The 60,948-nt window shown below is 46.3% G+C and overlaps 4 protein-coding genes across 6 annotated transcripts; 3 read left to right on the top strand and 1 right to left on the bottom strand.

Annotated features, from left to right (window-relative positions):
- Positions 1-2,440: 2,440 nt before the first annotated feature.
- On the bottom strand, positions 2,441-5,540 carry LOC124982619 (beta-defensin 105-like). 3 transcript variants are annotated; one of them, XR_007108325.1, is made up of 4 exons: positions 4,886-5,540; positions 4,493-4,534; positions 3,106-3,318; positions 2,441-3,016 (listed from the first exon to the last, which is right to left on the bottom strand). XR_007108325.1 is itself a non-coding variant. In XM_047549568.1 (3 exons), the coding sequence occupies exons 1-3, from the start codon at positions 4,956-4,958 to the stop codon at positions 3,188-3,190; spliced, it is 246 nt and encodes an 81-aa protein (XP_047405524.1). In that variant the 5' UTR covers positions 4,959-5,540; the 3' UTR covers positions 2,441-3,187. The 3 variants fall into 3 exon arrangements, 1 of the variants encoding a protein (XP_047405524.1); XR_007108326.1 differs by having other exon boundaries at positions 2,441-2,908; XM_047549568.1 differs by having other exon boundaries at positions 2,441-3,318.
- A 3,518-nt stretch (positions 5,541-9,058) lies between these two features.
- LOC124982620 (beta-defensin 106A-like) lies at positions 9,059-12,168 on the top strand. Its single transcript, XM_047549569.1, has 2 exons — positions 9,059-9,124; positions 11,918-12,168. The coding sequence occupies exons 1-2, from the start codon at positions 9,076-9,078 to the stop codon at positions 12,070-12,072; spliced, it is 204 nt and encodes a 67-aa protein (XP_047405525.1). The 5' UTR covers positions 9,059-9,075; the 3' UTR covers positions 12,073-12,168.
- Positions 12,169-24,481: 12,313 nt separating this feature from the next.
- LOC124982621 (sperm-associated antigen 11B-like) lies at positions 24,482-33,111 on the top strand. The gene is made up of 3 exons (XM_047549570.1): positions 24,482-29,085; positions 29,562-29,711; positions 31,065-33,111. Exons 1-3 carry the CDS (start codon positions 29,025-29,027, stop codon positions 31,196-31,198), a joined length of 345 nt encoding a protein of 114 aa, XP_047405526.1. The 5' UTR covers positions 24,482-29,024; the 3' UTR covers positions 31,199-33,111.
- A 15,107-nt stretch (positions 33,112-48,218) lies between these two features.
- LOC124982238 (sperm-associated antigen 11A-like) lies at positions 48,219-50,016 on the top strand. Its single transcript, XM_047548541.1, has 2 exons — positions 48,219-48,273; positions 49,805-50,016. The coding sequence occupies exons 1-2, from the start codon at positions 48,219-48,221 to the stop codon at positions 50,014-50,016; spliced, it is 267 nt and encodes an 88-aa protein (XP_047404497.1).
- Positions 50,017-60,948: the final 10,932 nt, after the last annotated feature.

The following is a 60,948-nucleotide window of genomic DNA, read 5'->3' as shown; positions in this document are numbered from 1 at the left end:
TTCCCTTCATGTATTGTGTAGCTTGATGTTAGGTGCATGTGCGTTTATCATTGCTTTATCATCTCACTTGATCGATTGGCACATTTATCATTATATCCTGCCATTGTCTCTAGTAGCATTTTATTGCTTGATGTTGGTATGGCCACTATACCTCTCTTTTGCTTACAGTTTTTATGACACATACTTTTTCATTCTTCTAATTTCAACCTCTTTGTATTTTTAATCCAAGGTGCTTTATTATTTTTTGTAGACAGTTGAATCTTATTTATAATCCATTCTGCCAATCTCTAATTGAGTGATTAATCCATTTGCATTTATAAAGTGGTATGAATGTCTGCCATATTAGGATTTGTTTTTCCAAAGATGCCCATGTTATGTCCCCTTTTATGTTTTAAGTAGATATGAAATTTGCTACTCTAATTCCCTTATTACCTTTTACTATATATTTAGTTATTTTATAAATTATCACCTTGGTGATTAGCATAATTTATAGCCACCTAGATTGGATGAATGCCAATTTTAATACTAGACTAAACTGTATATAGCTCCATTCATTCTCCCTCATTACTGCGGTAAGAGGCAGTTGGAAAGTTCTGAAATATGAGATTTCCTTGCTGGTCTTGAGGGGCAAAATCGCCATTTTATAGAAGGAGCCACGGCAGGTGATTCTACACAGTCTCTAGTTGCTGGGGTTGGTCAGGTGGCTCTCCTTGTGTGAGTTTGGAAGAGATCTCTTGCCCTCAGTGAGATCACATCTCTAGTCAACCCTTGGGAAGACTTTGGTTTTAGTCTTGTGAAATTTTGAGCATGGAAACCAGTGCCCAGTGTAGATTCTGACCTACAAAAGTGTGGGATAATATGAGCTATTTTTAGCTGTTATATTTATGGTGTTTCATTTAACAGCAAAGTAAATGACTACAGAAGTATTTTAAGATGTCATTTAGAGGCTCCTGAACAGACCCTAGCATTGTGTAATGTTCTAAATGGTTAGTGCTCTTTCTATTTGACCTCTTATGAGTTTTCCTCAAGTCCTCTCTCCCCAGAGGTGTGTCCTAAAACCTCTCTCTGCTGTTTTTTTGTTTTTGTTTTTGTTTTTGTTTTTGTTTTTGCCATAACAGGCTGCATTCTGACTCTTTTCCTGCTAGGACTGTTTTGGACCAATGACTCACATGGTGTCCAGGTGGCCATGGGGATCACGCTGCTGGCCGAGCTGCATCCTAACTGCAGCCACACCTTCCTCCCGTCAGGTAACTCCAGCCAAGGCTTTTCCCTGCCCATGTTTTCATGTGTGAGCGGACGTGAGCACCATGGGTTGTACATCAGTTTCTCCAAGTAGACTCCCTGAAGCTCATCGGACAGGTTTCGTGTGAGACGCTTACCTCAGCCTTCTCAAGAGGCACAACCAAGGCCCAACCTCAGCACGCCAGTACATTGCCATGGAAGTTGTTTCCTGGCTTTTATCTTTCCTCCAGGTTCAAGTAAGTGCCCAGCTGAGCAGTCCAGAATCTATTATGGGGTAAGATTCTTTACTAATCTGAAATTTGTGATCCAGGTCCTCAGTTGGGCCAATGGGCATTCATGACCTTTAGGTTTTATTCTGAATCATTTGAGACTTCAGCCCAGACTGATCAATCTTGCTCTGAAGACATTGTTATTCCACTTCAGGTGAGGGGATTTTGAAGTAGAACCCAGACACAAGAAGGAGTCATGTGACCCTAGTATAATAAGGCCATAACTATGATTTTAAAAATCAGTAGGTTCAAAGTCATGCTCAATAGGAGAGTGATGTAGACTAAATAGGGTATAAATGCTTCAGGGAAAAATCAGATGAACCAGCATCATGTCTCCCTGGCCATTTTCTTCTGATTTATCCATCAATGAGAAGACTTTCCCTATCACAGACTCCTGAGGTCCCTGAGTCCCCACAGAATCAACAACACTGATCTGAGCGAACAAAGGCCTTTCTTTTAGTACCTAAAAGAGCTGAATTTTCAAGTAGCAACAAATTAGTGTGAGTCAAGACTGTTCTCTAGGAAGAACTGGGCACTCAGGGAAGGAGGGAGCATGATATAGGAAAGACCTAGAAGACACCGCGAGCCCAGGAGAAGGGGCACAGAAGCAGTTGACGTGGGAGATGGAGCGACAGGTGGACAAGAGATTGGGGACCCCAGGCCCGCGTTCTCCCCTTCTCCTCTACCATTTCCCCACAGACACTCCTATGGACTGAAACTATGGAAGCCCAGAAGGCTGAGAGCGTGATTTACAGAAAACAGTGCTGAAGTTAAGAGCAAACCAGGGAAACGACTAGGGGTGAATCTGGGCAGAGGACGGCACATGAGGGGCCAAGGGCTGTGGAAAACATCGTTCAGGCTCACCTGTGAAAACAGCAATCTTTTGAGCCCCATGCTGATAATTTCAACCTTTATTTAACAGTTACAGATTATATTACACCAGGCAAACTTTACATAGTCAATCATTTACTTACTTACATCCTATGCTGAACATTTCAAATTAATCTCTAACCATTTTCTGTCACAGGCAAGAACAAAAATACAAAATTTGTGCCACTGGCATTAACTAAATAGATGGGAGTGGTTATAAAAATACTTAAATACTGGAATCAATGAAGACAATATATATTTATAATATCAAAAAATACAGTGGATAAAAATAATTGATTTTATTACGTAGACTCAACTCACTAACAGATGTGCATCTGCTTCCATTTATCTATTAATTCTACGGAAACTTGTACATGCAGAGTGGGACATGCTGGACTTGACTCTCATCCCCACATCATTATTGGCTCCCAGCTGCGTCTCTGAGTAAATGACAACCTCCTCGGGTCTCAATTTTTTAAAAGACAAATCAGAATAATAAAACATACCTTAGAACATAATCTTGAGTCCTGTGAGAAAGCACAGAAAAGTAATTCATAAATTCTAAGGCACTCCACAAACACACAGCAATCCCTGTTTCAGTGAGTAGCCATTCCTTCCTCATTCGGGTCTTGATTCTTTTAAAAAAGATCATCTTAAAATGAAAACTAGGCAAGGAAACCAAAACAAGGAAAGAAGGGAATGAGAAAGATCTTGAAACACTCACAATGTGACTTGATCGAGCATCATAGTTCTCTTGACCTTGAAGATCCATCCTGACCTGTCTGTAAGGCCAAGAGCCTTGTCGGCTATCTCAGGATCCTCGGTCGGCAACAGAGAAAGTTCAGCCTGCAGTTTCCATAAATCTTCTCGCTCTCCAGGCATATCTTCCTGCATTTGCCCCGACCAAGCCTGCAGGTCTCACAAACAGCAAACTCACCTGTGCCAAGAAAGAGTGGCCGAGAAGACTTTCCTGGCCGTCTGGGGAACAGGGAACAGGTCAAGGTCCACCACAAAGAGAGAGGATTTATATGTATGATCATAAAGAGTATCTTCAAGACCTAGCACAGATTTTTCAAAGAGTTCATGTTCTTTGTAGTTTGGAGTTGGGGAGGATTTTGAGGAAGAGGTAACCACAATCCCCACTCTCCAAATGTTTCCAGTCTTATTCTCATCAAAAGTTAGCAACAGGTAGACAAAGTAATTATTACAGAACCATAAAAAACCTACCTGAAACTACTGAAAGTTTGCTAGATGAAAACAAAATGGATATCTTATGGTTTGTGAAAGATTCCTAAAAACGGAGTTAAGAATTTTAGGCTGGATTCTTGTTTGGGCTGTCCAGAGCCAAGCATCCTCGGTAAATGGCTTATCTGGTTTGCTCATGTCCTGTGGCCATTCTAGAAATACCTGTCTGCAGTTTTTGTTTGTTTAGATGTGAGGACATTGGGTTGCGGTATGCCTGCCTCTGGTGTCGTCTTGAAGACTAAATAACATAATCCACGTCCAGGTACAACAGCTGCCTGGCACCTGTACGGCCAGCACTTGGGAGGCAGCACCCTCACACTTCTCACTCTGAGATATCATCCAGACTCTTTTCACAGTTACCCAGGAATACTCCTTTCAATTCTGTTCACAATGTGCTGTCTTCCTGTACCAGACAACTCCACGGGTGAAGTTCTGGGGCTCCTCTGGAATGAGGGTGAGCTTTCACTGAACAGTCCTCTCTATTCTATTGGATCCTCCGTAAACTAGAAACGTGTTTGTGGCCGACTTTGTGAAATGTGGATGCTAGAGATGGGCAGGCACGAGCTCAGGCAGGGCTAATTGGCTAGCATGAAACTTAACTATGAACAGATGGGAAAAGTCCCTGGGTTCAAATCTCTATGGCCAAAATTATGTAATCCAGAAACAAGGATATTTTTCTGTGAAATGGAAAAGTCCAAATGTGATGCTGGGAACAAGAGGAAGAGAAGAAAGAATTGGCAGACTGGAACTCAGGCCAACCTATTTCACTACTACATGGCTTCCTTGGGTCCTCAAGTCAGAGAGAGCTACTGGAGACAGAGTTCCCAAGAGAAAAGGAAAAATCATATACAAAAGATTTCACCTACCTCCTGGAAGTGACTTGTAATAATCAAGTCCTGCTCGGCACCCTAAATTTAAAACAAAATATGTATTAGAAATAAATACCAATGCAGGAAATAATATCACATAAAACCACGTTCCCACTCAGGACACTGCACATCAGTGTCTGCAGGTGACAAAGATGAAATTGCATTTCATTTCTTAAGAAGTCCTGGTAACCAGTCAGACCAAGTTACACAACAAAAAACAAACAAACCAGAGCCAGGTGCAGCTGGCTCTTAGAAAACGTCACTGCAGGTTCAAGGCATCCTTATGAGAAGCACCAGGGCTGACCTTTGCTCTCAATTTTAGGGGAGGAAATAGAGGAATAATCAAGCTCTGTGATCTGTCTCATCAGAATTCCATCCATTTACATTTACCTGATGGAAATTGAGCCAAAACGAAGAACAAAGCAACAACAAAATAAAACAGTTTCCTGCGTGGGGCCATCATGGAGAGGAGAGTTCTCAGAACAGAGGTTCAAGATTCCTTCAAGAAGAAAAAGACCCATTTATATTTGAATGTAATGGGGTATGCCCTTGGTCAATGAAGTGAATCAATAAAGAAAGCACAATTGTATGCTCCATTTGCCAGGATCAAGGATGGATATCATAGATAAAAACGCTGGCACCATAAAGCCTTCCATTTGGGGGAGTCTGACAATCTGACCAGTGTAGTGGAGTGAACACCTGGCTAGGAACTGGAGCACAAGGGTCACTTACCATTGTGCCACTGTTGCTTTCATATTCATCCCTCTACACCTTTGACTAACCCTTCTGTAAACACTTCTTCAAGCCCATTAATTCATAATGAACCTTCCCTGGCCTATAAAAGGCACATGTGATGATATTTTTACATCTGTTGCTATGGTTTGCAGCATTTCATCTTCAGGAGCTGGCTGGTACTTGTGTGTATGGAAGATAAAGGGTTGAGCTAAAGGACTTCATCCTTTAGAAGTTTTTAATAACCTGGAGCAGTACCAATTTCATGGGCATATGACCAAATCACATAGTACCCTGCCCACCCACTAGGACTTAATGCTCTGAAGTCCCTGTGTTGAAATTCTTATAATTTTATCTTTGAATGTGTGCTTTGTAAATGATGTCTGATGGGACAGTGCCATGTGCACTGGACTTTGGAGCCTCAGCTCAGTGCTGCTCTGGATATTCCTTCCCTTCCTCACCTTACTAGAAGGCTTCTTAGTCGCTTCTCCCCAGGACCCTGGCACCCTCTGTCCTAAGCAATCTCCCCCTCTCCAGACCCCATCCACCCTGCAGGGATCTGAGTGTGGATGTGTAGAAGGTTGGGGTGGAAAGCCCAAGCCCTGGGTATCACAGGCAAGGCACAGTGGTCACTAACCCCTCCCTGAGCCGACTGTACCATGGTGGACTGCAAGTAGGCAGCCTGGCAGGAGCAAGCCACTCCCCACTCCTCAAGTTGTCACCTGGTGCACCCCTGCACAGAAGCAGCAGTGCCTTCGGGAGTCACAGGTCACCACAGAGAGATGCTTGGCTTGAGGCTGGCTTGAGCAAGGCACACAAGTCCAGCAGCTAGCCAGAGGAGGTCACAGGAGACAGTGGACCACACGCATGCACAGAGAGCACAGTGGGGTTCTGCAATTGCCTCTCAAGCATCCTGTGTCCAATAGAGTAAATAGCAAGTAAAAGGTATTATGGCATATTGTGAGACCTGGTGGGGGAGTGCAAAGCTTTATGTCTTGGTAGATTTTTTAAAAAGTTATATTAGCATATACCAATTGTGTAAAATGATGCGTTTCCTTGTGACATTTCCACATGTACACAGGATACACTTTGATCACCACATCCACCCTCTTTACCTCCCCAGCACCTCCCCAGGCCCTTGCACCTCCCTAATTGTTCCTTTCTACTTTTATATGGTCTTTATTTCATTTTTTTAGATTCCCCATATGAGAGAAAACATGTGATATTTGTCTTTCTGAGTCTGGCTCCTTTTATTTATCATGATGATCTCCAGTTCAACCCATTTTTTGGCAAATGACATGATTTTATTCTTCTTTATGGCTAAATAATAATCCATTGTGTGTATCACCTTTTCTATATCCATTTTGGTAGCTGTAAGGGCACCTTTTTCTGTTGTGTTTTGTTTGGGTTTTGAACAAGGGAACTTGTCCTTTAATTTTTTAATAAACCCAATATATCATGTAGCTTCTCTTGAACTGGAGTAAACTTTCAGTTTTAGAAAAATAAGATGATGGTTGACTCCTATAGTGCTGCCTTAAATGAAATACTTGTCTTCTCCCCAGGATTGGCAGGGCCTCTTTGCTACTTCAGTGGATCCAAGATGGGCCCTGTCTTCTGGCCCCTGTAGCTCACAGCTTCCTGGCTCCAAACTCAAAATTTGTCATCTCCAATTAGTTTAAAATAGCTCAAATGGGCATATGATCAGCTCTTTATAGCCTGCCTGCTTTGCATACCCAAAACTCTGCACCCAACACATGATAACCAGACATCAGACAATCCCTGCAGCTACAAGACCCCAAACCACTCCTGCCCTCCAAAGACTCCCTACTTTGCTGTTGAGCAGAAATGTCTACACACATAAGCCCTTTGGGTTCCCCTCTCCCTGGGGTTTGCCTTGTCCTCTTTGCCTTGGTGGGAATGACCTCACATCACTATCTCCAGATGGTCTCCTTGGAGGGACATCCCCTCTCATGCTGCTCAACAGGGCATGCTCTGTCACCCTCCTGGTAAATTAGACTCATTCTATAAGAAACAAAAATAAGTCATAGGAGATCAATAAGACAAACGAGATAGTAATTGAAAAAGGCTGAAAGTTTGTCTTTTCTTCTGGATTTAAGTCTTTTGCAGTGAGGTTTGGAAGGGGACGGAGAAGATGTGCACTTGTCAATCTCTCATTCTGAGCTAGCACATGATCTACACACAGAGAAGATACCTAACCAAAATAGCAAAGAAAAAATGGGAATACTCTATACTAGGTTCTTTAAATAAAAGTTTTATCTTGGAATATTTTTTGGATTTACCAAAAACTTACAGAGTACAGAGTTCCCATACACCCTTACACCCTTCCTCAAGCTACCTTAGTGCTAACTTTTTTTTTTTTTTTTTTTTGTTACTGGGGATTATCACTGAGCCACATTCCTAGCCATTTTTCAAAATATTTTAAGTTGCTTAGGGCATCATTAAATTGCTGAGGTTGACCTTGAACTTGCAATCCTCTTGCCTCAGCCTCCTAAGTCACTGAGTGCTAACATCCTATATAACCATGGTACATCTGTGAAACCAGGATGTGCACACTGGTACACCACTGCTAGCTAAAATAGAGAGCTTAAGTCTATCTGATGTGTCACATGATGCCCTAGGGTTTGGGGTTGAAGCTTTGGAAGGAGGGATGCATGGGGCTGACGTGTCCGTCGGCCATCAATGGTTGCAGGGTGCACCTGTTCTACGTGATGACTGCTGTTGGTGCTGACCTCGATCACCTGGCTAAGGCGGCATCTACACTGATTCTCCACTGTAAAGTGATTATTTTTCTCTTCCCATATTCAATCGTGTATTGATATCAATATGACACAACCAAACTGATGATCTCATACAGATGATATATGAAAACTATGCTTTCTGCAACCCAGTGATCATTTGTTGCTTTTCAGAGTTTTGTCTTTTAACAAATGCTTCTAAGGCATTCCAGCTTATAGCAACAGTTGCAATGGGGCGAGAAGAAGCAGAATAACTATCTCCCTGTTCTCGTGTCCTCTCACAGAAATGCATCTCATACCCTCTCTCCCAAAGGAGAAGAATTACAGTGGGTAGTTCAGGCCTTTCTCTGCATAATTGATAACTGGTTTAGTCCAAATTAAGGAAAAGAATTAATGGAATTCTTGGGAGCCTGTAATATTTGGAGTGCTTTTCTGCATGGAGGATAAACTCATTCTTAAACTCATTTTTACTTAATGTTACTAAGGATATTTAGATGTATATACATGTTTTGACAATTGAAATACTACACACACAAACCCAAGTCTTAGTCAAATACCCAATAGTTGTCTGGGATGCATGTAACACATAAAATGGGAGCACACAAGATCCACATTTCTAAAAATATAATGAAGGATGTGCTTAGATCAGACCCTTTGCTGAGTGCACAGAGACTAAGTCTAGAACCCACTGAGCACCCACTCTTAGCTGAAGACCTGCAGGGTCAATTTCCCCCACTCCACACCCCAGCACGTGAGACCACACAGGAGCACAGTCTCCTGGGAAGCTGAATGTGCAGTCTCAGATCTTGTTTTTCTACCTCATGTATCTATGCTCGGCCATCCACGTCTGCCTGCTCTGTTCTCCTCTCACCCCCATCTTGCTTCTTGGGAACTTCCCGGGATGGGAGAAATGATAAGCCACAGATTGACACCCACTGAGATCTGTGGATGGTACTTGGCGAGCACAGAAACGCTCACTTCTGACAAGCCTCACTGATCAAGATGCCATTCGGTCTGGAGAAATGTATAAATGGGGTGTTCACTGCCACTTTCCACTGGACATGGTGCAGATCTCTCAAGAATCTCCAAGTCATGAAGACTAGCCTCTTTCTGTTTGCTGCTTTCTTCTTTCTCACTCCAGGTAAAATGAGCATCTTTAGAGGGAAGGTGAGCAGAGGAGGTGGCTCTGACAGAGGGTCTGTCCCTGTGAACACTGGGGCATGATCACCCCTCCAGTGCCAGGGCACCCGTGGGTTGGTGGCCCTGCAGGGGAACATTTGCTGCAGAAGGCAATGCCTCCAATGCACCTCCTATAAATCCTTTGCATTTTCCATTATCATCCATAAAACGTTGTCACAGGTTGGAATACATTAGGGAAGTCAGGAAAGATGCCTGTTGGTGCACAATTCCATGCTCACTAACCGAAAAAAAAAATGGGTAAAAAAATAAAAAATTCTGACCTTTTAAAGTATGGTTAAGCTGTAAAATAAAATAGGAAAAAAGTGAGTTGGAGAGAGGAAGAAATGGAAGAGGAAAGGATTGGAACCATGTATTCATGCCTGTCGTGGCAACAGAACGAACTGCAAGATGCAGGTTGATGTCTGTGGATCTGCCTTAGCAAATGACGAGCTGGACACCATGATAATGCTTTCCATAAAAAAATGGACGCGGCTCTCCAAAGTCAGTGCTACCCTGCCTCTCACTGAATGGAATTCCAAGCTTTTCTTGGGGGAGGGGGTCTGTTTTACATATATTTTATAGACACAGAGAAGAACTAGGCAGCTTCTCAAAAATCATGCCTGTGTTCAGGAGTAAGCCAGGGTTCGAGCCTAGCTATGTTTTGTCTCCATGAAAGATATTGGAGAGTTTATTCCCACACCAGAACTCACTGCCCTGTTCTCCTGCTTCTGGGAAGCTGCAATGGCTCCAACTATGTCTCCCCGAAATCAGAGTACAAGGCTCAACCTGTACCAGATTCTGGGGACCTGAAGAAAGGGTTTCTCGAAGTCATAGTGAGTTCAAATTGTGCCAGAAACCAATGATATATCACCTGTGGACTCTGCTCAGAATTTTCATGCTAACTCTTCCTATGCCCCTGGTTCATATTGCAACAAGCCCGTGCAAGTAGATTCTTTCAGGATATGGGGATCTGGACCTGCAGTGGACCATGACACACCCACTACACAGGTTTTGATGCACACAGCAGATACTGACCAGAGGTATCCTTTTAAGACCACTCAGACTTATGATGTGACTAGTGAACACAATGCAAGGTTGCATAAGATGAAATTACCTAATGTATGTCAATTAAAGCAACTTTTAACGCACTACGTGTGCACACGCACACACAGGTGCACAAAGTCTCCACCTGGGTATCTGGGCCGGTCAATTAGAAGCCCTGTGGGCACAGATGCTCTCTCCCTCTGGAGGCTTCCTGGGTCACTACCGCATTTCTGTGAATTAGATTCAGTATGAGGACTCTTTCAAAGCAAAGTCCTCCACACTTAGCCTGAGATAACCTCGCAGTATGAGGAAGGCAGAGAAAATGCAGGCCACTCTGGCGGCAGGAACCAGAGTTCTCTGGGCCTTGAAACAGTGGGTATTTATATCTGAGCAGATGTGCCGATGCTGGATAATGCTTGGTGCATGTGATGGCATGTATCCATCTGGTTGTGAGCTTATCCCAATGTGAATTAGACACCTTCATATGTTGGCATTAAATGCAATCTGTGTACATCTGATGCTTAATTGCAAAGACCTCAATTAGGCAACTCTAAAATGTTTATACAGATAAGATGTGCTGTCTGTCCTAACTTGAATCAAGCTGCTCTTTTTGCTACTAATTAAGTGCTAAAGTGAGAACTAGAGTTCTATATAAAATAACAGAAAAACTTAGGGAGCTGGGCACAGTGGCACATGCCTGTAATTCCAGTGGCTTGGAAGGATGAGGCAGGAGATTTGCAAGTTCAAAACCAGCCTCGGAATCTTAGCAAGGCTACGCAACTTAGCAAGACCTTGTCCCTACATAAAAATATAAAAAGTGCTAGGGATGTAGTTCAATGGTTAAGCGCCCCTTGATTGGATCCCCATACCAAACCCCTCCCCCGCCAAAAAAAGACAGAGAGACTTAAGAACCAGTACCATCACATTCCTCCTTCCTACCCTTAAGGGCCTGATTTTATGGCTGACATTTTGAAGGCATATGGAAGAGAAATCAGATCAAGTCTTTTTGTTTTGGGTACCAGTGATTGAAATCAGAGACCTTTAACCACTGAACCACATCTCCAGTCCTATTTTGTATTTTACTTAGAGATGGGGTCTCACTGAGTTGCTTAGAGCCTCACTAAATTGCTGAGGCTGGATTTGAACTCACGATCCTCCTGCCTGAGCCCCCCAAGTTGCTGGGATTACGGGCGTACACCACCACACCTGGCCCAGATCAAGTTTTCCTAAGCAGCCTCTTCAATCTATTGACTGCATGAAGCTTTTGGGGTTTTGTTTTGCTGTTTCTTCTTCTTCTTTCTTTCTATCCTTTTTTGCTCTAGTCTTGAGCCCTTTCTTCAATCTCAGGTCTTGCTATACTTTCACCAGGTAGCAATCTTAGAGTAGTTCTTGACTCTAGAGAAGTTTATAGGAACAAGTTGATAATTACTCTAATAGATTTGGATAAAAGGATGTTGGCATCTGTTTCCTGAAACCTCCTCATAGCCTAATACAAATGATCTAAGACAAATGGATTCTTCCTGATTGTTCAGCCCATGTAAAAAAAGGACAGAAATGTCATACAGAAAATAGTTCCCCTGCCACCTCACCTCCTGGCAGGATAAGGCTCTCTGAACACAGTGCCGAACTCTTTGCTGATGTATATGACTGTGCCTGGTTCCCAGTCACATCTGAAAGAGAACTGATCCGGGTGGCTCTTTCCCTTATGTAGCCGAGAATGCGTTTTTTGATGAGAAATGCTACCAGCTCAAAGGGAGATGCATGGATCATTGTAAGAAAAATGAAGAGCTTGTGGCTCTGTGCCAGAAGTCTCTGAAATGCTGTCTGACGCTGCAGCCCTGTGGGAAGATTAAATTTGATGACTGAATCTGGAGACCTAGGCTCTCAGAGGAGCATGGAGGACACAGCTGCTGCTGTTCACTCTGGCCTCTGCCGTCAGCAGACACGTCACCAGAAATAAAGGATTACTTTTGATCAGCTCGTTGAGTGCTTCATTTGGAAGGGAAACTGTCTCTAGCTAATCCTGATGGTGTCTCCCTCCTGGCTTATTTTTGTAAAGTTTTGTGGTAAGGCAATTGGCCCCCAAAGCCATCCGATATTTCTCTTAAAGGCAGACTAAAAGGGACAAGCAAACAAACCCCTGGCTTCCTCTCAGGTGGTTGACTCCAGCCAAGATTAATTGAGATGAAAGAAAGAGGGAGAGAGGGGAAGGAGGGAGAGAAGGGGAAGAGGGAAAGAATGAGATAGGTAGAGAGACAAACATGCATCTGGATGTAGTTACATTAACCATCATTTATCAGTACTGTCATCAGTAGATATTTATCAAGGACTTTCATGGGTCACCACTGCGAAATTAATCATCTCAGCCTATGCCCTTAGTTAGGACCAGTTAAATATTCCATGAGGATTGCCCACTACTATAACTCCAAGACTGGATTTGCAGATGGTCAGAGGATTAGAAACATCCCTATAATCCTCAGTAGCCCTGGTGACCTGGATCCTGTTCCCAAACTCACTGTTTACCATTTTTTGGGAACTAACTGTCAAATGACCTTCTGACTCTCAGCCTGTGGTCTGAATGAGTGCCTCCAAAATTCATGGTGAAACCTGATCTCCACCATGATATTAAGAGGAGATTCAGTCTTCCCGACTCTGTCCTGAGGAATGAAATTCATTTCCTTGTAAAAGAGACGGACAGGAGTGCCTTGCCTCTTCTGGCACCTGAAAACAGCTTGCCAAGCAAGGACACATCTTGGAGCAGGGACCAGGTCCCCACCAGATATCCAATATGCTCGTATATTGATCTTGGGCCTCCTGCCCCAAATCTGTGAGCAATAAATGCTTATTAGCTGTAAATTAACCAGTCTGCAGTATTTTGTTATAGCAGCATGAACAGACTGACCACTGTCTAGTTTAAGTCAGGATTCCCTATTTTAAGCATGTTCCCTGTGCTTAAAAACCAGCTCTGTTTCCTTGTGTGTCATGAATTTTATTTTACTTCCCTCTCAATTCCGAAGGGCAATGTGCTTAACTCTGTTGGAATCGATAACACTTTTATGAGAAGAATTTTTTACTTATACTTTGTTTTGAGATAACTGTAGATTTACATAAAGTTTCCAAAAAAAGTACAGAGATCTTTTATCCAATTTTTCCTAATGGTAATGTTTTAGTCAGCTTTTTTGCTGCTGTGACAAAAAGACCCAACGAGAACAATCGTAGAGGAGGAAAAGTTTATTTAGTGGCTCACAGTTTCAGAGGTCTCCATCCATAGATAGCCAGTTGGCTCCATTTCTCAGGGCTCAAGATGAGGCAGGACATCATGGCAGAAGAGTGTGGCAGAGAGAAGCAGCTCACATGATGATCAGAAAGCAGAAAGACCCAAAGCCACTCCCCAATTCCCCACCTCCTCCAGCCATACCCCACCTGCCTTCGATTACCACTCAGTTAATCCCATCAGGGATTAATTCACTGATTGGGTAAGGCTCTCACGACCCAATCCTTTCCCCTTTCACATTGTCTCACACATGAGATTTTGGGGGACACCTCACAAACAAACCATAACAGGAAATATCCTCCCAAACCATAGTGCAATATCCCAGCCAGGATACTGACATTGGTGCTGACCATTTCCATCACCCAAGTCCCTGTGTTACCCTGTGGGGGCCACACCCTCATTCTCCAGCCAGTCCTTCCTATAACTGCTGCTGAACTAACTTGACTTCCACATTCACAATCTTGTCCCTTCAGGAATGTCATGTAAAAGGAATCAGATTGTGCAAACCATTTTGGATTGACTTTTTTTTTTTCTCACTCAGCACGATTCTCTGGAGATTCATCCAGGTTGTTTATCTTTTTAATTGTTGAGTTACGCCCCACAATACGGACATACCACAATTTAACCATTCACTCATCAAAGGGCATCTGGATTGTTACCAATTTTCTGCTATTGCATATAAGGCTTTCATTAACATTTATGAATATGGGTCTTGTTGTGAACATAAATTTTCGTTACTCTGAGATAATTGTTCAGAACTGCAATTGCTGGGTCCTGTGGTAGTTGAAAGTTCAGTTTAACAAAATGCCAAACTCTTCTCCCAAGTGGCTGTACAATCTTTCATTCTCACCAATCATGTAAGAGTAATCCACTTTATCCACCTTCCAGACAACATTTAATACATTTAATATTGTCACTACCACAAATTAAAGTCATTCTATTTTAATGTAAATAAAGTTGCTGTCTTTATGCTAGCCATTTTGGTGAGTGTATTCTGATAGATCATGTCATTTTAACTTATACTTTCCTAAAAGTTTGTGGTTATCATCTTTTTAGTGCTCATTTGCCACTGTATATCCTCTTCTGGGAAATGTGTTTCATGTGCATGTTCTTATGTTTACTCTTGAGTTTTGAAAAATCTTTATATATTTTTTATCATATATATGGTTTAAATATTATCTCAGCTCATAACTTGTGTTTTATTGGGGTCATTTGTATAGCAAATGTTTAAGTTTTGAAGTCAAACTCGTCAGTTTTCTTTTTATGTATAATTTTGGGTCAAGTCTAAGAACACTTTCCCTAGCCTTAATGTTGAAGGTTCTCTCCTATGTTCCTTTCTAGCATTTATTTTTATTTATTTATTTATATATGTATATAAAATATATGAGCCATTTTGAGTTAATTTTCCCATAAGATGTGAAACTTGATGAATGTACGTACACTTTGCCTTATGGACATTCAATGACTTTGATAGCATGTCTTGAAAAAAAATCTTATCTGCATTGAATTGCATCTGCAATTTTCTGCATTGAATTGCATATGCAATTTTCAAGCATAGGTTACTGGAATTTTACTTGACTAATTTGAAAATTTGTGTCCTCGACATCTTATTTCATAAATGTTTGTAGCAGTGTTGTTCATAATTACCAAAAATTAGAAGCAACCAAATATCCTTCAATATGTGAGTCGCTAAACAAATTGTGGTTTATACATATGTTGGAATATTTTTCAGCAATAAAAATAAATGAGCTATCAAACCATAAAAAGACATGGATAAATCTGAAATGCATATCATTGCATAAACCAAACAAGCCTGAGAAAGCTTACGCACTGTGTGGTTCCAATTAAGTGACAGAATGGAATGGGCACAGCCGTGGAGCTGGATCAAGATAGGTGGTTTCCAGGAGTTACTAATGGAAGCATCCGGAAGGTTTAGGACAGTGCAGTAGTTCCCTGTGAGACCAGAATAATGAGAGACACATGACACTGCCTCTGTGAAAACCCTGAGACCTTCGCGGGACAGAGTAAACCTCAATCACTTAAGAATCATTTAAGAAGCCAGGGATCTCAGAATGGAATGCAGAATGTGGAAAACAATTTAACTTTTACATGGGTTTAAAATAATCTCACTAAAGGAGGCCCAGAAAGTGCTGACCTAAGTGACTTTGGGAACAATATCACCCATAAGTCTAAACGTAAAAGAAACTAAAAGCCACTGTACTCTGGTTGGTAAAGTTGTTTCCCATAGGAACACAAGTTAACCATTTGATACTACTGTATATGTATATTGGAATTGCCTAATTGAGTAAATCAATGACAGACGGTAGGACCCAGCTTATTACTATCAGAATGTGAGTTTGCAAATAAACAAGCCAAAGTTGAAATGACTTCAAGGATGATGTATTGGAGTTGAAGATATCATTATGCATTCAGATTTAGCTTAGCGAACGCAGACGGTTATATATATGAGTATTTATAAATATGTGTTTACAAATAGGTCAGTTTGCAAACGTATTTCCTTGCTCTATCAGCCGAGGTACAGACTAGAAGCAGTGGGACTCCAGAGCTCCTTGGAAAAATGATCGACTCTAGGGAGCATACAAGACCAGCCCGGGGAAACTTGCAATTTAATAGCCTATGGAGGTGCTCAAAACTAAACAAGCTAGCAAAAGATGATGGGATGGGTCAAAACACCACAAGAATCAATGAAAAAGCTCCCAGTGACCAAAGCTGAATTAACTTGGGCCAACAAGTCCATGAGACAACATTGGATCATAACCCAAAGTAATTTTTCATTCTGACATAAATAAATAAATAATAAGCAACTAAGGGAGAAAAGACAACTTTCCTACACAGAAGAGTTCCAGACAACTCATGCAGATACTCTGGCCTCAAGAAGGAGGGCATAGCTCACCACTCCTTATGTGAGGGCTGGCGGCGACCTCCTTCCCCAAGGGAGAGGGCGGAAGGGGAAAGACTGACTCTCTGTGGAGGAACCTGACACACTCTCAGTCGGGCGATCAAGGACAACAGCGACAGCCGTGGAGCCCCGTGGACAGCGCCCTCGATAAACAACAAAAATGGCACCTTACCTCGATGGCGTTTCTCCCCAAACAGAATCCCAGTTAACCTGGTCAAAATATCAGTGGAGGGCAGGAGAGCCTGTCACTCGCTCCCATGTGGCTCGGGCTCAGAGCTGCTTTCTTCACCTCACTGCCCTGCTCACCCTCTGAAAGACGTGGACAATGAAAACTCAAAGCATCGTGAAAAGTTAAAGATGACACAAATAAATGGAACCACACAGCCATGTTTATGGACAGGAGAATTTGATGTGATAAAATGGCAACACTACCCTGTACAAATCTCTCAAAACCAAACTTCAAACTGTGTCATTTGGACCTCAAACTAATTTTAGAATTTTCTAGATAGGCCCCTGGACTACCTTGAAGAACTTGTTTTGTGTTCTTATAAAAAAAGATATTAGCTGTGTGCCAGTGGTAATCCCAGAGGCTCTAGAGGCTGAGGCAGGAAGACTGCAAGTTCAAAGACAGCCTCAGCAACTTAGCAAGACCCTGCCTCAAAATAAAAAATAAAAAGGGCTGGGGATGTGGCTCAGGGGTTGAGCACCTATGGGTTCAATCCTTGGTACTGAGAGAAAGAGAGAGAGAAAGAAAGAGAGATTAAACTAATTAGACTTACTTGATGGATCAAATTGTATGGGAAATAGTCAACAAGAGAGGAGGTATCCTCTTGGCTGTATTTGCATGGATACATATTACTAATAAGTGTTCCAGAAATCGCATGGAATTTCAGGAAATCTGATATGACTTTTTGTTACTAGTCATAATTATATTTATTTTCTTAAATGTTTTATAGCACAAAACTGTTACGGTGTGCATGAGAATTACAAACCACAATGCTTGCTGAGCCAAATTTTAAGGGAGAAAAAGGCCCTGTAATGGCAAGCCAGGCAAGTGGCTGGGAGCAGGCTAGAGCCTTACAAACTCCTGGCACTTGCATTTTGGTGGTACAGAGTTTATAAAGATAAAAAACACAAAAAACACAAGGACAATTTAGCCAGATGTAGGTCAAAAAGACCTTGTTGAGACAGATATTTTGATTACATGAGAGAATTGTTTTGATGACACATTTCAGAGTGATTTTGTTATACGTCAGGGTCACAGTCGGGAACGTGGGAAGGTCCCACTGTACTGTCAACACAGACACAGCTTCAGGAGGCTGGAAGGAAAACATGGTAGGCAAGCATACAGTGGAGTCAGGTCAGAACAAAATGGCGTTACTTTGGTTCTTTTCCGTTTCAAAACAAACAAATTTCCTTGTCAATTTCATTATAATGAACTGTGATTTGATATTTAGTCCTGGCCACTTTTGAGACTTTTTTCATCCACACAAGTTGTTTTACTCTGATGCGTTCATGAAAGATGTCTCAAGTTTTGTCTTCAAGGAAATTTGTGGAAAAGACTGACGAGTTCAGGTTTCTGGTGACTTTTAAGATCATATTTTGGTTGCATTTTTTTTTTTTAATTAAGCAATTGGGTAAAGTACGATTTTCATAACAAAACTGAGGTTTTATTATTTGTTTATAATTGTCCTGTTTCTGAAGACTTATGCTCAGAATCTGGATGACTCAATATAAACTTCTGAGGACAGCGTTCATGCCTGATACTGTGTGGGCCACTCAGGTCATGGAGACATCCTAAGTCTTAACCAGAAGCATTGACATGCACACCGGGAAAATCACCAGATTTCCATTTTCTATATGGTGAAACGCGAGTTTCCTCTCTGACTGCCCCGGACTCAGACAGAGTTCATAGTTTGTTATAGCCAATACGCTTTGGTTCTTTGCTGGTTTCCATAGGAACCTCCCTGGTATGGTCGGTTTGGTTTGGGGGGACCTTGGCTAAGCGTCCTCATCGATGTGACTCCTGCTGGTCATCTCGGATGGCTATCCTCCCAAGAGCCATCTTGGCCCTCTCTAGTGTACGCTATTCTCTCGAGGGACTTGCGCTTAGGTTTGCGGTCCTGCCTGATATTCTCACAGCCTGTGGAACCACACAAACGTGAACAGCTGAAGGTGAACTCCACGTAAGTGTTCTCAGCAAACTTGAGGCTGTGACTTAGTTCCTTGCCGTGCTCTTTGCCACAAAGACAAACCAGTCATGATGGTGACAGACAGTGGCACTTATGTCTGAGTATTGTGCAAATAGTTAAATCAGAGGCCATTAGACTCAGGTGGCTACCGTGTCCTAGGTTCCTACATAAGCAAAGTAAAATCCAACTCCCTGGAAGTGGTTAAAAAGTAACCAATTAGATAGAAACTGCCAACCAACCTCTAACGAGGGGCTTTCCACTGAAGTGGTCTCAAAACCAAGCAAATATTTTCTTTGCTTTATTACCGCGTTCACCCCATAAAGGGTTTCCCCTGGGCCCCTTTGGTGTAGTCAAGAAACACTTGTGGTCTTCTGCCTGATCCATAAATTGCTGTCTGTGTAAATAAACTCTTTAAAATTAAGTGCCTAAGTTTACATTTTGGCCTTCCATTTACATCAATTCTTGACTTCTTCTATCAAAACTTTAATTTTTCTGTATTTAGATCTTGTACCTATTTCACAGATTTATCTCCTCCCAAAAAGAATTCAATGATGTTTGTTGTTGTACATGATACTGTATATTTTATATCATTTTTTTTCTCAAAAGTATGTAGGAAACAATTTTTTAAATTTTAATTTTGTATCTTACAATTTTCTTATGCTTGATTATTATTTCCAGGGTTTTTGTTTATTTGTGTGCTGGTTATCGTTGTTTCTTTGGCGTTTTTTACATAGATTATCAGACATAAATGAACAGAGACACTCAATCCTTCCTCTCCAAGTATGTGTGCCTTTGCTTTCTTTTCTTACTTTGCTGCACTAGCTGTACCTTCCAGTTGAGTATTGATACCCATATTGTGCTGAGGGATATTGGTGTCTAGGGGAAATGGAATTTTAAAACGGTTTTCCCACTCCTCTCTAAAATGCTAGTAGATAAAGAATGCTCTTCTGTTATTCCATCCGCAGTAAACCAGAACGTGCTGTCCTCCCAGGCCCTGCGCCAACAGGTGCAAACGCAGAAAGGAATCTCATCCCCCGCACAGCCCAGTGGACATACCTGACAGCACCCGACTTCAAGGCTGTCCACGAAGCTTGTTGGTGCTTCCAGCCCATCTGCTGTGACTCAGTGCCTAACAGCCCCCACCTGCTGCCACTTCAACATGAGTGCCACTGTCCCTCAGGGCTGCTTCCAGGGGACACACCTGTGGGGCTGTCTGTGCTCTGGGTCCTCATGGGCAGCGCTTCTGCCTGCAGCCTGAGACTCTCCGTGCACCCAACCCGGCCCCAGTGTCAGCTCGCACCAGGGCCAGAAGGTTGTTCCTTGTCCTTTTGTCCCACACGAGCATTCCCCAAAAGGGTTTTCCTGTGTAGTTCCTGTGCTGTCCACTTCCCGGAGGACCCACGTGGGCATAGGGGGGATCCCTGATTGTCTACCGTGTTACCATGTAAGAGACACTGGTTCTAGGTGGTTGCTCTGTAGGACGCACTGACTGCTGAATCTTGCTTAAGGTGTGAGCCAAGTGCTGTCTGCTAGGCTTTGTCTAGCCTGTGCTCCAACACAAAAGTTGGATATTTTCACTTTCTCTAAAAGTATCATTACATTTTCTTAAAGTAGAATCATCTGGTGTTTTTCCCAAGGGGCAGATGGCAGAAGCCCTATGCATTCTGTTTGGTCTGTAGGCAGGGGTGGGGCTTAAACCCAAGTGCCCAGGTTCTCCGGGAGGACTCAGGGTAAACCTGCATGGTATTTGGTGCCATTGTTGGAAATACACCACTTTGACAAACCCTCCCCTTCTGACCTCTCTGCTTACTCCTGTTCTGTTCACCATGAGCCCCAAGTTGGTCGGTGTTCTGTGGTCAGACACCAGGCCCCTTTGAGGAGCCCACCATAAAGTCTCCTTTGCAGTCATCCCGCCTGCCCCCTGTCCAGAATTGGGCTGAGATACTCCTGTGCATTTACAAGTTCCCCAGGAGCCACACCAGCCTTCTTGCTGACCCTTTCTGATCATTTCTTTCTGTTTATTTCAGAGGCATCTTAGTGAAGGACTTTCACCCCAGCTGCCTTTCTAAATTTGCCTGAAGCAATTCAAAGCCAGTTTAAGGGCAGAACTGAACGTTCCTTCACCAGAGCCAGGGGTGTCGTGGCTGAAGGTGCCTTTGAGGTCATCCCAAGCAACAGTCTCAGAGGGAGGAGCACCTGAGGTGTTCTGCTTCCTCCAGCACGGCTGCGCTCTCCCACGGCGTCTTGGCGAGTGCAGCGAGGAATGCTGGCCTGGGCAGGCTTGGGTAATCAGGACCCCACTTCCCGTAAATAGAGTTGCTCCTGTGCCCCGGGGTGGCTCCCTCTGCCAGCTTCTGCTTCTCCCCAGCAGCCTTAGACCATGAGGATCCTTGTGCTGCTCGTAGCCATTTCTCTCTTCCTCTACCAAGACACTCCAGGTAACGAGACTCTCAGCCAGAATCACCCACAGCTGCAGAGGACGGGAGGTCGGGGAACCTTGACTGCAAAGGTAGATTCTGAAGGACTCAGCGACCTTCCCCAACCACAAGACTCTCCCCTGCCCTTGCTGAGTCCACAGTAGAGCACTGCGAATGGCAGCCCACGCATCTACCCCTGGTGGTATGCTCACTAACTCAAGGAGAAAAATACAACAGAAAGGTAGGGATCAGGAGTCAGACGTCATGGACAGTCCTTATCTCCCATGGTGGCATCCCCAGGACCCCTGGGTGATGGAGATCACTAGCCATAGTTACCAGGGCACCGGCAGTTATTCATTGTTGATTCTGTGAAACAAGATCCCTTCTTCCACCTGCCTCCTAAACAGCTTTGCTCTGTACAGAAAGAGGACCTCCTCATCCTCCTAAATTTGACAACATTTCCTATCAGGTCATAATGTTAGGGTTAAGAGGAATGCAGTAGTTCCAGCAGGTTAAAAAAAAAAAAAAAAAAAAAAGTAACTTATTGATAACTCTGAGAGCAGGCAGTCTGGAATGCCGCTGAGGAAATTCCAAAGTGCCACCTAGGAGTCAGCAAGCTCCTGACTCCCGCACTCATCTATTTGCTAGAAGTGCACACATAGAACAATGGGGTTAAGAGATTATCCAGTTGAATTCTGACCTCTTAAAATCTAAAAGGAACACTCCAGCAGTGAGGAAGAGTAATTCCTCAGAGTGGCTCAACACGGTCAGCAGCGCTGTTGACCCTGGCACCTGCCCACCCTCTCTCCCACGATGCCCGGGGGAGTTCTGCGTCTCAGGAGGGTGCCCAACATGCCCTCCCCTCTTCCTATGCTGTCCTTTTTCCTGGGTCATTTCCGACAGGCACTTGTATAAAATTCTACCATCACCATATTCTAGGTCTGTCGAAATGTGATAGTAATTTATTTATCAAGAAGAAGTGGGAGGAGGAGGAGAAGGAGGAGGAGGAGGAGGAGAAGGAGGAGGAGAAACAACTAGTTTCCCCTCAACTTGTGATCATGAGACCAAGACCCCATCCAAGTAGAAAGCCCAGCTCAGGGACACCCCCAGGACCAGAGCTGCACCTGCAGAGCTGGTGGCCGTGCTGTCTCATCTGAGGGTGCATCTGGGGGAAGCTCAGGGAGGAGAGGGCTAGGGACGGGTGTCCACCACTCCCTGCCTGCTCCTGCTTTGGGTAACTTTGACCTCCACATACTTCTGGTCCCTTCCACTCCCACAAAGCCTGGGGGCGCGTGCACAGGAGGGCAGCTGGTGATGGAAGACAGAGACCAGGTGTGATCTGGCTTTCCCTAGAACCTATGTGACCCCCGTAGTCATTCCCTCCTGCCGCGAGGCTCCTGTTCTGGCTTTTGCGTTCTGTCACCTCTGACAGTTTGTGTTGCAGCTTGAAAGCAGATGCTGCTGTGTAATCTTGTGTCAGCGCCTTCCTTCTCTGGGCCCCAATCCCATGGGAAGGGTCAGCCTGTGTGGGCTTGCCGGGCACACTGAAGCTGGCACTCTCTTTCGGGCCCGCTGTCTGCTGCCCTCCATCCCCAGCTGGCACAGCTGCCACCCTCCTGCTCACAGTGAGGTGGCTGGCTCCGGAGGGTCCACAGCCCTGGAGCCAGAGGCCAGCCTCCATGCAGTCGCCCTGCGCCCCTCCCCGTTGCCTCTCCTCTGGCCCGGGCTTCTGCTGAGGGTAGATCTCGGTGATGAGGCTCCCCCACCCACCGCGGGGCAGCCAACCTTGCGCCTCTTCAGGATCAGCCAGCACAGAATCCGGTGGGACTGCTTTTCGGTTCCTGCCACAGCCCGACTGGAGAACCCTGACTGCAAAGCAGGTTTCCTTCACCAGGACAAGAGGAACACAAAACCCTGCCCCAATCAGGCAATCCCTGGGTGCTCCTGTCCCTCCTGCTTTGTGCAAAATGGAGAGACGGGGAGGGGAAGGCACAGGGTGAAACTGGTCCTTGAGGTCAGACTCCGTCCTGACTGTGCCCTCCAGACTCTCCCAAGGGTGAGGGTCCTCCTACACCTGCCCTGGACTGGTTCCTGCAGGGTGCAGGGAGGCTCCTTTCTGGAGAAACGCCAGCAGGGCCCTCCACAGAGGGCCTTCCCTTCACTCTGTGCTCCCTCCTCTACCAGCAGCCCTGCCTCAAGGTCTCCTGGCACTGCTCCAGGCTGACACAGTTAGGTCTGGGAGGTAGCTGGGCTCGAAACTGCTCACCCGGGACCAGGTAAGGAAACTCCTGCAACAGCTCTGGGCCGAGGGTCAGTCATCAGGATGCTCCTCGGCTCCGTCTTCCTCACTCACACCTATCCCAGCCCACCCATTTGTTCACCAGGGACTTGATACACTCAGTACTGGGTGACGATGGTAAGCCCTCCACACACTGTCCCCACGCTCAGGGGGCTGACGGTTCAATTGAGGGAAAAAAAAAGAATTAAAGAAAAAGTGTGGAACTCCAACTTGGCACGGATGGTGTTAAAGAATAAAGGGAAGCCAGACTTGGTGGTGCATGCATGTAATTCCAGCAACTGGGGAGACTGAGGCAGGAGGATCACGAGTTCAAAGTCAACCTCAGCAACTTAGCAAGGCCCTAAGCAACTAGCAAGAAAGTCTCTAATAAAATAGAAAAAAAAAAAAAAAAAAGGTTGGGAACGTGGCTCAGTGCTTAAGCACCCCTGGGTTCAGTCCCCAGTACCAAAAACAAAAAACAAAAAAAGGGGGAAATGAAAGCATGTGGGGAAAACTAGATTGGGCATTGCCTCCCGGGGAGGAAGTGGAAGTTGCCTGCATTGGGGTCTTTAGGTTCAGAGATGAAGGCTCAGAGGGGTCACTCATAGGAAGGGGAGAAGACCCTCCGGGGGAGAAACGATGAAGGCAAGGAGAGAGCCAAGAGCTCCAGCACGGGGAGGGAGCCAGGCAGCACGACGGCAGAGGGGAGGCCACAGCGAAGCAGCATGGCTCTGAGGATGTGGCCCAGGACAGCTGAGGCGACCCTGTAGACCTGGCAAGGGGCTCTGTGGGGGTTGTAAGAAGGGGTGCGACACCACGGGTTTGTATTTAAAAAGGAAATCATGCTGCACGGGGAGCAGATGTCAATCACTAGGGCAGTGGGTCAGGGTGGGTGTTGGGGAAGCCGCCCACTCGTCCTCCTGAGCGGTCCTAGCTGTCTGTGCGCTTCATTGCAGCCCTTCCCCCAAGCCCTCCTGCAAGTCTGGCCTTTTCCTCCTAGAGCACAATTAACCACGGTGATGTATCTATTGCCTAGTGAGAAGCGAACTTGAGAGAGACAGAATATGTGGCTACGGGACCGCTCGATGCCGAAGGAAATGTAAAATACAGGAACACAAAATTGGAAGATGTCCTAACACCTACCCATGCTGTTTGAAACCATGGAAATGTGAACAGACTGCTCATTAAATATAAAACTCTGCACCCAGTGCTGCTGCCAGGTAGAGTCGCCCGCAACAGAACCTCTCTGTCTTCCCTGCCCCAGACCCCAAAACAAGGAGGTCCCCGGAGAGACCCCGGATCCAGTCATCAAATGAGGTTTGCTGAGCTGCTGCTCAGTGTGAAGTACAGCAGGGGAAGCAGCGGAACAGACTGGAAGCCTTCCCAGCCCCACAGGCCTCTCTGCACCTGATGAGGGAGTATGTGAGGCAGGCTGACCTTGAGTTTTGACACTTTAAAAGCTGAACAAAATAGATACGTATATTGCTATGTAATCAGCCGTAAGACTACGCGAAACATCACTTTTTTTTTCTGGAAATACCAATTTATCTGGAAAATACTGATTTACTTTTTCTGATTAGATTTGCTTTAACAGTTGTGTATTGTTAATTAGGATGAAAATCAAATCAATATTAAGTGCCTCTTGTCCGGAATAGACTATTTCAAAGCGCAGACCTCTGGGAACGAAAACGAAAGAGATGAACTGGGATGAGAAGCCCGAGGGACCCCTGGTGAGCTGAGGGGCTGACCAAGGGGCGCCTGTGGAGCCTCACATCCAGCAGAGGGCAGCAGAGGGCAGCTCTGCAGCCAGGTCCGCGGGAGGCTTCCTGCTCACCATCTTAAAAACCAGGTCAGAAAGCAGGTAGTGAGTCAGCTGAGCAGCTTCTCCTGTCCAAACCGTATTCCAGGGTGAGAAGTGGCTTAGGAGGAAATGTTTTGCACCGACAAGTGAGAGTGTCATCGTGCCAAAACAATGAGTGTCAACAGCCACTGAAATAAACAAGAAAGACGGTGATGGGCCGTGCCTCCTCGCGGATGTGCACAGTGTCACGTGGAGCTACCAGGCCAGGAAAGTGACCTGGTTCTCACATTTTAGCAGCAGAAATCAAGCCAGGTTGTGTTCTTTGTGCCCCAAACTGTGCAGGGCACCTCCACACAGTCACTGTCCAGCTTCACCAGGTGGTCAGGCTGTTTCGTCCCTTGTCAGCTCTCCTCTCCTAGATTATTTCAAAGGATGATACAGGATTTCCTGGCTGTCCCTCTAAAAATATTTTGGAACTTAGAATTCACAGTAAAAGACTTTTCAAAACTATAATCCCAAGACTGTTTATTACCAACAAAGGAAAAAAGTAAATGCTACTTCTTTAATAAAATTCAATGACTCATCAGTGTTCAGATGATCCTGGTTGTTTCATAAGTGTCATTTAAGCATTGGTTTCCTGGAAGATTCTACAAGGTTCACACACTATGTTGGTGGTCTCCAAGGCCTCCTGCCTGGGTGGAGTCGTATACTTGCTAACCTACCTGCAAAATACTGTGCAAGATTGATTACGCATCTGGACAGACCTCTGTATCTTACCACTGCTATGACATAGAAATAGGAACCTGTTAACGCCCAGGGAACAGCACCCAAAGGTGGAGTGCAGAACACGTTCCAGGTTGATGTAGCCTCTTTATATGGTCTCTCGTGCTGAGTTGGGGTCCCTTCATTATTCTCATACTTCCAATTTTACAAAGTGCTTTTCACATTCATGGTCTCTTTGAACCTCACAATATGCTCTTGAATCAGGCATGTGGAAACTAAGGCTCAGACAGCCTCGTGACTTTCCTAAAGTGGGCTAGACTGTTGAGCCAGATCAGGCCCAGACCCCACACCTCCAGTGCAAGTCAGAGAAAACCTGGCATGGCATGTCCACAGACCAGAAACCTTGGGTCTCTGCCAGTTGCTGTCACCTTGAGAAGGTTGCTTGACTAGCTTGTACCATGATCCCCCCATCTGCAATCAGCCTTCCTGCTAAAAAACACATTCAAGTACAGATCCAGCTTCTGGCCCCATATTAAAAATATGTTTTGACTCCTTTCTTGACTTCAGCATAATGTCTTCCTAAAGTCCACCTCACATTACCCAGCGTATCAGTAAAGCAAAGGAAGGGACTTCTGCAGACTTTAATCAGTGCCACCAGGTAGGGGGGAGGTGATCACATGCAAAAAGAAAAGCTGTCTCATCACCAGGTAAAACAAGATGGGTCTGTACCCTGAAGAACCCCAGGCTTTGCTCACTGGCCCCTGGCCTCCTTCCCTCTCACTCTTCTTTAGAGGGGCTAGACTCTGAAACTGCAGCCCATCCAACTAAGTCCTGTGTGCGTATAGCAATGAAGAAACTCACCCTCAGCACCAAAGGGGCACAAGGTGCACTGCCCGACTCTCTGGTATTGTCACAGGAAAGCAGGGAGCTGGAACTCCAAGCGTCCTGTGTTCCGATGAAAGAAGATGTAAAGTCAAACACCAAAGGTCATGCAAGAGAACCTTATTAGAAGTGAAAGTGAGGTGAAAATAAAGCAAAAAAAAAGTGAGGCTTAAGCAAAAAGCACTCTCAAGGGAGAGAATGGGCTGTGTCCAAGCAGAGAACGACAGAGGAGACAACCCTGTCCTCATCTTTGTTACAGTTTGATGCTCCCCGGGAGAACTGGGGATCACTTTTCATACTCTTCGCCAGTCAGGTGTCCAACTCCTCCTTCACATTGGCCATTGAAGTTCTCGACCTTAGTTGGTTCTTTCCAGAACCGTCATGGCGGCCATCCAGTGAAGTGGGGTGGGCTTCATCAACAAGTGAATCCCATGTTAATGTGAGCACTGGGGTCAACCTGAGTGCACCTGCATTACTGAAGGAATCTTCCTTCCCAGACAGTTGGAGATGCTTAGACTCCTAATTCCTAGCTTTACACCAACATCGATGGGCCCCGTCAAAAGTTAGTCCCATTAATCCTTTTTTCTTGACATATTTCCCAGTTAACTCCTTTCTCTTCTGTTTATTTTCTACAAATTAACTACCACCCTTTGTTTCCTTCGCAACTTTGAAAGTAGTTTAAAGAAGGGCCCTAACGTGAAGAACACTTTGAGCTTGCCGGTTTTTCCCTGCTCATTGCTGGCTTCTACCTATCAGCGTGACTGTACCAAAGCAAAGGCACGTTAATCTATTTCATTGTTTCCAGTACAGAATTACCCTGGACAAGAATCACCGAAGAGTGAGGCAGATATTTCCCTGTGGATTTCTCATTCTTACATTTGATGGTAATGTGCTCTCAAATTCACGAGGGTGCTAGGAACTCATTTGCCTGGGCCACAAGCTCTCTAGGACAGAGCAGGTGAGGCCCTGGTCTTGACAGCACAGTAGGGTTAAAGCAGGTGTGGCCAGGGTGGAGCTGCCTCAGGACTGAATCCCCCTTGGGCTGGCAAGGGGCCAACACATTTTTCAGTGCAAAGAATTTAGGCAAAAAGAATAAAAGCAGCAGGCAGAGAGAAAAGGAACCCTTCCTGTGAAAAATTACACTTGTTCTTCTGCCTGTGACCACCAGGAATAGCTCCCGTTTTGTTTTCTAATGGTCACAAAGTGGTGTGTTTATATAGTACCACATGATCCTGGATCCACAGTGTATAATGTATAAATTAGGGTATTAACATTTCCAGTTCCTTCAACGTCCATCATTCCTTTGCATTAGAAGCCCTGAAACGCCTCTTGTCTATTTCTTGATAAAATATGTATCAATTATTGTAAACCATAGTCTCCCTGCTGCACTGTGGAACCTAGGACTGGTTTCTCCTCCCCAGCTGTGTGTTATCGCCCCTTATGCCACCTCTCTGGTCTTCGGCTCCCTCCCTCCTATCCTCCATTGGCTTCTTCCACTCTCTACTTCCAGGAGGTCCTACTCTTTTCCAAAAGAATTTGGTTCCTCTCCCTTTAGCCCCGAGCATCTCTATTTCCTTGGAGTCTATGCTGTCATGGTAGCAAGAGAAAACTCAGGCTCGGTTGCTGAATTGTTTCTTAGTAGAATCAAATTGGACCCAAGAGCATCAACAGAAGATGCCAAAAAGAAAGAGAAGAATAAAAGAGGAAGGGAAAATAAGGAAGACTCGGTTAAATTAAAACAAAAGGAGGGAGAGAAAAGAGAAGGGAGGGAGAGAGAACAAGGAAGCAGAGAGACTCAAGACGGGGAGAAGAAAGACCCGGCATGCAGATTTTTAATGTTTTGGAACAGCTCCAGACCCTCGGTAAGCGACCGCTTCTAAAGGCAAGTCACACCTGACCTGGTTGATGCCCTCACGCATGATTTTCCACGCTAAGGTAAGTGTGCTCCGCAGACAGCAGAGAAGCAACTTGGCAGCCTGTTCATATCTTGGTTTCCAAGAATTTCAGCAGCTGTCGAGCTAGCTGGGAGCCGGGTTTTACGATAACAGCATGTTTATTCCGCCTCTCCATGCCTTTCATCCTCCTCCCACCTTAGTCCTTCTGTTCTTTCTGATTCATCACACCCACCCAAGGTGAAAGGTGAGTGAAGAATATAGGACTCGAGTGCCTGTTCTGCGAGCAGTGGGAATGTAACGTGTCCTCCCGTGCACTTTGTGACTGAGGAGTCTGGCGCCTGGCTCCCATGCTCCCAGCCCACTCACCAGGCGGGCTCTATAAAGGAACCCGCCTGCCCGCCCCGGGGCCCTGCAGTTTGCAGTCCCTGCGGCAGACATGGCTCAGCAGTTCCACCCTCCCCTCATCAGCCTTCTCCTTGTGGCCCTGCTGTTTCCAGGTAAAAGAGAAAGGTGGACTGGGAGCCAGGATCTCCCTGCAGAAGTCTGTGCAGAGGCTGGCCAGCGAGACCCAAGTCCCAGGAGCACGTTTTCCTGACGGGACTTTTGAGCAGAAGTCTGAGATGGGTTCTCAGACACTTAGAATGTGCTGATGGCCCTGATTTCCCTCGTGAGGAGGTCCTTCCTTTCACTCTGTTTTCTCATCTCTGTAACATTCCTCTGCCCCTTATAGAGAAGGACATTGGTCTAGGGAACCCCGACAAGTGCACTGTGATGTCCCTGCACAAAGACTTTTCACACAGCACCCTTCTCTTCTCCCCTCAGTACACATGCACGTGCTCAGGTGCCACCTGGCACGCTCCCACCTTACCCATCTCTTCACCTACCCTCGCCACCCCTTAGGGGGCACTGTCCTCATGGGTTGCTGAATAGAGAGCACTGAACACACTCTGCTGTGCCTTTGCCTTTTTCATAGGCTTGCCCAGAGCCCTCTCTGTTAACTACTCGGGCACTGAGGTTCCCAGTGACCCCAAGGGGGGCACTCCTGGACGAGGCGCAGATGGGTCTCCCGTGCGGCATCACCATGTAAAGCGTCTCTTTGAACCGCGAACTCCCCCTTATATGGGTAAGTCAGGTGCAAAGGAGTGTGATGAGCTCGTCGTCACTTGGGAAACGCCAAATGAATGAGACGGGAAGGTGGCTGTGTGGATGGGTTTGGTGAACAGTAGTGGTTTGGAGGAGACGGTGTGTGTAGCTCAGTCTGTACTGCCTATCAGGAAGGCCGTGAGAGATGTGTGTGTGTGTGTGTGTGTGTGTTTTCACACATTTGTGGTACTGAGGATTGAATTCAGGGGCACTCTGACACTGAAGTACATCCACAGCCCTCCTTTTTATTTATTTATTTATTTTTTGAGACAGCGTCTTGCTAAGTTGCCATGCCTGGCTTCAAACTTGCAATCCTCCTGCCTTGGCCTTCTAAGTTGTTGGGATTGTAGGCATGTGTCACCATGCACAGTGGGTCATGGAGGTCTTACCGCCTCTTCTGGGGCTGGATCACTGAGGGCCTCACGAAATATGGGCATACTGTGGGACCAGGAGGTGAATGATCTAAGGCTCCTTCTGTAATCTCTGAGTTCATGCCATGCAGTAACCAGAGGAGACAATATTGATTGATCATTCTCCTCCTTCAGGTTGACCTCAGAGGTCATTCACTCTACAGGAATTTACTGGATACCGGCTGAGTGCCAGGTGTGAAGTGAGCTCAGGGAATCTTCCCTGGGGATGGGGACACAGAACAACCATATGCCAGTCTACTTGAGTGAGGAGGAACACAGGAAATGGCATGGAACCACAAGCCCGGCCACTCTTTTGGACTCTCCTAGACAGCCCCTGGTTTGTCTCCAGGGCCTTCCCTGCCCAGGACCCATTGCATATCCATGAGACCTGGAGGAAACAGTCGTTTCTGGGCAACTCCTATTCTCAAATTCATTGCCGACCCTGAAACAGGAAAAGCTAGATCAGAAGCTCAGTGGACGAGGAGGACAAGAGTGTGTTGGCGAATTGCTGGTAAATCCAACAATTTTAAAGCCCATAAACTTTAATTTCTGCTTTATCCGAGCCTCAATCTCTCTGGAAGTGGACTTTAGTTTCAGAGGACTTACTAAACTGGTTTTCCTTCCAAGGAAAGGGAAAGGGAGAACACCACAGTTACAAACATGTGCCATACCAGGCGTTTAGTCTAACGGTGTTCCCTGAAACAGGACCATTACCCCCACTTGGCTAGTGAGAGAGCTGAGGAGACCCAGAAGCTACAGAGCTATAGGTCTATAGTTTTTATAGTTGAGAATGTGAAACTGTGGTGACAGAAAGATGTTTTGTGTCCACTGCCATCCCCCACCATACCCTAAAGAGCTAAAATAGCCACCATTCAACTCTTGAAACGATCTTAAGAGGCTAACTTGGATATTTTTTTATGCAGAACCTGAACCAGCTTTCAAAGTTGTCAACTGCAAGAAAAGTGAGGGCTTCTGTCAAGAATATTGTAATTATTTGGAAATACAAGTAGGCTACTGCTCTAAAAAGAAAGATGCCTGCTGTTTACACAGGAACTGATGTAACCAAAATGGAAACTGATTGACTTCTGCCCACCGTCTGCTCTCCTGGCCTTGTGGTCAACCCACATGCAGGTGTTTCTTGAAGAAGTATCTCAGCAGAGAGGAACTGAGGCACTGCCATGCATGACGGACTACATAAACATTTTATTGTGGCAAAATAAATGACAAAAGACAACCTTACAAAAAGTAACAGCTTGAGATGTATGACATCTTCAAAATCATGATTTGTGCTGGTAGATGTGGATGTAATAAACTTTCACGGAAAAGCATCAAATAATGTGTTCTTTTATTTAATAAATATTTTCTGAGTACCTATGTGACTTTAGGCACTGAGAAATGTTGTAAATTAGGAACATGAAGAAGATGTGGGGAAACAAATACCTAAATAAAAACAATAAAATACTGCCTATGTTATAATGTGGACAGATGCTAAGAAAAACATACAGCAAATAAATAGAAGAGAATTAAGAAAGTGTTCCTGGGAAACTTAAGAAGAACTTGCAGATGATTAGGAATTTATTAATTTGGGAGAGGGGCAGAGACTTCCAAGTAGAGGGTACAGGTTATAGAAAGGCATGAGACGTGAAGCCATGAAGTAAATAGGGAGAAGCCCAGCAGAGTTGTAAAGAGAGAGGTTAATTCAGAGTAGCTGCTGAGGATCATGCAGGAAATGGCGTGACGCTTTCAAGGCAAGCTGATATTACACTGAAGATCCCAAGACAAGAGAAGGCTGTCGAGTGCTGCCAGAGAGCAACATGATCAAATTTTCCATTTCTGAACATTCATTCTAACAAAAGATTTTGGAATGGGCTGGAAAAGCATAAGATTAGAGGCAGAAAGACCAGGGAGGAGATGGTCTTATCTGGCATTCAGGTAGACCCAGCATGCTAAAGTAGAAATAATGGAAGCTAGCAAGACAACAGCAAGGGCATTCTAAAAAGGAGGAGTTTACAGGTCCAGTGACAAAGAAAGAATGGCAAGAAGACAGGAAAGACCATGAGCAAGGCTACCCACAACTCTAGGAGCACCGAGTGGGGCTGGCTCCAGACGTGTTGGAATGGAAGGCATTCACATGTGTTCAATGAGGAGCTGAAGAGAAGTACATGAACCCAAGGAGGGAGGAGCAGGTGAGACAGACAGGTAGAGGCCCTTCACTTGTGGATGGTAACAAATCCATCATTAGAGACGATTTTCTGGGGGAGAAGAGGCATTATGTTGAAGGATGCTGTAATGGTTAATTTGAATTGTCAACTTGATTGGATTAAGAGATGTTGATGATTAAGAAGCTTCTGGGTGTGTCCACAAAGGCATGACTAGGAATGATTGGGATGTGAGATAGTGAACTAAAGTGGAAACCCTCCCCAGGTGTGGGCAGCGCTGCCCAATAGGATGGTGGCTTGGATGGAATAAAAGTCGGAAGAACAAGGAAGCAGATTCAGATACAAGCTCAACTCTTCTTGAACGTGTCCATGATCGCTGCTTCAATCATCTGAGGATACCAGACTCTCGCTTCTTGACTCTTCCAAAGTGGACACTGTCAGTGATTCTCCAGGGAGTTTCCAGAAGCCTTGGTCTCGGGTAGCACTGTTGATCCCTCTCATTCTGGGGCTTCTGCCTCTTGGACTGTGCAGCTGTTGGTTCTTCCATCTCTCCAGCCTGCAGACGGCCACTGTGAACTATCCATCTCCTGGTCGTGTAAGCCAACTAATCTTTCAATGTTGAAAGCAATTTAATAGACATTTTTCTTCAATAATCTGTAAGAAAATGTTCCAGATACTGAGAATTGACACTGTTATAGAGTATGTGTGAGTAAAATATTAACACATATGCAAATTGACCTTTAAAGAGAGGATACCTATTTATACTCTCATTAGCAATATATTAAAATAACTAATTCTCCACACCTTTTCCAACCCCCTACTATTGTTAAAAGTTAAATAACTCCTTCCACTCTTTCCAATCTAATAAATCCCCTCTTAATTATCATACTTCCTGTTGATTCTATTCCTCTAGAGAACCCTGACTAATACAGATGATAACTTAAAGAGAGGTAGAGAAAACAGGAAAATCTGGGAGGAGAGGAGAAGAAGAAGGAAGGCTGGAAATGAGTGACCTGAAATGGTAGCATTCTGCAAGATGAGACTGGAGAAAATCTGGGGGAATGGAAGGTAGTCCTGGAAGAAGCACACCTGAGACAACAGGAGGTCGTTCTGGAGAACAGGGAAGGATGCCCCATCTCTCTTCATCTTTCCTCAGTCACAGCCTCAAGCTAAGATACAGGGCACTAGGTTTCCAGACTGAGGGCCCCTGCCCTGGATATTTAGTTTTAGGATGCCATCATCCCTTAGGTGATAAGAAAAAAGAGTTACTCAAGAAAGCTTTTTATTTGTTTATGGAGTAAAAGCTAAGTGGTGATGACGTGTGAGAGCAGAGTGGGTGAAAAGTGTCTCTGTGAGGAGAAGCTTTAAAGGAGACACCATTGGGGGCACTCCAAAGAGGAGGAGTTTAAAGTGGAGGTGACCTAGAGAGATGGAGAAAACAGGACTGCCCAGCCCCTGCAAGAAGTACACCCAGCATGTCACCAATCTCTTTAAATCCAGTGACATCTCTGCTCTCATCAACCACTCATTCACTGATTCAACAAATGTCCAGTGAGCATCCTCACTACCCCAGGTATTAGTCTATGTACAAGTAATGAATAAAAGTCCTTGCCTTCATGTAGCTCACATTCTATTGGAAAGACCAACCATAAGCAAGGTACATGAGTACAATATGTCACGTGAGGAAGTGACATGGGAAAGAAGCAGGGGAGGAAATGCACATTGTCAGGCAAGGGTTGACATTTTAGAGGCACAAGTCTCACAGAGAAGGTAGATATTGGGTAAGGATCAAGAGGGGATTACAGAGAAAGCTGTAACTGCTGGGGAGCCATGGGCATTCCAAGGGGGCAGCAGCATGTGGTGATATCCCCAGGGCATGTGTGCATTTGGTATACTTGAGGAACAATAAGAGGCCCCCATGCCTGGGGCAAAGGGAAGAAAAGGGCAGGGTGAAATAGCAGGCCTCACAAATGAGCTCGCAGACCAATGGAGACAGCACTGAGCAGAGCAGGATAGAGAACTTCCTCCCCTGGAAAGAAGGGCCCACTGTGTTCCTGTTGGACTGGAGTCGCTGATGGACAGGAGAGGAAGGGAGTCTCAGACAGCAAGAGCCCCCTGGTCTGCTCTTCTCAACTAAGCAATCTTCAATCTGCTGCCTCTTCACTGGCTCCCCAAACTGCCTGAGCCATGACTGATAAGGCAGGGAAGAGGATGGAATGCCACAGAGTGGGCTGGACACCAACCCCATGGTAGGTAGGTCTACCATTTTTAACAACTGCTCAAATTCCATTGAAAGAATGTGCATCGCTTACCTTATCATTGCCTGTTGGCACAGGGGCTGCTCTCATCTTTCAATGCTAAAAGCAATTCAATAGACATTTTTCTTCAATAATCTGTAAGAAAATGTCCCAGATACTGAGAATTGACATCGTTATAGAGTATGTGTGAGTAAAATCTTAACACATATGCAAATTGACCTTATAGAGAGGATACCTATTTATACTCTCATCAGCAGGATATTAAAATATCTAATTCTCCACACTTTTTTCAATCTCTAGTATTATTAAAAGTTAAATAACTCCTTCCACTCAGGCAAACAATAGTTCACTTTTTCAGTGGCATGTCATTTTTTTTCTTTTTTCTTATTATATACATTTTTAATATAGAATATTTCCAATATTGTTTTTGTAATTATTTATTATTTTTATGTGGTGCTGAGGATTGAACCCACTGCCTCACGTGTGCTAGGTGAGAGCTCTACAACTGAGCCACAACCCCAGTCCCCTTACTGTATACATTTAAGGTGTGGAATGTGATGTTCAGATATGCATATACATAGAGAAATGATTACAGCATCAAGCAAATTCAACCTACCATCACCTCATATAGTTACTTTTGGTGTACATGAGAATACCAAACTGTACTAATCTGGCATATATCAAATGTATAAAGCAATATTGTCAGAATCCTCAGGATCAGCTCTTGATCTCTAGACTTATTCATCCTGCATAACCTTTTGACCTACCTCTTCCCATTCCCCCTCCATTCCCAGACTTTTACTCACTGTTTTTGAGTATTTCTTTTTTTTTTTTGTTAATGTCACATGTAAGTGAAGGGGGTATGGCTTGTTTCACTTAGCACAATGCCCTCCAGTTTCTCCCATGTCATGATGAATGCAGGATTTCCTTCCCATGGCTGAACACAATTCATCACTTTTTATCTTTTGAAAGACAGGTTATTTCCACATCTTGCTATGACAAGAAATAACAAGTAATGACAATGGCAATAGCTTCTCTCTCTCTCTCTCTCTCTCTCTCTCTCATTCTCTCTCTCTCTCATTCTCTTTCTCATTCTCTCTCTCATTCTCTCTCTCATTCTCTCTCTCTCTCTCTATCTCTCTCTCATTCTCTCTCTCTCATTCTCTCTCTCTCTCTCTATCTCTCTCTCATTCTCTCTCTCATTCTCTCTCTCTCTCATTCTCTTTCTCATTCTCTCTCTCATTCTCTCTCTCATTCTCTCTCTCTCATTCTCTCTCTCATTCTCTCTCTCTCATTCTCTCTCTCTCTCTCTCTCTCTCTCTCTCTCTCTCTCTCTCTCTCTCTCTCTCTCTCGGTATGCTTAAGCTTACCAAAATAGGTTCAGGGTAAGTTCTTCTCCTTTAAAAGGCTCAGGATCTGGCTCAGCTTGGGCTCAGGTTCAAGCGCCCACACAGGCACCTTTTCCCAGAGGGTTTAGTAGTTTTTTGAGGAATAACTTTTGCAGGAATTTTTGCTTTTGCTTTCTTTCGTAGAGGCATTTCTGCCTGCAGCTGTTCCAAGCTCTGCTCTTGGTCTCAGCCTGGGCTCAGAGGCCACAGCAGTGACCACAGGCACATGCTTTGTCCTTGCCATTCTGATCATGGCCTTATTTTCAGCATTAATTTTGCATTCCTGTTGACTTGGAGTGCTGTGGCTTCCTTTCCACCAGAGAGTAGCTCACTGGGGAGAAGAAGAGCACCAGAGTCTGGCATAATCCAGGATCCGGACTCACCACAGATCATCAGCCCTTCCTCCAGAGAGTGTAGGGAGGAGCCATCCAAGGCCAGATTGAAGTCTGCAGAGACACACGTGCACATGTGCGCACAACACACACACACACACACACACACACACACTATGTGCTTTGCCTAAGTTCTAATTCAACTGTTTTTACTATTAAGTTCTATGAGTTCCTTACATATTTTGGATATTAACCCATTGTCAGATGTAGGGTTCACAGATATTTTCTCCCATTTTTCAAATTGCCTTTTCATTTTTGTTGTTTCCTTTTCTGAGCAGAATCCTTTTAGTTTGACACGGTCCTGATCGGTTTGCTTCTGTTGCCTGAGTTTGGGTGTGATATCCAACAACCATAGCTACAGCCAACGATGAGCAGCTTTGCTCTAGACTTTTTTGGTCAGTCTTATAGTTCCATCTGTCACATTCACAGATTTTTGTGTATGGATGTCAGGATTCAACTTCATCCTTCTGAATGTGGGTATCCAGTCTCCCCAAAACACTGCAAAGATGACCCTCAGCCTAACATGCCATCTTGTACCTTTATCGAAAGCTAGTTAACCACAAGTGTTGGAGTTTATTTGCCACCTTTCTATTGGTTTCCAGTGGTCTGTGTCTGTTTTTACTTTTACGCCTTTTGGTTTATTTCCCTGTGTACTCTTGTTAGTATCTTCAGAACTATGTTGAATGAAATTGACAACAGTGGCATCCTTGTATTTTACTGGTTATTAGAGGAACAGTTTTCAGTTTCACCATTGATCATGACTCTTGGTGGGCAGGTTTTCTCTTTCTTCTTTCCTCCTTCTTCTCCTCCTTCTTTTCTTTCAAGAATTTGAATATCTCACCCCATTCCTTTCTGTCTTGCAAGATTTCTGCAAAAAGTCTGCTGATAATGTTGTGGAAGTTTCTGTGTGTGTAACAAGCCACCTGCTTACCACCTTCAAAACCCTTTCTTTCAGCCTTAATTTTCAGTCACTGTCTCAGGTGGGCCTACGGGTTCTCAGGTTCAGGCTGCACATTCTGTCATCTGTGGTTTTGTCTGTTGTCACCCTTCGGGTCCTAGAAGACATGCCAGCTGCATTCGCTCGTAGAGACAGGTAGGTTAGCTGGGGGCATGCTTTCTCTGGGGGTAGACAGCAGGAGTTGTGGAAAGGGCCCACACACTTGTTCAGGCTCCTGAAGGGCTTCCAGTTGTCTACTTTATCAGCTTCCAGATGCAAGCTAATCAAACCCTGGCAAGCACTCAGACCTCTTCCAGGATGCTTGAGTATTTGGAAATTTTCATCTGACCACTGCACTGAGTCCGCGGATGGGGAGGAAGGATCAACCCTATGTTTGTTTAGGATTACATCTTTGTTCCTTGTGGTCCAGAGGACTGGTAAATACAGAGTTCCATCCAAATTCAGAGCTAGGACAGCTAGGAGCCAGTCTCCCAAATGGAAGCTGTAGGAGTTGGGATGCTCAGTGTGTGCTCAAATTCCTTCCAGGGAGAAGTCAGAGACCTACTTCTATTGTTGGAGCAAGACAGACAGAAGACCATGGGGATGCCCCCTTTCCACTTAGACTCCCAGGGCTGTCTGCTCGCCTGCCACATCAGCTCCTAGAGGCAGACGAGCTAGAGGCCCAGCCTCCAGCAGCAGCAGGAGAGGGTGGAGACAAATTCCAGTTCCTCTCTGGGGTAAACTAGTTCTTTCTGTGGGCTCAGGGCACAGCTGCTGGAAGTGCCCCTCATCCTGCCTGACACCATCGCTTTGGCCTCAAAGCTTAGGAAGGCCTGGGAATGCTCAGCCGCATCCGATCACAGAGCAAGGCGATTTAGGAACCCAGTCCTTGGTGGAGCCACAGTGGCCAGGTGTCTCCAGGTGTATGCACGTCCTCTGCTCCTCTGGGCAATGTAGGACTTGGCCTTTCCCCCTCCATCGTCAGCGCTTTGCCTGGGGCAGGGTGTGCGGCAGGGTGTGGGGCAGGACTGCGCCCCAGCTTTTCCCACCTGCTTTGCTGTGGATATTTTCTCAGTTGCTGGGTGTGTGGGCAAGTCTCAGAGGAAGTGATCTGTGGCAAGTCCCCAAGGGGATGGAAAGTCTGAGGCTTGCTGACGTCAGTCTGGCACACCCTGGACTACATGTGGCTGAGCGTTCCCTTGCAGGTCCCCTCCAAGCTTTGGTGATCTTATGGGGCTCCTAGCTAATCTTCATCTCCTTGCATGGGCTCCTTTAATGTCCAGCTCCACAGGTCGCTTCTTCCACGGGTGCCTTCCCTTTCTCCAGAATGCTGCTGTTTAAAGCCCGGGTACCCTGGAAATGTCCTGTATCTATTCTCTGTCATCCACACTTTCCAAATCTTCTCCTTTTGCTCTCAGTCTCTCAGATACTTCCTTTATAGACTACTGGTTTCTCTTTCTTTAATGTTCTTTTTTTATTATTTAAAATTTTTTTTCAAGTTCATGTAAGAGATTTTTATTTATCTTTAGATTTCTTATTTTTGCAAATAGCCTTTTTTCCTTTCTCAACGTGTGCCTTTCTCATGGAATCTAGTTCCCATTTTGTTGACCAAACTGTGCCCATGTTCTCATTAAAAAGAAATTTTAAAATTCTTTGTATTTTCTCCTTCGACACATCACCCATTCCAGTTCAACTTAATCTCTTCCACTATTCACAGTGACCATTCCATTTACACTTTAGCCTTTTTTATACTGACTGCTAACCCTCACTGTTTCAGTCAGCTCTTTTGCTGCTGCGACTAAAGGTCCTGACCAAAGCAACTGTAGAGGAGGAAAGGTTTATTTGGGGGTTCACGGGTTCAGAGGTCTCAATCCATAGACAGCAGGCTCCACTCTTCAGGGCTGAAGGTGAGCCAGAATATCATGGCAGAAGAGTGTGGCAGAGGGAAGCAGAGAGAGACTCCACTTTCCGGATACAAAATACATACCCCATAGCCACACCCCACCTGCCTCTAGTTACCGCTCAGTTAATTCCATCAGGGATATATTTACTGATGTTAAGGATATAACCCAATCATTTCTCCTCTAAGCCTTGCATTGTCTTATACCTGAGCTTCTAGGGGACACCTCACATCCAGACCATAATGTGTGCTTTCTCAAGCAGACGAGCTCTAGGGTCTTATTGGTCAGGTCAGTGCACAAGTGATGGTGGACAAGAATGAGTGACTTCTGAGACCAGACCTGCCTGTTGTTTATCTTATAACTTTGCATAGAGCATCTCCGCTCGTTGGGAATTTCATAAATAGTTTTAATAGATCTACAAGAAGGAAAAATGGGGTTTTCATAACCTTTGTAGGAAACGTTTGTAAGTGGCCATTATTTTAGGCTAAACTTAATAATTAATGAGGTGTTTATAACTCAGGTTACAAAAATTTGACCCTGTCAGATTTTGTCCTTTTGTAATGTAATTTTGGCTTTACATCTTTTTTTTTCTTTTTTACTTTTTTTTTTTATTGTAAACAAATGGGATATATGTTGTGTCTCTGCCTGTACATGGCGTAAAGGCATACCATTTGTGTAATCATAAATTTACATAGGGTAATGTTGTTTGATTCATTCTGCCATTTTTTCCCTTCCCCCCACCCCTCCCACCCCTCCCCTCCCTCTATACAGTCCTTCCTTCCTCCATTCCTGCCCCCCTCCCTAAACCCAACTCCAACCCCAACACTAACCCCTCCCACCCCCCATTATGTGTCATCATCCACTTATTAGCGATATCATTCTTCCTTTGGTTTTTTGAGATTGGCTTATCTCACTTAGCATGATATTCTCCATTTTCATCCATTTACCTGCAAATGCCATAATTTTATCATTCTTTATGGCTGAGTAATATTCCATTGTATATATGGCTTTACATCTTTTATTCCTCCTCTCTGGTGAGTTTTGAATCCTTTCAGAGAGTGCTGTGGATAGGTATCTGGTTGCAAACGGTATTCCAGGCCTCAAAATGAGCAAAACCAGGAACCCAGGCCCTGCAGAAGCCGCTGCCTTCCCAGGCTTCTTTCTGAGTGAAGGTGCTTCTTACTAAACTCACACACAGCCTCGCTCCCTGCAGGCTGTGCTGGGCGGGGGAAGTTACGCCAAAACCAGTGCATCGTTACAAAACCAGAGCGGAGGAGTCAGGCCCTCTCTGTGAAGGATTCCGTTAACATGTGTGTAAGACAAAACCCTTGTTCTCATTGTATCATTGTGCTGCTTCCTAGAAATTATCCTCGGGAATCACAAAAATATCTTGAGGAACCCTTTAAAAATTATAAATGTTCAAAATAGAGCAATATCTCAGCAAATGATGGTACATCTATTTAAAGGGATACTAGACAATCCTTGAATAAAATAAATACAAAAACAATGAAAACCGTAGAGACACTTAAGACACAATTTTCAAGAGTTCTCTGTCCTAGAAATTAGAGGGTACCAATGTTCATATATTGGATGTAAAATTAATTGTGAAGAGTATGTCCTAAAGCAATTAAATTCCAATGCTAAGAGTATTGGCAAGCTTTGCCTTACTCTTCAGTTATACACACACTTTTTAAAAAGCCAAAGGAGCAGGATGAGGGTGCCCTATGCAGGGTCACCTTGGTCATAGGCCACCTTCTACAGTGGACTTGCTGTGGCCAGCTAGTCAGAGGTTCAACCTCAGAAAGAACATTCCAGACGTTCAGATGTGGACGGGAAAGCGTGTCACCAGGGAGCTTCTAGAGCCCACGCGGGGTGCCTAGGGAAGGAGCGGACACTGATGTCTTTGTCCTTCCTGTGGAAATGCTCCCACTTCTGCCTGGAGACGCGGAAGCCGCAGAAGGGCCTCTGGAGCCCTTTCGGAGCCGGGAACTCCTTTAGGTGTAGGATTTGCTCTGCTGTGTGTAGTACAGGACTCTGTGCCACAGGGTGGCTTTATGGACACCAGCTGTCCCCAGTGGGAAGGCACTCTGGCCAGCAAGTAGCCTCAGGCCCTCATAGAGCCAGCAGGCCACAGCTGACTGCCTGCCCTCTGCCACCCACACCCACTCCGCACACACCATGTCCCTGCCCTGCGTCTGTGGAGGCTGCTGGGGGCCTCAGTCCCCTACTTCCCCATTTCTCCGAGCTTCCCCATCGTGAGAAACCTGTTTCCCCCTCAGTGCCCAGTCTGCCGGGGAGGGTCCTGGGAGGGGGCTCAGACAGGCCTGTCCCACTGGCATCCTGGAGTTTAAATGATGGCCACACCTGAGCCTTTCTCTCCGCTCTGGTCCAACTTAGTCTCATTTTGGGGGGACGATGAGAAATGACCTGATTTGAAGATCAGCGCAGACTTTGCCCTGTATGAAGTTTACCCCCATCCCTTCCTCATGATGCCCACATCTGCCCCCCTTTCCCTCCTGACCACAAGTTCTGGTGTGGCAAGTACAAAAATGTAAGAGATTTCTCTTCTCTTTCCCCTTTTCTAAGAAACATGATTTCTGAGAATGTAATTTTTTTGTGATTTTTGGAAACTACCTCTTTTTAACCGAGTACCTTCCACTTATTATGAAATGCATATTGTGATTGTGATTATTTATGATTCCTTTATCTCCTTCTTGATTTTTGTGGGTGGTAGCTTTATAAGCTTGTCCCTGCCCTCAGTCAGGGTCGAGGTGTGGCAAGAGGTTTAGATCTCTGCATCTCTGCATCTCAGCCCCGGCTGCCAGCAAAAAAAGCTTTCGTCTGCTCTTCCAAAAGACCTGGAGAATAATTTGGGAATAGTGCCTTAACATTCTCAGGCAATGTCCTTTAGTAATAAGGACTAAAGTTCGTGTGGCCCAGTGAGGACAGGCTGAGTTCCTCTTTCTTGATAGAACAAAATAATTTTCTGGAGCAAGATGAGTATCAGAATAACCCGTGAGGACAGAGGGGCGAGGAAGCCAGGCACAACCCCCAGGGGCTCAGATGGTCTCCTCAGGCAGGTCTGATCAGGTGCCCTGTTGGGCCTAAACGCTCTGGTGGATGCCCAAGGAAGAGTCTGTCCAGTCCATCAACGCCTCCCAGAGACTCCGTCCTCTCTCCTCCATGGGCTTTGTGTGGACCCCTGTTCTGCCCCAGCCTCACCCTCCTCTGAGCTCTGAAACCCTCTTAGAGCATCCTCGTTGTTGCTCGCTGCCTTTCCTACAAGGTACCTATCCTAGTTCACTGTGAGACAAATCAGGGTGGGGAGTGAAGAACTCCAGCAGGTTCCCAGAGTGTTTTGACTCCTGAGGAGCAGGCTGGACAGTCGATGAGTAGGCATGACACATGCCTGCTGCATCTTGGGAAGGAAGCAGTGGGGCCACAGCAGGGGAGATGCAAAGACAGAGGGTGTCCCTAAGGCCTGGGCAGCAGCAGCCAAGACACAGGGAACCTAATGTAGAGCGCAGGACTCTCTTGTGACAAATCACAGTCATTACGGAATGGAAGGAAGACCTCTGAGCAACGGAAGAGGAGTCCGATGTCGGGCTATGGCAACATGACACATGCTTGCCCGACCTTCTCCCTGGCTCATCCACAGATCTGGTGAGGGACAGTCAGCTGCAAAGGGATCATCATGGAGGACTGCAGGGAACACCTGAAGGATCCAGTTCGGATGGTGGAAAGAGATCCCCAGAGAGTTCCCAGAGCTAATGCAAATGAAAAGGAGGCTGACTGGTTATACCAAGTACTTATGTTGTGTGTACACGTGTGTGTGAGTGCATGTGCGTGTGTGTTCATGTGTATGTGTGGGATGTGCATGTGTGTGGGATGTGCATGGGTTTGTGTGTGTGCGTGATGTGCATGGGTGTGCATGTGTGTGTGCATGTGCACACGTGTGTGTATGAGTAGATACAGAAATAAAAGCAGATGCAAAGAATGAAACTGCGGATTCTGGGGTAAGAGGAAGTCAGTGGGCAGATCATTTCTAGGGGACATTCTCTTAAGAAGAAAAGTCTCCAGCTGGCGGAAACCCAGGATACTATTTTGCTTGTCTAAACCCAAGGGCCATGTTGATGTCATTCAAATAACTGGGCACTGAGCACTTAATGTAAACCTCTGATGACTGAAGGGTGGACTTAGTATGGAAAAGCCAAAGTCTCTGATGGTTTTTAGGAGAATAGGAGAAACTTAGATGGGGTAGTGAAGGCTGAGAATTCTGCTTCTACCTTCAGGAAGGAACATGGTGAGAAAAGAGACGCCTCATTAAAAAGAAAGCCACTCCAGCTCACAAAACCTAAGTAGGAAAGAGACTGAGGAGGGATGGGCAGATTCCATGGGCCATGATACTCTTTTCCCTGGTAGACGTGGCTTCAGGAACCAGTGGAGTATCAACAGAATTTTTGTCCGTGGGATGATAAGCAACCTTGGTAACAGGGACATAAGAAAATGGTTCAAACATCACAGATTTCAAGGAAGATATTAGCAGTCAGCATTCCTGCTTCAATACAAAGGCAATTTACTATTTTAGAAAGTAAATTTTATTATGTTTTTAAAATGCCATTTGGATGAAATGTGTTCTGAATCAGTTGGGGAAACAAATCCTTGAAAATGATTGTCTTCCTTGAAATGCAAACATGGCGCTTGTCATCCGGTATTCAATGTAGCAAGTAAGAGAAACACAAGACCAGACGTTCTCTGTTCTTTTCTAGATACCTGAGCTTTGTAGGTCTCCTCTTCTTCCTTCTTCTTAAAGTATGTCCTACTGTAATTATCATCTTACTGATTTTATCTGACAATTATTAAGCCCCATTAACTGGTGCCTTTTCTTAGAATGTTTTAAATTCCAAGCTGATTGGAGCAATAGTCTTTTAACATTATTTCTTCTGGGACAGTTCTGGTTATGCTCAGGAACACCATAGCCTTCAGCTGACCTGCCTTCCTCTTACTTTGCATCACCTGTGCTACTAGCTCTGTCTTGGAATGCACCCCTCTGGAAGGCCATTCCAAGCTTGACCCCATCTAGCGCACCCAGCTTCCAGGGTCTCCAAGGTCCCTTGCTAGCATGAACTGTTCTTTTCCAGTTCCTCATCATCTTGACCTGCTGTCTTTCCACCTTGTTTTGTTCTTATGCACTCTTTACTAATTTGATAGTACTTGTTTTAACACGCAAGATACATTTGTCTTCTGGTTTCCGCAGTAGACATTTTCATAGGACAGTTCTCTTTTTATTAATGTTTTATTTTTTCTAACTAGTTGTATGACAGTAGAATGCATTTATGCATTTTGATAAATCATACATAAATGGAGTGCAATTTCTTATTTTTCTGATTGTACATACTGCAGGATCACACTGAGCATGCAGTCATATATGTACATGAGGTAATAATGTCTGTTTCACTCTACTATCCTTCCTATCCCCATACCCCTTCCCCTCCCTTCACTCCCCTCTACCTAATCTAAAGTGACTTTATTCTTCCCTACTGCCCTCACTTACAGTGAATTAATATCTGCACATCAGAGAAAACATTGAGCCTTTGTTTTTTGAGGGTTTGGCTTATTTCACATAGCATGATATTCTCCAACTCCATCCATTTATCAGCAAATGCCAGAATTTCATTCTTCTTTAAAGCTGAGTAATATTCCATCAAATATATATATATATATTTATTTATTTATATCACATTTTCTTTATCCATTCATCTGTTGAAGGGCATCTAGGTTGGTTCCATAGTTTAGTTGTTGTGACTTGAGCTGCTGTAAACATTGATGTGGCTGCATCACTGTAGTATGCTGATTTTGTTGAGTCTTTCTAATAACATCCCCTAATCTTTATTTTGTGTTTATTCATACCCTTCACGTTGATTTGAGTTCTATCTCTTTTGGCAAATAACTTGGTTCATTCAGTGGATGTTTACTAAATATCCACTACATGCCAAGCACTATTCTAGATGCTAAAGATAGATAAAAAAAACCAAATTGACAAAATTCCTACCCACGTGGAGCTTAGAATAAAAGGGCAAGGAAGAAAGAATAAATAACTATTATCATCATCTTTTGAGAATAGTACAACCCTGTCAGAATTGGTCCAATTCAAACTATATCTAGTCATTCCCTTAATGAAATTGGTTAGACTAAAATTGGAAATATTAGATATGTGGGCAGAAACAGCACAACCTCAGAATTCTTCCTGTAGATCATACTAAAAACTGAGTGAAGACATTCTCTCACCTTGGAGCACAGGATACTGTGAAGTTTCAGCCCCGCAGGCCTCCACTACCTCTGTACCAAAAGAGCAACAGCATGATCTTTCCACAGAATGGAGTGGGCTATCCCAAAGAGATGGTCATCCCTTACAAAATACACCTTACTGCAAATGTGGTGCTTGGGATTTAACACCCCTTGAGGTAATCCTTACTGTTCTTTCTCATTATTCAGACACAGGCAATAAAGTAAAATTAATGTATAAATCAATGCTTGGGCGTTTAATGAATGGGACCTTCTTGACAAGCTCCAAGGCATCAGAGGCAAGACTGGATTTTAACTGTTAATAACAGGGCAGTAGTGGGGACAGCCACTCACATAGTCTAAACTAGCCCTAACCCTAAATGAAGCATAGAATACCCATATCAGGATCTAATGATATGCCACCTCATGCTGAGGAGTTCCCAGATGCTTGGTTCCAACGACTAGATTCTTTGTGTTGGGGATGAACTCATGCTTTAGTCCTCTTCAACCCTGCAATTATGTGAACCTAGGAATCTATGACCAAATATTAATAAAATAGTCAGTGAACCTGATTTTCTAGTTTGTCTTCTTTGAAATGCCATGCCTAATCTCCAAAACTATTTATAAAATTCTTTCTGAGTCCATGATTTGGGCACAGATTCAAATCTGGAGGAGAAAGTGAGTGATAAAAGTTGTTACTATTAATTTCTTTCTCCCCAAATTAGTTCATTTCCAGCCAAACTCACAAAGTTTCCCAACTATACAGAAAATGTCTAAACTGTAATTTCACAACTATTTTATGAGTGGCTATATTGCTAGAAAAAAATACCATCCACCTGTACCTTAAACCTTTTCTTAATAAGGTGCACTCTGGAGAGAAAGAATGAACATTTGGTATAAAACAGGCATTTTATTGTCTCATTTACCAAGGTGACTTCTTAAAAAGTAACTTGTGTATTTGGGTATTTACACTCTTGTACTTTTAACAAGCAAGAAATTCTTTTTCTCTTAATGCTACGTGCATAGGGACACATACATGTTTTAGAACCCCAGAGTCAGGGGTTGCTCTAGAAACTTGCATTCCTGAGGGCCATACAAATGTGCTAGTGCTTTTTTAAATCGGAGATCTGAGATGTGTTCAGGAGAAATGCTCAATGGAGAAAGAATTTCAAATTTTAATAAATTCGTGATTTACTGTTTGATCTTCATGCACACACATATATATTTTATATATATTTTGTGATCTTTAGTTCCTGATTACCACTTGCAGTAAACTTACATTTTGTTCCATATGTGTGTGTGTGTGTGTATTTTTGTTCAGAGGCAAAAGCAGCCTATAGACCCAAATTTCCCCTAAAATAGCATTTTCTGCTATTTTACATGAAGGGCTATGAATAGGGCATCTGTTGCTAGAGTCTACTGTCTTCTCTTTTCACTCCAGACTGGAAACTTCCAGATGAGCACTTGGCCTGCCCATCTTTTAAATGGTCTCATTGTTCACCAAAGCATTGGGTCTGGGGTCATGCTTGAGACCACTTTTTCAAAATCCACCACGTAGGTAAGACTCAAGATCAGATATGTTTGTTGTAGACTTGGTTAAATAGGGTGGAAGAGAGATGTGAAGTGTCATGTGAAATGCATGAAGCTGTCACAAGGAGCAAGAAGACCATCCACATTGCATCTTAGAACTCTCCCCACCAAAGAAAACAGGAAAGTCCAGAAGAATCTTCAAGGCTGCGGTTTATAATAAAATGAGGGTGTAGATAGACATATGTTGACATACGCATGGGAAACCTCTGGGAAGATCAGTAAGAAACTAGCAGCTGTGGTCACGGAGGATTGGAGGATGGGATGGAAGATGACTTGCTTTTCACTTCTCACTTTTATTAAGAGCATTTTAAGAGAAACCAATGTCAAGCAGGGACAAAATGTGATCTGCCTTGTCTGGGTGACTCAGCATCACCCTTCTAGAAACTTGGGTGGGAGACTGGGATGCCGGCTGCTGGCTGTCCTCCTCACGAGAACTGCCTCAACCCCCACCCCCGCTGTGCACCCACAGGGCCTTCAGAGGGTCCCCTGCAGAGCCCTGTGGCTGGGAGGCTCTTGCCCCCCACTAGATGACCTCTCCCTCAAGGGAACTTGGCCAAGTGAGAGAAGAGTAAGCCCTCTTCTCCTAAAGCCGCAGCCCTCTGGATTGGAATAAGCGGTTCAGGTCGCTGTGCGCTCAGGAGTGCCGTGGTTTGCCTGGTGGGTTTCTCTCTCCACTCGGCATGTCCCCAGTGTCCTCTGTGCTGTGTGCATCTGCCGTTGTTGCTGTGTGCTCTCCTGTCCTGACTACTGGGTGGGAATGGGGTGCGCATCTGGTCATGGACTCTCCGTGGTGGACCATGGTGGACACTGCCCAACCAAACACTTTCGGGGAGCAGGAAGGGGAGTTCGCACAGCACCTCCATCGCCCGCAGGCGGACTTACTGCTCAGAGGCTCTTCAATGCCGCTTCTCTTTCCTCTTCCACCTCCATCCGCTAGGTTGTCGGACAAACCCCGCTTCTAGAAATGCCAAAAGGCCTGTCTATTTTTAGGCAGAAAAGAAAGGCTGCCCAGTACCTTCTGCCCACAGCCTTACTCAGCAGAGCAGATCAATGTGCTCAGCACTGAGGGTTCTCAGAAACCTATAAAGGCCCCGTTTCTCTTCTTCCCCTCCATTCCACTCCACTATCCTGCACAGAGGGCAGGGAGGTCCGAGACAACCACAAAACATGAGGGTTCTCTCTCTTTTTGCTGTTTTCTTCTGTTTGGTCCACATGAACTCAGGTAACTGTGTCCTGGGTGGCCCTGGGGAAGGCAGTGCAGGATATTTACGTGTGTGGCGGCAGGTGGAGAGTGTGCAGGGTGCCCTGTGGTGTCAGTGGGCGCAGGGGGCCTCTCGGGGGCTGGGACCCAGGCCACCCTGGTCTCCTCTATAGAGAGGTTATTCTAAGCTGGATAAGGGTTAGAAGTCCTACACAAGAAGTGCTCACTGCAGTCTGAGAACGAGTTCAGAGGGAAATCGTGGCCATGCAAGTGTCAGAACAGGAAGGGAGTCAGGGATGCTCGGCGGCAGCCCCGAGTCCACGGGGGAGGCGAGGTCCAGGAAGTACCACCCGCTGCCGAGCCACGAGCAGTCAGGGTCACGGGAGGTCAAGACCCTGCTTTGAACCCAAGGGTGCTTTATTTCTGAAATACATGCCAGTCCCTTTAATTTTACAATTTTGAGTCGTCTCCCTAAGTTTCTGAGGCTGGTCTCAAGCTCTGACTTCTCCCGTCTCAGTCTCCCAAGTTGCTCCATCTATATGCGTGAGCCACCGCACTTGGATTCCCCAGATTCTTTGAAAGGAGACTGACACCTTGATGTCGGACTTTTGTTTGTTTGTTTGTTTTGGTGATACTGGAGATTGAACCCAGGGAGCTTCACCACTGGACTGTATCCCCGGCTCTTTTTATTTTTTATTTTGAGATAGAGTCTAGCTAGGTGGCTGAGGCTGGCCTCAACTTGCAATTCTCCTGCCTCTGTCTCCTGAGTTGCTAGGATCATAGGCAGGCACAACCAGGACTGAATTAACCTATTTTATAGGTGAAAAGACCATGATGTAGCCATTTAAATGTCCGAGGAGAGTTAATGAGTTCTTGGGAGAAGTGAGACTAGACTCCAGATACTCAGAGCCTGAGGCTGGGGCCTTCCCATCTCTGCTAAAGGTGGGATCGGCATCTTTACTTGGCTCTCCCCTCCACATGTGCAAGGCTGATGCTAGTCCCATCTGGAACTGAGGACCGTGGAGTGTTAGACTCCTGTACTATTTCCACAATCCCACGAGGCCAGCTCCTGTTGCTTTATGTGCCTTTCTAAGGGAACAGTAGGTAGCTGCTCTTGCCCGCAAGTCCACTGGTCAAGCTTAATTTCCTTCTTTTCACTGACAGTATAGAACAGGCTTGGGCCACAAGCTGAGAATCAGAGCTCTTTCCAGGTTCCTAGACACCAAGACCAGTCCCTCAACATCCACTCTGCTTTCCGATCGCGCTTCCCAGCAAAGTGCATCTTCCTCAGGAGGTCGGAGGGCACTGATGCGATGGGCAGCCTCTCCTAGGGCTGCTGTGGGCCAGGAGTTCACACACACACGCCCCTGTGAGAGAGGGATGGTGCTTCTGCTTTAGGGCTCAGACAGCAAAGTTCCATGCCACTGGGACTTGTCCAAAGACGCTGAGCTTTGTAAGCACATGGAAAACTCCTGGGGTTGGGCTGTGGGCTGGTCATCCTTGACTCTGTGCTTCGCGGATTACATATCGACCTGTTTTGTTGGCTCCCTAGGGGACATTCCACCTGGAATTAGAAACACTATCTGCCTCCTGCAACACGGGAAGTGCAGACTTTTTTTTTGCCATTCTGGTGAGAGAAAGGGTGAAATTTGCTCTGATCCCTGGAATAGGTGCTGTATATCAACTGTTAAGGAAGAAGACAAAGGGAAGATGGTGGATCTGGAACTGAAAATGCTGAAAAATCTGAACCTCCCAAAGGACTAAAAGAATGTGTGGCTCAATAAACATCAGGTGACTGAGTCCAGCACCAGCGGTGAAGGTCTGGTGATGGGATTTTCTTGAAACCTTCCTTACTTTGCCATTTTCTTTTTTGTCCAAGGAGTCCCACAATTTTGTAATATTTCATCTCTTTTCACTTTTCCCTCCTTTCCTTATTCCAGAGAGAGAGAGAGAGAGTAGAGTAGAAATCAAACTCCACATTTTATTTTCAGACTGCACAGAAATGCAGCCAATATAATGGCCTCAGTTCCACCTAATGACATCCTGGTTCTCAAATCCAGCACTAGCCTCCTCCTCCTTACTTACACGGGCCATGAGCGCTTTACCCCTTTTCCATGTCCTCCTCAATAATACTAGCAATAGGTCACATTTAAATATAATTCTATTGTTTTCAAACATTACTCCAGGTTATCTCAACTGATTGAAACAAGGCTCTTAGGGAGTGTGTAATGAGTGTAAACATTTCCACTTTAGGAATGGAAGAAAAACGAAGATAATAAAGTCAATCAAATGACCCCCAAATCAGCAATTCTTGAACAGGACTCTTGAATTGCCTCATCAACCAAGCGTTGCTCTTTGCTACTTCTAAAGACACGTTTCTGAACGGTTAACGTAAGTAGGGTCCTGTCCACGAAGACTCCTAAACACTTAACCACTGTTCTTGCTCTCCTGTGGATCCTGCTCAAGTGTGTTGTCCGTACCAACCTTCCAGCCAGCCATCTCAAGGACAGTGAGTGCTAATTACAGGTAAGGAATGTCGGAAACAACTGAAGCAACTGAGCTGGCATGTGAGAGCCCCTGCGCTAAGCTTGTTCTGGAGCAACAGGGCTTGATGAGCTACACTGCTTTCATATTTCAGTTCACGACCTGGATTCAGTTACTTATGAACCAGCTGAGTGCACTTTAGTGTGCCTTCAAATATGTTCTTTGGGTTCTCGTCTCCATTCCCACCTCCAGGTGCAGTGAAAATTTGACATAATGCCATTGGCCTCTTCCCAGCCTTGTCCACACATTCCTGCTTTCTATTTTCTAAAAATAATCAGGTAGACCCCTTGGATTGCAGAGAGGAGCCTCTCTCAGACACAGACTGCTCAGCAGAGTCCTTCCTTTCTCACCCCTTGGAGGGTGGAGCATGTATCCCAGGCCTGGTATGGACGCCTTCCCTGGGGGAGGCGCTGGCCCAGGGTCAGCCTCTGCTCCTGAGTGAAACACAGCAAATCTCTCTGCCTCCAGGAAGGCAGACACATGCTCAGTCAAGAGTGCCACCGGTCGGAGCCCAACAGATCCGAGACATGCCATGAAGAGACGGCTGGTGCCCACAACCCAGGGTAGCTGGAGCCCATTTTCCACTAAGCATGAGCCATGAGCCAGCCTTCCCTGATCCAGGCCTCATGTTCCTTGGAGAATAAACTGAGTCTACTGGGCTAGACCTCTGAGAGCCTTCCACAGCTCACTGCCCTGCGGGTACATAGTCGCTCTGCCTCGGTGGCCCTGGTAGGTTGCCATCAGGTGAAGTGACAAGAGGGACCCACTCCATCTCCACCCCTTGGCACTGTTGGGCGAAAGCCCGATAAGTATCCCTGAGAGAGGCCAGGATCAGACAGCATGGATTTGCACCAGGCCCTGTGCTATGCGCACGCTGCACTGTTTACTACTGTCAAGATGGAAACAGGGCCTATTTGTGGAATGTTATCTTGCTCGAATGTGACATTCTCTGCATCTCTGTGTGCCTCAGTCCTACATGGTGCAAAAGAGGCCCTGGGGACTGCCTGCCACAGAGCAGGCTCCAGGAGCGTTTGCCAAGGTTTTCCAGAGGCCAACAAGGAGTGAAAGGAAGGAAGATTAGGGCGTCTCTGGCAGAAGGCTTTGGAGCTGATCTTAGGCATTATTTCATCCTGTGAAAAATGCCTCTGGGTTAGGCTCATTCAAAACCTGAATGAGTCTCAAGGACCAGATTCTGGGTCTCTCTGGGGGTATTGGGAAAGTTAGTTCATCTCCATCCCGTCCGTTTCCCGTATGCAAAATAAAAAGATGGCACTGAGCCCTAAAAGGTCCTGGTGCCGTTCTAAGAAGATAGGAATTTCCAAATTCGTTTTCCAACCCAGAAACTTGCTTGGCCCGGGAGCAGCCCGTCAATACCAACGCTGACCGCCAGAGGGCGCGCGGCCACCTCCAATGCCTGCCAAGCGGGTCCCATTGGCGAGGAAAAACCGCTGGGACGCCGGCAGAAGCCGGAAACATTTCAGCATCTGGCCCTGTTCCTTGGATCCGAGCAATAGTGCCTCATTCATGTCTGCCCTGCACAGAGTAGCAAAGCACTGCAGTTTCTGGAAATGAGTTCAGTTCCGACGGACTCCATCACGATTTAAAGCATCTGTGTGCTGCTCTTACTGAGGAGTTGTGCCCAGCCAGCAGCAGAGGGCAGCCTGCTCCCCTTTCCCTGTTTTCCAGAGTTGTGACCTCCACGCGCTGAGCATCCTCAGAGGCCAGGAGTCAGCTTGTGGGCAGCAGAAACAGCGCAGGATTTGTGGGTTCTCGCCAGGCCAGGTCTGTCTTGGTTGTGCGGGGTGGACTGCCTACCCCGGGTCTACGCCAGAGATACAAATGAGATCACGTGTGTGCGTACAGAGAGAAAGCATGACTGTTCAGTCTGCTCTCAGCCCAAGTCCACCTGCAGCTTGGGGTTTTACCTGCCCTGGCTCCAAGACACCTTGAGCACGTGGCAGGCAGCCGGGAGGAGTGCAGGGAAACTGGGACTTGGCAAGCCTCCTCTTGAACACGCTGCTGCCACCTTTCTGAGTTAAGGACTGCACAACCCAGGGACATCCCCTGTGACCTGGCCACATGCTTGTCAAAACCTGAAGCCCAAACCCCTGTCTGTTGTCTCACAACCATCAGACTTTGCAGATCTCCCTCCCTTTTCCCCCTTCCCCCCAACTTGAAGTTCCCACCTCTAAAATCCAGCCAGCAGATGGGACCAAGCCCTCAGCAGCTCGGCTCCCTGGTGCTGCCTCCCAGCGCAGCACAGTGGCCTGTTGATCTCAGTGCAGCACGTGATGCATGCAGGTCCAGGGATAACGGAGGCAGCGGGAAGGAAAGAGAAGGACTGTGAAGCAGAAAAGCATCCCTGGCTCCAGAGCCTCTGAGGGAGCACCTGCCTCCTACAGTGTCACCCCCCACCATCCTCCGTTCCTCGATCACAGCCTGAGACAAAAAAAAAAAAAGGACCTAGCAGGTCATGTAATATGACTGTCCTCGCTGATGGGCAGCAGAAAGAGGCCTGACCCAGGGATCAGAACACCTGAGTCCTGTTCCGAAGTCGCAGTCCTGCTTTGCTGCATTGAGCCTCACCGCCCTCCTCTTGTAACTTCAGCAGAAATGATGAGCTTGCAATTTCAAATGACAAAGCTTGAGGGAGGCCGTTGGCGGATGATGGAAGAGAACTGACCACACAGGGGACTCTGTTTTCCATGTTGGAATCTTCTTAAATCAGACAAGCCATAGCGAAAGCAATTTGGAATTATTTTTGAAGGTGGAAGGAGTACAGATCCCATTCGAATACCATGTATAGAGTGACTTAGTGGTCAAAATGCACACATGCACACATGCACACACAAGCACGCTCTTACACAGGGGATTCACTCTACAACTGTAACCTCAGTGGACTTTCAAACCACCCACGTGTGAAACAGTCCCGCATGCAAAGCTCTGTGTCTTCAACCTCTGAGACTAAATCCCAACTCTGCAGCCACACCTGTCTTCCCGGAATGTTTGAAAGACCAGAAATGCAGGAATGCGATGGACTTGTCATAAAGTGATGTATGTCACCAGATCCCAGCCCCGTGACAACGCTGTGTGAGCAGAGGAACGGCTGAGCCAGGGCAGCCTCCTTCAAGCCATAGCAGACGGAGTCGGCAGCCCCGCTGCCCCTGAGCCCAGCCAGTCTGCCTGCTGAGTGTCGCCTGTCCTGTCAAGGCGCTGCCGTAATGAATGGATGAGATGATTCCTCACAAAATGAACTATCCGTCTCGGGGGGCTGTAGGCATACACTTTAATAATGATGCTTTAATAGCTCAAGATTTCCTCTTTTGGAATTGCCCTCAGAATCCCCTCCTCAGGGCACAGAAAGGTCTCTTCTCAGAAAGAGCCTAGTGTAACACGGTCACTTATTTTCAGTTGAGGAAATTGAGACCCCTGGGAGTCAGGAAACGCACTCACACCCTCAGCTGCGTCCCTCACTCCGGGAGAAGAAGGTTCGCTGGAGGACCACAAACAAAGCTCTCGATCCTGTCAGTCCTCAGTAAGGCTGGGCACCAGACAAACCCGTGGCGGCCAGGCTTCCTCCACATGGGAGGCCCAACGTGCGTTAGATCACCTGCAGGCCACTTCCCAGGTGACGCCCCTGGAAGCGGGCACATGTCTCAAGTGCAGGGAGACATGTCTGCCTCAGCTGGGTCCAGAATCCACCCTGAGTGGCCTGCCCCATAGACAGGGCAACCAGCGCTGGGCAGCCTCTCTGGCTACCCACAGGGAAGCCTCTGGGGCACAGGGAGGATGAGTGTAGCCTGGGCTGGGGTCACGCACAACTCAGATGAAGTGTGCGCAGTGTCTGGGGCAGATGCTCTCGACGCTAGCCTCCAAGGGACCAGGCACCTTCTCCAGGAACACCAGCACCACCCATTGGTCAATCCTCCGGCACTGTCATAAAATGCCTGAGAGCAGCAACTTAGAAAGAGGGAAGATTTGTTTTGCCTCATGGCTTTGGAGATTTCGCCCATGACCCAGTGGAGCTGTGGCCTTTGGGCCTGTGGTGAGGCAGTGCACTGTGGCAGGAGCATATGACAGAAGAAGCACAAGAAGGAGGGGCCACAGTCCCTCAGGGGCATGCCCCCAGTAGGCCCCACCTCCCCAAGGCTCCACGCCTCCCAGCAGTGCCCCCCTGGGTACCAAGCCAGAAGCACATGGACCTTTGGGGGACATCCAGGATCCACTCTACAGCACCAGCTGCTTAGGGCTTACGAATGTTTTTCTCCAGCTTCTGTAATAAGCACTTGCTGAGTCATCTCAGTTCATCTGTGGAGGGGCATGAGTATGCATCATGCAGATGAGACACTTGAGATTCAGAGATGTAAAGTCACCCACCCAGAGCCACACAGCTTCTGCATGAGAAGCTCTGTTCAAATCTGCCAGGGAGTCAGCAGAGGTGCCTATTTTACAGTTTAAGAAACTTGCTTAAGACCATAGGACCAGTCACTGATGGACCCCGACCACTCCCAAGTCCCATTTTCTCCCTATCCCATAAGACCAGGCCTTGAGGTGTACAATGTCACTTCCAGCTCTCTCTTCTTAATAAACAGAGGTCGTAAGAGTCATCGTGGTCATAGCACTGCTGGTAGAAGACCAGGGACTAGGAATTGCTTTCCGTGTTATATGCTTGATCCGCAGTGAGGTGCGCAACATCACCCAGGCATGAGAGACAAGGAAATCAGAGTTTAGCCAAGTTAGGAGAGCTGCTCACTCGTACAGTGGCAGAAGGGGTTGACCCTGGCCCTTCCTCCTCCTCTCCTTGGTGGGCACGTGGGAAAGGACCTGGGTTCCTGCCAAGCCTTTCGTATTCCTCGATTTGCAAGGTGGGAAATGAGCTCTGGGCTTTATGCTGCAAAAGCCTCTGGGGAGTCACCTCAAGCACTTAAAAGTCACCCCAGAACCAGCAGATAAGAGACCCTCGTCCTGTCTTAGAAGAGAGAATGTCCACAGGTCCTGGCGGGACAGTTTTGGAAATCAGGGGATTTGCTTCTGCGGTAGCCTGGGCTCCGGAGCAGCTGCACGTGAGAGCACTGCACAGGAGCAAGCTTCTCCCTGCCGTCTGGCCTGAGGGCCTGGACCCTGCCCTTCGTATTTCTCTATTGAGGCTTTGCCCCGCCGCCTTCTCAGATCTCAGCGCCTTCCTGCCGTCTCCACACGCAGCACAGCAGCTGAGGGAGAAGGCTCCTTCCAGCAGGGCAGGCTTCATCCCCAGGCGAGGTGGGCTGCTGGGTGCACAAGAGGCGGAGGGAAGGCCAGCCGAGCAGTAGGGCCAGCAGCCCTGGGCACACCTGGTGCGCCTCCCAGAGCAGGTGGCTGGTCCCCAAATCAGGTCTCGTCTGACAACAGGGAATGGCGGTGAGGAAGACCGAGGACTGCAGGAGGTGAGCCCAGAGGGACATTGCGGAGGACAAAGCCAAGCAGGCCCTGGCCCTGCTTTGTCTAAGAGCAAGACAAGCCAGAACCAAGGCCAGGTGGCCCCTGGGGCAGGAGCAGCCCTAGGCGGGTAGGACCTAAGGCGGGCTTGGCACTGAGCCCCTTCCTCAGCAGCCTACTGACCACTACACCCTCTGCCCGAAACTTGCCACAGGCTGCTCCCCCATGCGGCTGAGGCCCCTCCTAGCGGAGTCTGTGCTGCGCTCCCACCGGCTGCTGCTGCCCAGAGCATTCTGAACTCCCAGGCTGCTTCATTTCCCAGCCTTGGCTCCCGCGTGCCATGCCTGGACCCTGCCACCCTCCCCCGCTCACCCCTAGGTCTTGCTTTGGCAGCGGCTCCGCTGGGCGGTGGACTTCGAGGCCCCAGGTGGGGGCCAGGTGCTCACCTGAGCCTCCTCAGCAGCTGGCACGCCGCTGGTATCTATTACCGACCCAGTGACCACTCGGCCTGTTTGCTGCCTCCCCAGACGCCCACGCCACCCAGAGCTGGGACAGGCAGACCATGCCTCCCTGCACTACTCTATGTTTGTGGGAAGAAGGAAGAAAGGGAGAGAGGGAGGAGGGACCGTGAAGGATGGGCCTGGAGAGCCAGCCCCGGGTGGCATCTGGAAGGGCAGCTTGTACCAGCTCCACCAGGACATGGGGACGGCCGAAGGACCCTGCCCTTCTTACCTGTGTCCCAATTGGCTTGGTGCCTGGAGCGGAGGGAGGCAAGCTGTGGAGGGAAGCTGCAGGGTCAGGTAGGGGACAGCCCGGGGAAGGCGGGACAGCTGGCAGGGAAAACCTCAGATGCCCCCCAGCTGGTCCAGGGTGCGGACTAGTTCCCGGAAGCAGGAAAACGGCATTTCCGCACCCTGTGTCCGTCCTTCCTCTAAAGAGGGAGTGCCTCTGATTCCTTCCACAAGACTCACGCATGCTCCCTCCAGGCCAGGAGGGACCACCGGCCATGTCAGCGTGACCAGGAGCACAGGCAGAGGGCACCCTGGGACCAGAGTGCAAGTTCACGCCATGAGACACGGGGCACTGGGCCTTTCCTGGTGCACAGACGCCCGTGAATGAGCCAGCCCAGCACTTCCTGGAATCCACGGTGGCCTGGCCAGGTGACAGCAGAGTCATGGTGACTCACAGGACAGGAGGCTTGGAGCTGGGCGTGGTGCCTGTCGTAGTGAGTACGACTGAAGGAACTGGCAGAGCCTCACACGTCGCTGATGCCGTCGCCGCGTGGTTAGAGGGCGGGCTCCGGAGGGGCCTCCTGCCAGGTCCACGCAAGCCCTGTTCCCTCGGCCAGGGGAGCGTGCTTGCCCTGAGGAGCCCATCCCTCTGATCCTGCGCCCTCACCCCGTCTCTAAGATGGCTGTTCCGCCCCGGCCCTCCGTAGGGATCTGACGGGCTGACTTGCCCAGAGCGGATCCTCAGCTACTTTTAAGATCACGGTCATTACCATCGCTGGGAGTCAGGGGCCCTGCAGCGCCTGTGGGTCATGCCCAGTAGGTGCTGCCCTCGCCAGCGGCTTACGGACAGTGACGGCTCTGCCCTTGCCATGCTCCCAACCCCCAGCACTCCTGCAAGAGACCCGTCCATCTGCACCCACAACCGAGGTGTCTTCCTGAAATCTCTCCACATTTCTTTGGAGAAGGGCAAAACATTTAAATTGAACAAATTTATGACATCGATTCCTCCTGATTCTAAGAGGAAGCTCTCTGTGCTCAGCCCTATTGAATCAACGTCCCAGTGGGCCTTTACTTTTCCCAGCCTCGGGCTCCCGTCCCCGTTGCTGTCCACCCCAGGTCGCCTGGTGCTCTCCCACACCTACTGCTCCGAATCTCCACTGTCCACAGTGAGGCTCTCTCCTGACCCAGCACCGCTTTCCGCTGAACAGGCTGAAGCAGCCACCAAGAGCCGCTTCAGGACAACCATGAACTGCCAGGGACCGTCCAGCTGTGAGCCCATCGGCCTCGTGGGGTGTTTCTCCCAGAGTCGTGCAGGTCCTCAGGCTTGCTTCACGCCTGCTCCCAGCTCACTCGTTTAGCCCACAAACCTGCTAGATGGAGCACCTGTACAACTCCCAGGACGGGTGTTGTTTTTGAGGATAGCACCATCATAACTCACAGTGAGGAAGGACATAGTTCCCCGATTACTAACATGTTTCTCACTTCCCAAGAGTTAGAAACTCATTGTTCAGCAAAGCCGCACTTGGTTTCTCTCCCAGGTGGGCTGGGATAAGTATGGCACCCCGTCATCCTCTCTGTTTCTCAGGAGGTGTTGAAGTGGGAGTCCTGAATTAGGATCCCATGAAGTGATGGAGTCTTCCTGAGAAAGATGAGGAGGGCGAATGGAGGAAGCTCAGACCTTCAAAGAAGAGAAATAAAATGCAGAGAAGGGGAACAAACAGCCATCCTACTTATTTTAACAACCTAGGTGGACATAGAAATGGACCTCTTAAACGGGAGCTGTCTCCCCAGGACAGGGAATGGCCACACGGCTGCCTGCCTCTGCTTGGGTAAGACCTGATGGAGCATGAGCAGAGGGGAGCAGAGGGTCTCCATTACCACCTCCAAACAATGGACTCCAGTATCTTTCAGTGAAAACTGAAATGCATTTTGGCTTGTTGATGCTCAGTGGTATGAGGGAGTCATTATTCAACTTAAAGATGGTGGCTAGTGCTGAGGTTGAGCACCTAGTCCGTGGCGTGATGTTCCTCCATACACAGAGGTGGCCCCTTGAATTCATCAGCAACTCATCTTAGTCCAGGTTGTGCTGCTCTGACAAAGCATCACAGACTGGGCGGACGTGAGTATGAACTTGTTGGGCTCATGTTTCTGGAAGTGGGGAACCCCAGAAGGAGACGAGAGCACCTGACAAGGTCCTCCTGCTGTGTCATCATGTGGTGGAATAATAGAGAGCAAGAGGGGGTAGAACTAATCCCCTTAAAAGGAACCCACTCCCACAGTGAAGGCACCAACCCCCTCATAAAGGCAGGGCCTCCATGACCTCCTAGTCTCCTATTAGGTCTCACCTCCCAGCATCGCCATGTTGGGGTTCAAATTTTCAGCACAGGAACCCTGGGAGACACATTTGAGCCAGAACACAATGGAACTGTGAAACAGGAAGAAACCAGGTATGTGATCCATGCCAGTAATTCCAGCAACTCAGGCTGAGACAGGAGGATCCCAAGTTTGAGGTAGCTTAGCGAGATCCTGTCTCAAAATAAAAAGGGCTAGGGGTATATCTCAGTGATAGAGCACAGCTGGGTTAAATCCCAGCTACCAAGGAGGAGGAGGAGGAAGAGAAGGAGGAGGGGAAAGAGAGAGAAAGAAAACAAATAGAAAAAAAAACAAAATGCTAAAGTGTTAATAAAAATCTTTACCTATCAATAGGTACATGGAATGTGAATGGTAAATTCTCCAATCAAAAGACACAGAGAGACTTATGGAATTAAAAAGAAAACCAGGATCCAATTACATGCCTATGAGACCTTCACCTTACAAGACTCAGGTTCCAGGAAAGTGGAGATCAGAAGAGAGAAGGGCCACCCCACTTCTGTCACACTGAATAGACTTTCAGCAAAAACTGTGCCCAGGGGCCTAGAAGGTGACTGGATAATGATGAAGAGGAACTTCCTCAAGAGGCTAAAAGGATCTTAAATATATAAAGCAGATATAACAGAAATGAAAGGAGAGACAGCTTTTCAGTAACATCATGGGACTGTAATTCCCCACATTCAACACTGGAGAGGTAATCCAGAGCAAAAATTGATATGGAAACAGCAGACTTGGACAACACATAGACCAAGTGGGTCTGACAGGCATGCAGAGTACTCACCGAGAGCAGCAGATGCCTCCCTTCTCAAGTGCACACAGAGCATTTCCCAGGATAGAGTGTGCCTTAGACCACAAAACAGCACCAGCAAATTCAAAATTGAAACTACTCTATGATTGTTTTCTCAACAGCAATGGTATGAAACAGGAAATCACAACAGGAGGAAAATAGAAAAATTCACAAATCTGTGGAAGCTAAACAGCATATTCTTAAGCAGCCATTGGGTCAAAGAATATGAAAATCAAAGAAAATGAAAATGCAACAACTCAAAACTTAGGGGATCTGGCACAAGAAGGCCTGAGGAGGAAGTTCACAGCAATAAGCTCCCCCAATAAGAATACATTAAGTTAATGATGTTAAACCTCAGGAGACTAGAAAGAAGAATCAAACTCAGCCCACAGGCAGCAGGAGGAGAAAATCATGAAGATTAAAACAGAAATAAATGAAATAGAGTCCAGAGAAACAACAGAAAAGGTCTTCAGCCTTTTTTTTTTTTTTTCTTTCTTTCTTTTTTTGGCAAAATTCAGCTGAACTAACCAAGGAAAAAAGAGGGAAGACTCAAATGAAATCTGAAATGAAAGAGGAGACATTAGGATTGACTACTCAGAAACTCAGGGATGAGAGACTGAATGATCATACACCAAAAAAGTGGATAACCAAGAAGAAAAAGATAAATGCCCAGAAACACACGAGCTAAGACTGGATCTTGAGGGAACAGAAAAGTCAAGTGAGCTAGCAAGGACTGAGGAGAATTAGTGAGTCATAAAGAACGCCTAGGACCAGATGGCTACAGAGGTGAATTTGCCAAACATTTACAAAAGAACTGTGGTCAATCTTTCTCAAATTCCTCCAAAAACT

Source organism: Sciurus carolinensis, chromosome 4 (assembly GCF_902686445.1).
Source record: "Sciurus carolinensis chromosome 4, mSciCar1.2, whole genome shotgun sequence".
Lineage (NCBI taxonomy): Eukaryota > Metazoa > Chordata > Mammalia > Rodentia > Sciuridae > Sciurus > Sciurus carolinensis.
Note: the sequence above shows the minus strand (reverse complement) of the source record. Positions and strands in the feature narration are given on the sequence as shown.

What these genes read in the sequence shown, in the direction of transcription:
- LOC124982238 (XM_047548541.1), top strand. Translation starts at nt 48,219, where the DNA reads ATGAGGGTTCTCTCTCTTTTTGCTGTTTTCTTCTGTTTGGTCCACATG. An exon ending in TTTGGTCCACATGAACTCAG is followed by an intron (nt 48,274 to 49,804) that starts GTAACTGTGTCC and finishes TTGGCTCCCTAG; the next exon opens with GGGACATTCCACCTGGAATT.
- LOC124982619 (XM_047549568.1), bottom strand. Translation starts at nt 4,958, where the DNA reads ATGATGGCCCCACGCAGGAAACTGTTTTATTTTGTTGTTGCTTTGTTC. An exon ending in TTTGGCTCAATTTCCATCAG is followed by an intron (nt 4,535 to 4,885) that starts GTAAATGTAAAT and finishes TTTTAAATTTAG; the next exon opens with GGTGCCGAGCAGGACTTGAT. An exon ending in TTACAAGTCACTTCCAGGAG is followed by an intron (nt 3,319 to 4,492) that starts GTAGGTGAAATC and finishes TTCTTGGCACAG; the next exon opens with GTGAGTTTGCTGTTTGTGAG.
- LOC124982620 (XM_047549569.1), top strand. Translation starts at nt 9,076, where the DNA reads ATGAAGACTAGCCTCTTTCTGTTTGCTGCTTTCTTCTTTCTCACTCCA. An exon ending in TTTCTTCTTTCTCACTCCAG is followed by an intron (nt 9,125 to 11,917) that starts GTAAAATGAGCA and finishes TCCCTTATGTAG; the next exon opens with CCGAGAATGCGTTTTTTGAT.
- LOC124982621 (XM_047549570.1), top strand. Translation starts at nt 29,025, where the DNA reads ATGGCTCAGCAGTTCCACCCTCCCCTCATCAGCCTTCTCCTTGTGGCC. An exon ending in TGTGGCCCTGCTGTTTCCAG is followed by an intron (nt 29,086 to 29,561) that starts GTAAAAGAGAAA and finishes CCTTTTTCATAG; the next exon opens with GCTTGCCCAGAGCCCTCTCT. An exon ending in GCGAACTCCCCCTTATATGG is followed by an intron (nt 29,712 to 31,064) that starts GTAAGTCAGGTG and finishes TTTTTTATGCAG; the next exon opens with AACCTGAACCAGCTTTCAAA.